The sequence below is a fragment of the Melozone crissalis genome, unplaced genomic scaffold (genome assembly GCF_028551555.1).
Source record: "Melozone crissalis strain CALT ecotype California unplaced genomic scaffold, PUWL_Pcris_2 ptg000045l_1, whole genome shotgun sequence".
Lineage (NCBI taxonomy): Eukaryota > Metazoa > Chordata > Aves > Passeriformes > Passerellidae > Melozone > Melozone crissalis.
Window position 1 is genome coordinate 18,319,275 of NW_026535823.1, and position 72,089 is coordinate 18,391,363.

General features: G+C 42.0%; 1 protein-coding gene across 1 annotated transcript; it reads right to left on the reverse strand.

The window, feature by feature from the left end:
* Positions 1–7,327: 7,327 nt before the first annotated feature.
* LMO4 (LIM domain only 4) lies at positions 7,328–21,962 on the reverse strand. Its single transcript, XM_054285733.1, has 5 exons — positions 21,619–21,962; positions 19,136–19,374; positions 12,253–12,349; positions 11,739–11,894; positions 7,328–7,599 (listed from the first exon to the last, which is right to left on the reverse strand). Exons 2-5 carry the CDS (start codon positions 19,369–19,371, stop codon positions 7,591–7,593), a joined length of 498 nt encoding a protein of 165 aa, XP_054141708.1. The 5' UTR covers positions 19,372–19,374; positions 21,619–21,962; the 3' UTR covers positions 7,328–7,590.
* Positions 21,963–72,089: the final 50,127 nt, after the last annotated feature.

Consider the following 72,089-nt stretch of genomic DNA (forward strand, 5'->3'; position numbering starts at 1 on the left):
CTGTAATGTCGCTGTACATATTCAAAATCTTTACGGTGAATGATATATACATGTGAACATGCAAACAAAATGGAAATATATTTAGTTTAAGAATTGATGAATTGTGCTTGCTTTCATTATTCTCATTTTGTATGTAGGAGAACAGAGATCAGGCACATCCGTGAAAAGGGTGGCTGGTTGGGATCACATCTGTGAAGCAGCACAGTCACCAAGGAGCAGGTTGGAGAAGAAACAGCCCTTTTGTACCCCTGGCATGAGACAGGGGGGCCCTCAGGAGTCAGGCACCCGCTCTGGTTGGTGGGGTACAAACAAATCCCATGGAGAACCAAGATGCTCCTACAAAGCATAAAATATCTCTCCAGGTAAAAAATCTTCCCTCAAGATGCTTTATGCAAGCTCTTTTCTTAAAGAAGGAAGTGGTAATTTTTCCCTTTAAATTCTGTTTTCTTTTCCCCCCCCTGGTTTGGTCTCTCCCATAAACACAGAGGCCAGAAGGCTATGCTTAAATAATTCATCTACAAATTTGCAATATCTTTTTGAACTATAGCAATTAAACAGAAAATAGAAAAATCAGCTCAGCATCCTGTTTGGATGTAATTAAAGGTATAATCTGTTCCATTTGAATACTTCAGTGCTTACCCTTCTTAAAACAACAAATAAGAATAGTAGCTCATTTGCAATATGCTTTTTTTTTCAAGTCAGCTAAAAAGACTAACTGATGAAGCAAGAATAATAATTTTTAAATGTGGCATAAGCACAAAAATACCAACTACAGCTTTCAAATGATTGCTGCAGATCTCAAGTGTGATGAGAGTTCAGTAACAAGGGGTTTAAGCTTTATGGCAGAACACTGAAGTCTTCCACTATTCAGTATCAGCATCTCGATATGGCTGATATAATTACCTATCAAATACATCAGTGGAATGAATATCAGATGATATCCAAAAATATGTAAGTGGGATGCAGATCAGCTCAGTCTTTTAGGGGCCGTTTGATCTAAGGTTTTTTCTAAGAATAAAAGACAAATACTGCATTCGTTGCCCCTTTGTTTTCTATAAGCAGCTGAAGATTTTACAGCACAATAAAGTTAGCCTATTTATGGCTGGCTTATGAGTTTTAGCAGGATTTTACCCTCCTACTGGACATTACTTCACTGCTCAAAGAAATTGAAGTCAGGTGTAAAGTTAATATCTGCCTTGTTCATTTATTCATACTGTAAGCAATCAAGATTTCCCCAAATCACAGGGCAATCTCTTGCCTTTCGAGAATTAATATAGGCCCCGTTCTCTCAACTTAGTTTAACAAAACAACTGGCATAGGTTCAATGGAAGCAATGATTATTCTGAGAGGTTATGGTGAACCACAGAAGTTGTTAGCGAGAACCTTGCTCATAAGATCCCCTAAGAGGAAAAGTATATGGATATTTCAAAATGTAATTAACAGCATATTCCAACAATGTGAGAAAGAAACATCATCTGGTTTAGCTGCAGAGCAATCTGACTGCCCAGGGAGAGCTTTGGCTTGCTCAGCAGCCACCACCAGGAGCAAAGGACACGATGGGCACCAGAGGGGACCCCTCACCAGAGCTGGGAGAGGTGGCAGGGCAGGCTCTGTCTGTGGGGGCAGCTTCCCTGGGGCCAGCACCCAATCAGGAAGAACAACTTTTATCAAAATGTCCATTTTCTCTCCACTATACTGTCTTTCAAAACAATTCTTTTGTGGCAGGCATGTCTCAGGCCTAATTTTGGTCTTAATGCTGCAGTTTGTAGGACTGTTTCAACAAAATTGTTGAGGGATGTTGTTTTGATTTTGGTTTTTTAAAGGTAAATACATAGCAGCAAATAAAAACAATTCTAAGAAGCAGAACATTTAACATATTTTTTAAACATTTTGATAATTAAAAAAACAATTTTTTTCAAGCTTTAGCATTTGTAAGCTTGGGTGAATAATGTAGAAGAGAACCGATTTAAGAAGATAAAATGATCACAAAAATGTAAGAGCCATATTACATATGGGAACAAAATAGCAAAATGGTCTACAAGGTCTCCATTATGACAATGAATATGAGACAACTTTCAGCTTACATTTACTGAAAGTTAGCACCTATTAAAATTTCCAGCCTTCCTGGGTGCATGCTCTGCTGTTTGAAAGCTGAGGCCCTTGTCAGGACTGGTTCTTCAGGGGCCTGAGCCCCCTCAGAGCCTTCCTCAACACTGCTCTTCCTCAGGGGCCTTCAGTGGACAAGCTTCAGGTGAGTGGGGTAAAAAAAGCCTCTGGAGAGCCACCCCCAAATACTCCCTTACATCCTATTGCCTCCCCCTCCGAATTGTGCAGCCTCCTGCACACCAGAAACATTTCTGTGAGCTTAGTGCTAGAACTACTGTGAAAAGAAACACAACAACAGAACTCATTAAAAAATACCCACAGAGGAAGGAAAAAAAATTCCTCAACACAGTAGCGTCTGTCTCCAGTAAACAGGGCTCTTTTCAAGCCTTGGGCTCAGACACAAGACCACTCTACCAGGGTGAATGAATTACTGTCAGCTGGGCCGCTTGCACTTAGGTTTAAGCACAGGCATTTTACCTGCCATTTGCCAGGAGCCAAGAGCTGCTCAGGTGACATTTGTTATCCATGTGCCACATGAGCAGCAAACCTGCAGCAGTTTCCCCAGCAGCAATCACCCACCCCATGGGTCACACTGCAGGACCCCAGTCTTCACCCCCACAAGGAACATCTCTCAGAGCCAAGAACCTGTGCCTAAATGAAGCAGTGCTTATCTCATGCGTGCCACAGGTGTGATGTCATCCCCTCTGGCAGAGGAACCAGGATGTCTACAGCCTCCACTCCACAAAAATGCAGGAACTAAAGTTAACATGTCTCAGACTTTGTTAAAATATGGTGATAATTAAAAAACAAAATTACCACTACAAAGTTAATTCCTCTCTGAGTTCTTACAAACAAGTTTTTAATTTGCACCAAAAATTTACATTTCAGATTTCAACTCAACCAGGAATGGCACAAGCTTGGCCAGGGACTCCAGGCAGTGGCTGGTGGGTTGTGCAAGGCCTAGGGGCAGGGGCACTGTGGCTTCCCCAGAATATCACAAGCATATAGTTGCCAGCAAAGCCCAGGTACACACAGGTAAACCCATCGGGATGCTTTAATCTCTCATCCCTTCTATGGGTGTGAAAATAATCACAGTGTCAGATAAACTTCTGCTTTTTATTAAAAAAAAAACCAAACAAAACAAACCAAACCTATAAGGTAATTGATTGCTTTCTTCTAGTCTTTTATCAGTTATGATTAAGGAGCTATAGTAGCCCTGTTTACACAGCTCTAACAAGTCAGGACCTGCAGAACGTTATTGGCTTGGGGCCCACAACTTGCTGTCCATTCTGAACAGAATCAATCTGGAGCTGAAAACATCCCCGTAGGAAGTGTACACATCCCTGCTTATACAGGAACAGAAACAGCAATAACTTCAGGTCCTGTAAGCTGCAAGTTCAACTCACAGAGATGAGCCCTGACTTGTCACTGCTCTCAGCATGCTGGTGATGAGATCAGAGCACTTCAGCAAGGACTCATACTCCAGCTTGACAAGGGACAGAGGTGAGTGTACTACACCTCACTGTTACTGCCTCTCCTGCAGAAAGGAATCCAGAGCTCCTCTGTTTAACATGCAGCCACAGCACTGCCAATCTAAAATGGCTGATCAGTAATACTTTAATTGCAGTTTCATAGAAACAAATTGCTATTTAATTGCAATAAGCTTGTCTGTGGCTTAGCTGGACTGACAGTAGGCATACACCTGGTAGTAACAGTAACAAGCAGCAAGGAGGGTTATCTGGTACTGCATATACAGGAGTTTCAGGCAGTGCCATCAAACCCAGAACACAATGATTAAATTTAATACCTGAAAAAAATGTATATACATAAATTTCCTATTTGATTTTTTAAATTTAATTTTTTTTAACTTTTTAAATTTCCAATTTGATTTTTTTTATTTTAATGGAGTTGTTCAGAATAGGTACTTGCAAAAAGCTTCGCACTTCACATACAACTATCAGCAAAATACTTTGATAAAAGATTTAAATTGAAACTATCTTTTGAAATCACAGAATCAGGTTGGAAAAGACCTCTGAGATCACTGAGTTAAACTGGACACCACTGTGTCAGCCAGACTGTGGCACCCAGTGCCATGTCCAGTCCTTCCTCAAACACCTCCAGGAGCAGTGACTCCACTGCCTTGATAGCAAGGCACACTCTGCCACTGTGTGAGTTTGGGGGCTTTTTAGTATTTACCCTAATGTTAGGTGATGCAAATTTTATCAGTGCTAACTAACAGCAAAAAAGGAAGACAAACTCAGTGTGGTTAATATTCTGAAGATGTGACTTAATTTCATAGGCTTCATTTTGTTAAGACATTCTCATTTTATATTTCATAAGATACTGCATAACCTGTTAAAATATTTAAAGATAAATCATGTAGGACTGAAAAGACAGTATCTTGTTGCAAACAGAATTTGGTTTGGAAAGGCTTAATGTCCCACTGCCTGCCAGGATGCGTAAATCTCATAACTAGACAGCTGGATAGGTAAAAACATTAAACCCATTTAGAGGGCAATCTTTTTACAAAATTGTTTCATTAATAAGAGTGACAATTTATATGATTGAGATGTTTAGATGCAGTATAGAGAGTGCATTTTATCCAGGTTCATGAGGATGATTTCAGATTAGTAATATTTCCTTTGATTCTTTTTTTAACAGCATTCATTTTTGAAAGGGAAGCTCTTACTGAATGATTATTTGACTTTTCAGCAGCACTAAATGCAGAGGGTGTATTTCAGCCTCAGTGCAGCAAATGCATATGACAAAAGGTGAACAAGTGTGTGTTTTTCTTCACAGATCTCCTTAAAAAAAGTGATTTTTCACATAAGGACAAATCTAAGTGTTTCCAGTAGCCTTCTGCCCACACCTACCGTCCCCATTACAGCCTGTTTCATTGTGTGAAATGCCTCTGGTTCAAGAAAGTGTTTTACCTAAAGCAAGAATACTACTTAAATATGTTCTATTGTATATTCATAGCTCCATTAGTCCTCCTGCAATTTAGCACATCAAAGCAAAGGCTTCATCACTTGCATGTGGATTATGCTAACATAAGTGACATTTGTAATCTTATAGGTCTGCAACTTAAGAAATGCTTTTAAAGTAAGCTATTAAATAGGTAGCTGTGCTTTACAAATGAGTCATATAATAGTTTATTTAAAGCTGTTAATGAACTTCAACCTCTACATCACTAAATGCTATACTACGTTTCTTACTAGAAGTTATTAGCTATCTTCTTAGCACTTCTAGGTTATATTGGACAACCAAAAATCTGTACATGCTAGATTTAAACACTGTACCTTGAGTGCTTATACTGAAAGAATATAAAAAGATGTCTACAGTCTCACTAATACTTGAATTCTGTATTCATATGACTTCAAGTGTCTTTTCAAAGATACTGAAGCAGCACAATTTGCAGACTCTGAAGACTTTAATGCCAGATCAAAAAGCTTAGAAACTTATTTAAAATACCCACAAGTGCATTTAATTAAAAGTCATACATAGTGTCAGTCATTTATGTTATGCAAGAAGACTTTTGTCTTTACTGTCTGATACTGTACGTCGCTACGTTTTCTTTTCTCTGAAATGGGGCTTCCTCAAGCACTGACGTGTTAAAAGAAAAAAATTCAGCAGCCCTCCAGTATACTAGATATCATGAAGTAGAATCTGAAACAAAAATATCTGCTGTTGGTTGTTTATACAGATAAATCTATAAATCAGCTTTTTGTGTTATTGGCATCACAAAAAAAAAAAAAAAGTCAAACTTACTCCATAACCAAGCAGCTGAGCAGTGAACACATTCTAAAAAACAGAATTAAACTAAATAATGGTGCATTATGAATGTATTAGTTTCCCATAAAAGTAGAGTATTTCTTAATATTGATTTGCTTTAAATCGCAGCAAAGGCATCGTTGTTGCTTGCAAGTTCCTGACTGAAGGCATACAGTGGACAGCCACAGATCCATGTTAGTATTCTTGCTAAAAACATGAACAGTCAGATTTTTTTTTCTCAAAAGTATTCTGCACAGATCTACCACTAAACAGCTGATGGGAAAAACATGCAAAATGAAGTTGTTCCCTTTGTAAGCTTAGAGGTGGCTCTGCTGCTTTGTGGGGAGGTGGTTTTTGTTTGTTTGCTTTCAGAAAACAGATCATATTTTGAGATCAGCTGGTTCTCAGAAACAGCCCAGGAAACAGGTTTTTCTTTCCTTAAGATTATCAGTGTTGAAAAGTTAAAGTCTCTCACCCCAGCAAACATAAAGTTCTGTTGTTCAGATCAGAATGGCTATTGTATTCCTTTCCATGAATAGTCAATTCTAGTGCTCAGCATGAGGTACAGACCTTTCGTTGGCTTTTATTTTTTTGACCTCTTATGGTATACTCATATCCTCTTATGCTTGCATGCTCAGAGACACAGGCACATCCTTAAAACAGAAGGAACTGGAAAGAAAGAGACCACAGTGCCTCTGTGTGTGCTGTAATTCACTGCAATGGGAATTCTAATGTACTTCTTGATACCAGAATTAAGAATCTCCATGAAAAAAAATATAATTCTGAAGTAGTACTCGCAATCCTTGCCACAAGTAACACGGTCAAGTAGTTTAGCAGAGTCTTTCTTGGCATAAGAAACCAAAACCCTACTTTTAAAGGTAATTGACAATTCAGGTAATGACTATGTAAGGTGAAGTTGCAGAATGTTTTGAATGTAATTTTTTTAAAAAGCAAAGCTTCTAAAACCCATACTTGGTTTTGTTTTACTTTTTATTATTTAAATACACCATACTAGAGCAAATGTCTCTGAAAATATCACAAATAAAAGATTTTTCTTCATTCAGCAAATTAGAAGTAGGTGAAAATTTCTACACAGTAGCTGCTATGAGCCTGACTTTTTTTTTCTTTTTTTTTCTTTTTTTTTGCCATGGGAAGTAGCAACATTAGGACAAAAACACTTACATGCATACATACATTGTATTTTACAGAGATACAATAAAAGTGTTTGTGATAGAATATCACAAAAGCCACATCTTTATCTCATGTTCAGTTTGATTGAAACACATTTCCTTACAACACTTAAATATACAAAGAGCAAATAGAATGTTGTTAAGGTAAAACACAGGGTACAAACTGGCCAGTGCCCTGCTAATTGTTAATGAGGGTAGAAAGCAGATTTCAATGCTTCTTTTAATTAGCTTCATTAGTCATCTTCCCCACCCGCCCCCCCCAAGATGTCCTCCGGTGGATCTTTTTTCATTTTCTCTACAGTCTCCCATTAGCCCAGGTTCATGGAGTCCTTAATGTTCATATTCAGTCATTTTAATACACCAATAAATGTGGGAAGGGCAATCAAGAATAAAGAAGGTGCAATGGTATGGAGCTGGCATTGATGCTAGCTACAAAGGTGACTTGTCTACTTGGAGACATGGGATCCATCTGTGATGAACAAAATTTGAGATGAAGGCACGCATTCTGCATTACTCTGGCCTTTTAGCAGACCTGTAAGAAATAAAAATGGGTATCTTAGCTAAATTTGAGATAGGAAACTACAACATGACTGCTTTTGTTTTTCCCTATTCACTAATCTCTTTTTTATTAGACCACTTTTTAACTATGACTTAAAGGCTTTCTACGCTGCCCATTCATACTGCTAACGTTTCAACTTTAAACAGCAAAAAGCAAACATTTTTCACAGTTTCACTACTAAAGACAGCAGAAATGAAAAAAAGACTACAACAAGAAATGTGTACTTTCTGTTAACAAATCATACAGTGAATAAGGTGGTTTTTCTGGGCCCTGTTTGAAAGGGAAGAACCATTATGCCATGCCTTTGAAGAAGCGAGTAATGTGATCTTGTAATTGGAAGAAATAGCGTGTAAAGCAAATATGAAGTACAGCCAATATCCTCCCAAGGCAACTTTGGTTAATATGCTGCATTGCACAAGAGCTAAATATAGATATTTCAGGATTCCCCCCTCCCATTTAAATTCCTCATCTGGTACGTTAGTTAATGTTACATAAACATTTTAATATATGAAGTCAAACATGTGCTTTCATACTGGTGTTAATGAATTGCGATAATTAAAAGTGTCTAACTCAATAAAAATCTAAACTTTCGTGGATAAAATAGGAATGATCATCCATAGTCTTCAAATACAATCTGTTTGCAATTACCAAAATGAAATAATATATATTAGATTTTTATGGCTTTTAAATGACATTTTGCGCTTCCCAGGAAGTTCTTTTCTCACCCTTTCTCTAAGTTACTAAAAGCCTGAGGTCTATTAGTAACTGCAACCCCCCACTTTCAAGCTAATTAAAGTAGTAGAAGCTTGGAGGTTTAATTCCCCAGAGCCGAAGCTCAGTGTGAGAAAGGTAATTTGTCTGTCCAGAACAAAGATTAGGGAGCAGCCAGCAAGCATATTTAATAAATGAGCATCAAATATCTTCTACTATGGACACAGACAACACCAATTATGTAACTACAAGGGAATTGTTGAGTGATATGTAAACTAGAAGATTTTTAAGATCTTCTCTAAGAGACGTAATGTAACTCATACTTTATTTAAAAGCATAGAAGCTGAAGACAAACATTTGTTACAAACACTGCCAACCAGTGGGAAATGTACACTTTCAGTAGGTGGTAATACTGTTGCAAACAAGAAATACTACAGGAATACTACCAGTACAAAAAAAGCAGAGTGAATTCTTGACAATACAGCCCCTTCAAATGAAACGGCACACAGGACATCACAAACTAAGTCTGCACTCAGCAGGCAACAGTACTGAGTTTAGAGAAAACAAGGTTTTTTAAACTACAGGGCAAGTGATGGGAAGTTATAATTTACATGTGTGAATTGCCTCAGGGAGGCAAAAGGCAGGAATGGCAAACATCCCTGCGTTTGGCTCCTTAAAAAAAAAACCAAGTTTTTAAGCCAAGTTAGGCCATGCAACCTTTCCTGCCTGCACTGGTCACCTGTAAACTGCAGTGAGAAAAGAGTAAGTTCATCACTGTCACCTTCAATGCATAACAAAAATGTGTTTTAATGCTGGGAGTGTCTCAATATCTTTGGTTAAATTAAAAAAAAACAAACTTGTGCATATTATGCTATCTCTGTAATCTCTAGTGATAGAATTACATGGAAAAGGATTGATCTGTAATGCTTAATAAAAAGTATCTGTTACAGCCAACTGTGTTACAGTGGAAGAATATTTTTAATTAGTGTCCCTAAAACAGGCAGCTTCCTGTAAAACATCTCTGATGTTAAAATCTTTAGACTATTAAAAAAGAAAAATATAAAACTATTAAAAAATATAAAATATAAGAAAATATATTATAAAATATAACTCTCTTAGCAACTGGCCCTGCAGCTTCCAAAGTTCCAGAAACCTGACAAATACATGAACTATCAATTTGTCTCTTTAACTGGGTTTGTTTTCTGGCGTTACGGTGCTCTGCAATTCCCTTTGAAAAACAGTAGAAGTCAGAACAATTTCTAGAGGTATTGTATTATAAAGGAAAAACCCTCAAGCTCGTGTCCCCTGAACCTTCTCCCCAGCAGCTGCTCGTGTGCCTCAGCCCTGGCTGCAGCAATGCCACTGCCAGGCAGTGACAGGGGCTGACAAACCCTGCCCTCAGCACTCTGCACTCAGCCCCCACCAGGTACCTGCAGCCACGAGCTCTGCAAGCCCAGTCCCTTTTACTTCTCTTTGCCGTGTTCTATGTTCCTCATCATGTCTGCTGCTTTTATTGCTGCTAAATCATTTTTATTTTTTGCTAAGGCAGAGAAAGAAACTGATAAAACTAAATGACAATTTAGACACCTATTTGAAGTTACATTAAACTTTACATTCGTAGAAGACAAGTGGATAAACCACTCTCAGAATGGTAAACCTTTTACTGCAGTGTATAAAGATGAATGGTTTTACCTATATTTTGAAATGGGATACCTATAAATATTCATTTAACAGAATCACTGCTAGCTAGTCTATATTACAGATTTGTTTCATTAAAATTCACAACAGTATAAATCTATGAATCTTTAACTGTATTTGTACTTCCTTGAGAAGAGGCTGCACATTCTCTTCCAATCTTAATTATCTTTGTTCTGCCTAACTATGTAGCATTTTTGTACTCAATTCTCTCATCACCTCGATTGACAAATTAAGTAAATAAAAAAGGTCCATGCTTTATTTTGATGTAATTACATTCACCGTATAAGACTTAAAAAAATACTTAAAATTAATCAGTAAATTTATGCACAGAAAAAAAAAGGCAAACACAGATATTGAAATGTAGCAACACAACCAAAAAAATAAAAGTAAAATAAAGAACGGTTTCTGTTTTCTCGGACATATTTCTCCACAGACTAAAAGCACTCCAAAATACACTGCACACTACAGAACAGATCAGCCTAGCATTTGTCCCAGATTTTTTTTAATCTTTTGAATTTCTACTTGCAGATAAATGTTATTTTTTGTGATCCTTACAGACATTAATGAAGTTCCTATTGTAAATCTATAAAGAATTACCAACTGAAGTGTGCACTTTTTGTTTCATTGCAATAACTCAGTGCTGTGTGATTGCCTGGGTTAATGATGAAAAAGTCAAATATACTATCAGAGCTGATGGAAAAATCTATCACCAATCTGAAATTAAAATTCATCTGTGGTCAATAAGATTTAATATCCATGCAAGTGGCGCTGTAAAGAGTAAATGAATCAATGTCATCAATACATAATCAGTATGAAATATGATGTGAATAAAATTATGTGCAAGAGTCATACATCCACTCTTTTCTGGACCAGGGTGGAATGAACAGTCTCTTAACTCAAGGTTGACAGTAATTGTTACAAATTAGGCACAGCAGTTATCAAAATGCACTCACTTGCATAGCTTTAGGACTGATTAAGAAGATTAAAATACATCTAAAACTATCCAGTTTCAGAGTTACAAGACAACTGTTGATCAGAATTTTTTTTCCTCTTCACTCTACGACCTGTGCAATCATCATTTACTCATTTAGCTAGAAACCAAAACTATCAACCACAGAGATACACAACCTCTAGCTGAGATATTAGTGTTACGGAACAGTAAGTAAATAGCACTTTGGTTTTAAAATCTGAGTTATGACATGCAAAGCAGGCAAGAAAATACTTCTGAAAGAGTACCCCAGCATCCTTCCTCAACTAAAATCTTAATATTAAAATAAAATACATTAGTTTAGTCCAGGAACTTTCTCTTCACAAGGCATTTATTTCCATATTAAAGGATCTAATTTTCCTCCCTCAGAAACCTGCTCTCTTGTAAGCATTTGATTTCAGGATTATAAAATAAAATACTATTTCTCTTTCTTAAAAGTCTGTATTAATATATGCTCTCCATTTTGCTTTGTACATAAGGAGTTCAACACCTGTACAGATGCACGTGCCCAAACCAAAATAAACTAACTCACCCTGTATGTCATATTTAAAAGGTTAATATTTTCTCCCCCAAACCCTGTGCCTAAATAACTTAAGGTAAGTTCAGCTACTTAAAGGTCTCTTTGCAGGGGCAGGGAATGTCCACTATTAGAATGAAAGGAAATTGATCTTCATTTAGCTCTAAGAAAGCTTATTAGTAATTGTGGAGTATTCACCTTCTGGTCTGGCAGTAGTGGATTACTCTGAAGTGAATTCAAATGGCCATTGATGAGAGCTGTAGGTCTATCATGTTCACAAAATAAACTGCCATTGATGTAGTGAAACCGATCTCCGGGGACCAGGCGATTCCGGCAGGTAGAGCATGTAAAACACTGGCAAAGGAGAGAGACAGCAAGTGAAACTACAGCACAAATTAAGTATGCTGCAGGTTTGAAAATTACACTTCAGAGACTGCAAGTGCAGTTGAGATATGGAGCTGCTTGGTTTCTAGTATCTCCAAATATGGCATTAGTCTCACCTGTTGGGACTATGCAGTACATAACTCAAGCAGAGTTTTAGCGATTACGAGGGAACAAAGCTACGCACTACGCAAAGCTTTATAACAGATACTCCTTCTTGTAGTTATTATTTTGCATTTCATTCACAAGCAGATGCAGGTTCTACACTAAAGGGGCATGGCAACACTAATCAGCTGCTAAAAACGAAAGTACACAGAAAAAAACCCCTCACCTTAAGATGATAGACATTGCCCTGTGCCCTCATGACCAGCTCACTAGCAGGAATGGACTGTCCACAGGCACTGCAAGCACCGCTATTTCCAAATAACCTGAAACAGAGGTGATGATCATGAATAATTTAATACACAGAAGGCTCTAGGCATTTTTGCACATCACTGCCATGGTTTATTACACAACTATTTTAGACTTCTGACCCCCGTCTTCCAACTTGCTTATGTTTCATAATATGAAAAAGTTTATTTTTGTGTAACAACTGGTAGCTTCACCTTACCTTGGATATGGTTACACAGGATTTAATCAGAAATATTGACTTACACCTCTAGAAACACAAACAATTCTGTACTACACACATTTTATCAGATTACTGGGTTCATCATAAAAAAAAAAGATACAATTCATGACTGGAGTTTAAATGCATTGTGTCCTTGAAATTATATGAAGAACTCTTTTGTACTTTAATCATATCTTGAGATATGAGTCATCAAAAGGGTTAAGAGGATTTGATTGTATATCTAAGAAGACATCATGCTCAGTGTATTGAAACTCCAGTAAACCTCCATCAGTGCAGAGTTTCCATTAGAAACTCTCTGCTATCCAGGTTGATATATAATGTGTATGGGTTAACCTTTTCAATCATGGTGTCAACACTTTAGATTTGCCTCTGCTCATCTCTTTCATCCTAACCTTCTCTCTCTCTTGATAATGAAATGCTTGCTCCAACTTCCCTCTATCTGCTCCTGAGTCCACAATTTAGATTACTTCATCTCTGCTAGCAACAAACTGAATGAAATTTCGATTTGAGCAGAAAGTAATTTACCGGGATCTGGACCCATTTGTCATCATATCTCTCTGGGTGTTTGCTGTATCACTGCAGTTTTCCTATGCAATCAAATGAGACCACAACATCTGCCATTGGGGGGGGGCACACGCAGTGGGGGGAGGGGGGAACAGGCAGAAGAGTGGTGAAGAAAAATATATACATAATTCTTCAAATCCATTTAAAGGCACAATGCATCGATTCAAAATATAATACAGTAATGATTATTGAGTTCTACTTTTACAGGCTGCCTTGGCTAGAATTAGAAAAACCTTTATTTGCTTTTTGCGTGAGCCTCTAATAGACACAAATATTTATAAAGACTACCACAATTCATTTTGCAGTAAAAAAGGAAATTGAACTAGCTGGCAGGGTCACAGACCCACTTTTCTGTACGATGTAAAACACAGCAATAGGATTTACAAATTAGCGTATTGGTGTCATAATAAATATTAATATTTGCATCTCCTTCCTGTCCAAATAAAGTCATAAAATTCTGTCTGTGTCAACCTAGGACACACATTACAACAGAATACCCGTAATCTGAATGATTGCAGTGTGCCTCTGTATAAAAATAATTGCTTTGAATTTTCAGAATCTGAGCTTGCAGAGGAGGCTTGTCATGTTCAAACTACTAATTTGCTGTCGCCACTTTATTGAAAATAGCCTGTAAGTTGTTATTAAATGTATCGACTGAACGACAGAGAGAGTAGTAAAACTGCCCCTTAAGATGGCTTTTAATAGGAAGCTGAGAAACAAATTTTGCAGCAGCATCGATTTGAAGAGTTCAATCAAAACTCCATTTCAAAACTAATTAGTCTGAGATCCACGACACATTGACACGTTCTTGCAGAATCACAGCGGTTACAAAGGGAAAGCTGAACTAATACATTGTCAGGACCTCCCCACCAAAGGGACTAAACTGTCTGGAAACTAAAGGTCCATTATTAGGGCAAATAATGGACCTTCCAAACCAGGACCAGTTCAGAACAGTTACATGATATACCCAGGTTAGTTCCAAAGCATTGCAATATGCATTTTCCTTCCTTCATCCTTGCTAGGAATGAAGTTGGCACTAGAGATTGCACGGGGAAGGGCTGTGAGAGGAGGCAGAAAGGCACTGCTACACTTCCAGAGCAAAGATCCAACAATCCAGAATAAGGAGGTGGCAGCAAGGGCATTGCTGGGTAGAAGGGCAAAGATGGACAGATGATGTCAGTTGTCCATCTGAACGTGATGAGCTGTCTCTCACAACCCCCCTCTTCCCCCTGTACAATTGCACCACCCAACTGAAAACACAGCTTTCAGAATGCTGATCTCATTGCACTACTTGTCTTCATTAAGCATTCGTTATACTATTCTCTCTGAACTAGAGTGGTCCCACACCTTGAATGTCTGTGAATTCTAATAAATGGAGTCAAACTAATCCCGAGGCTTTCCACACAGTTTAAGTTTTCCCCCAGCATGTTCCCAGAACAACTCTACTCTGGGAAGCCACTTCAGCTGAATCTTCTGCTAAGATTCCTAAAAATTACTTACAAACTCAGAACAGCTTTCCGTGGCTTATTATTATTTACCAACAAAATTAAACTTATTTTTCCATCTCTACTGTTATGAATGGTTTTGTTCTGTAATGCCATTAACAGAAAGAAGCTTTATCTTTTAAAAAATTGTTATTTCTTCTTACCAGCAAAGGAAGTCTTCCACATTAACTATTCTTTCCTGAAAAAGTTGTTTTGCATGGTTTCTGGGAAGCTGGAGAGCTAATTATCTAACCAGGGGGACTGTCCAGGACAGTATTTGATTTAAAAGGCTTGAGGCTTTAGGTGCTCAATTAAGTAGCTATCGGTCTCAGACTGGACTTTAATGGGCTCTTTTCTCTTTAACTGCAGCAATGGGTAGAGATACCCCAGGTCAGGCTAATTAAAGCCAGGGGACTCTTTAATTGTGATGACAGAATTGGTTTCAGTTTCCTCTTTGGGTCCTCAGTCCAAGAAGGTCATTAATATTTCAACATTTGGGCAATGCAATCAATCACAAACATCAAGAGGTTCCCTTTACGGACAAGGCAGCTCTTCTACACTTAGCAGCATTTTACTGAGCCACCTTAAATTAACTACTGTGTGGCTCCAACACAGCATTTCCCACACTTCCAAATGCTTCTGTTTTGGTTTTTTTTTTGCTGGTGGGGTTTTTTTTCAGAACTTTCTGTAGGAGAGTGAGAATGAAAGCAGCAAGAAATCTTCTCAACCCAGTTTCCCATCTTGCTGCTCAAAATTCAGCATCAGCAGAAACATGTCTCTAGCAACTTGTACTAACAAAGTAAGGTTCCACTGCTTTCCAAAATCGTGGAGACAGATTTAAGCACTCTTGATTCTTGCACGACATGGTGCACATTTGCGTCCACATACATATATCCAAGCCCTAGCAAAGAGAAATGCACATCCAGACCTACTGATCCAGAAGGAATCAGTGTTTTTGTACATTCCCCACATTTAATCTAAATTCTGCACCAGCTATATTAAATGTAACAAAGAAAGGCAACACAGAAATTATGCCTGAAGCCAAGTCCATTAAAGGTACTTCAGAATAACTAGAGACCAAGCACCTTAAAAGCACCAGAAGCTATTGATACTTAAAAGGGGGGCTGTGCATAATGGCAAGTGCTGCATTAGAGAAGAGGAAGAAAAAAAAAAGGGAAAAAAAAAACCAGCCAAATTACGCTTGGTTAATTCAGAGTAACAGATCTGCCCCCAAGTGAATTGGAGGCCTTGAATTAATTCTGTTATGACAAATCAAGATAAACGTTCCCCCTAAATTGCATGCGATTTAATTAATTTTTGAGATCCTGTTTTTTTTTTTTTTTCCTAGCTAATAGTTCACATGCTCCTGTGCTGTCATTGTGCTTGAGTGGGCAGACTTCAAAGTGATATTAAATAACCAACTATTAGATTTACCTAGCACGTCCTATTGGAAAAGTGCCATTTAATTACCTAGCCTGTTCAATTAAAGGGACAGCATTCCCTGAATATAGCAGCTTGCCGCTGATTACCAGGGAAATGAACTGGCTGCCCGGCGGCCCCCTCCCCGGAGCGGCCTCGCTGCGGCGCGCCCGGCTCCGGCCGCCCCCGCCCCGGGGCTGCGCCCCCGCCGCGCTGCGCGGAGCGGCCGCCCGGGGAGGGGCGCCGGGCGCTGCCCCTTTAAAAGGCGCCCGGGCAATCTTCCCCTCTCCCCCTTCCCCACCACTCCCTGCTCTCTCTTAGAGGCCAATTTTGTTAATTAAATGTTTTGTTTGCGACGCGGCTCTCATTCATTTCGGACACGTCATTCCGAGCAGATCTAAGCCAGCGACCAGATCTCATTAGATAAAACCCATCAGAACTAAGAGAAAATGGAGGAGACACTAATTAAAGCTTTTAATTGTGCGGATTCGCTGCCACGCTGCTGCTTTATCTGGCATCTCAAGGTTGGGAGGGCTGCGCTCCACTCCTCTCCCTGAGCGCGTTGATCGCCGTGGGGAGGGAAGGGAACGGACCGAGGTTTTCACCTCCCTCTTTTCCCAGAAACCTTGGCCTTCAATGAAAGCTGCAGCTGTAGCTCTATGGCCAATTTGTTTTCGGGTTTTGGGGGGGGAGAGGGAGGGAAAGGGGAGTGTTGTGTTGTTTAAGCAACAACAAAAAACCCCACGTACAGCCTGAGACAGCTAAAAAGCTCATTAATAAATGGCCCTGTGGTCCTGGCCCGAAGGAGTCAAGTCCCTTTCACCTGGCGCCTGCCGGGCCAATCAATCCTCTCTCCCATTTTGCCAGTCATGTCCAGCGTGCCCCCATCTCCGGCCGAGAGCTGCGCTGTGGCTCTGCCTGGGGAGAGAACGCGCCACCACAAAAACCCGCCGGAAAACTCAGAGGGGAGAAGGATGGCACAGGGAAGCGGAGAGGCTCGCTGGCAGCAGCACTGCCTCCACAGCCAAAGGGAACCACTTCACACACCTGGAGGGCGAGAGCTTCGCTCGTGCCAGCGTGACCCACGAGCGAGCCTGCAAAGCCCATTTCCAGCGGGAAAGCTTCAAGTTAACTCAGCCCTGGCAGCACCAGGCCATCCTACCCCACCTTGAGTGTACAGTGTCCAGTTCAAGTTTCAGCAAGCATCTGTCAGAGTTATTTTTGCAAGTCAAATTACACAGATCTAAAGAGAAGTCAGACAACAGGATAAGGAGATCAATTGAAACCCCTCATCTGATAAAGCATCCTATTCATAATTGCCTACATTAAAATAAACGAGTATTAATTTTTGGCAACACAAAACCAGAGGACTGTGATAAGCTTGCCTGAACTTGCCTCTGGGACACAGTGGACGCATCTTCTCTTTTTAATTAGTAGCAATCAGACATGAGGGTTTGTTTGAAGGTGTTGGTCGAGCGATGAATCTGTACTATTCAGTGCATCTTAACAGTAGTGTCAATTTTTCCACTTCAAACAAGACTCCCTTACACTGTTCTGCTCTATTTAATTACTATTGTGCCAGACTTGGGTTTGTTGCTTAGGACGATGACCAAAAAGCACCACTGTGCACCCACAATGTGCTGATTTTTTAGCATTTCTCTCTAAAAACCCCTCTGAAACTAGCAAAGCCAAGGCTTCAATTGCTCAGACATAGCACAGGACCTGTTCCATGCACTTCCCTACACGAAGCCACGGCCACGTACCAGGTCAGAAACTGCACTATCAGAGCAACCAAATCCTAACTCCATCCTCTTAACTACGGAGGTCCCTGTGCTCCATCTGCATCTTCTCAAACCTAAGTTTTACAACATAACCAAACTTGTAACATTTGATGGCTGCTTTTGGTAGGTTTTTCTTTTCTTCAGAAAGGAAAAAAAAGTGGAGCTTTTTGGCCATCAGAAAGAAGGGAAATCCTGGGTTAACTCTTGACATTTACTATTAATGAGGAGCCAGAAGCATTTAAACAGAACACAATTTGTTTTAACTAAGCATTTCTGTGATGCTGGGAAGGTATGGGGCTTTTTTGTTGTTTTTTTTAATTACTGAATGTTGAAACAGAACACCTCCTTGAAGCATTCATGTGCATCAGTCTATCAAACCATTTACTCAAATTAAATGTGTAATCCTTCAAAATGCCTCCTTTTAAATTAATGAGTTTAAGTAGCTTGAGTTCACCTGAAAAGATCGTACGGGCACCTGACCTCATGAATTCTATTAATTATATTGGAAACTTGTTGGAAGGGATACTCTGCATAATCTTACTGTACCCCAACAGATGTGAGATTAGCGAGGCTTAGTTCCCCCTACCCAAATCTGTGGCATTTAAAGCAAACAGCTTCAAAAGAGGAAGAGATAAGAAATAAAGGGCAAGAGCATATACCTCCTCTGCTATCTCCTGCATTGTCTACACTGGAAGTTAAGCGAAATATCAGTTCAAAGCTTCTCTGTAACAATGCTGAGACAAACATCATACCACTGGTTTTTTGCTATAAGTAGAATCCATGGCCCTCCAACTGATGGTTAATCAGCTCTTTCACAAGGAGAACAGAGAATGAGTCATTCTGTTTCCACTCAAAGGAGTTTAAAGGTGCTTATGTAAATATCATAATTAATCAGATACTAAAGGCAGGCATTTCATTATTTAGCACCTCTGCCACAGCCTTATTTAAGCCCTACGATTTTAACATTTACTGTTCAGATATGCACACTTCTCCTTCAACACTACAACAAAGCAGATTAATTTAGCCTCTCTGATTGCTGTTTATTTTTAGTTAGGACTTGTTTTGTGCTGACAAACCACTTTAAAGTTACAGTCGTCGTTCAGCCCCCCCAACTCTTTCCTCCACTTGGCAGTCGCAACTCGCCCTGGGCTAGGCGCTAACATCCGCACCCGCACGTCTCTCCCTCCTAAGGAAGGAGCCATCCTGAGCCAGCCCAGCCCTCTACCCTGCAGACACCCACCACGAGAAATAAAGGGGGAGGGGGGGAGAGAAAAATGGAGAAAAAGGCAGCAGGAAAGGGGAAAGCTGTCCTCACCAGCCTGGCCGTCGCCTCACCTGATGTAGTCGTTTCTGCAGAGAATCATGCCGCTCTTGGTGTAGCAGGAGGTGCCGATGTCCCCCAGCTGGGCCTGGCAGCAGGAGCACTTGAGGCAGCGGCTGTGCCAGTAGCTGTCCATGGCGTAGAGCAGGAAGCGGTCGGCGATCTTCCCCCCGCAGCCGGCGCACCTCTTCCAGGAGAGGGAGCCCGCCGTGACCGGGGGCGGCTGCGCGCTGCCGCCGGGGTTCACCATGGCCTGCGCGGAGAGAGGGGCGGGGGCGAGTCAGCGCCGGGACAGCACGGGCCGGGCCGGGCCGGGGCGCAGCGCGGAGCCAGCGCCGCTCCGGGCCCCGCGGGGCAACGGCGGCCGGGCCGGGCCGGGGCGGGGGCGCGGGCGCGCAGCTGGCGGGAGCGGCGGGCGCGGGGGGCAGAGCGAGCGCAACCCGCCGCCCCCCCGCCCCGGGCTTGTGCAGCTGCAGCTCACAAGTCAGGAACAGTCCCGGCGTTTGTTTTGCTTATGAAAAAAAGTGTGTGAAGAGTGGAGGGGGGAAAAAAAAAAGTTGTGAAACTGGTTTTTCAGTCTAGGAGAGGCTCCGCAGGCTCGGGGCGGTAACGAGGGGCTCCGGAGCGGCCCTCGAGGCCTTGGGATTTTATTTTCTGTGGTTTTATTTTAGAGAACTAAAAACACCCCGAGAAAACACTCCAGATTGAGGACACTGGCCCGAATAATAGATCATTGAACTTTAGGACGCCTGTTAACTTCCTACACAAACATACTCAACTTTTGTCTCGCTAATCTGCCCTTGATCAGCAGTTTAAATGCTAAAGCTTTGTTACCAAAAAAAAAAAAAAAAAGGAAAAAAGAGAAAAAAGTTTACCGACCCTAAGAAAGCGGTCGAGTAATGAAGTGAATCGCTCCGGCTGCGGTTACTCTGGCCGCCCCCGAAACTGCCACTAAGGGCATTTTTCACTTTCTAATAAATGCTTTATGCAAGCAGGACAACCGAGAGATAATATAGGAATCAATTCATAAAGCTTACTCTAAACCGATTAATTTGTTGCCTTCAATCCAGGGTCCAATAAACTCCCGGTGTTCCTCCAGTCACTTATACTATAAAAAGATCAAGTTATTTACTGCCAATTAAGCAGCATGTTTTGTCTTTGTCCTTTGTAAGCCGTATGTGCTCATGCCGAGGCATCTGGCTATCTGCTAAGGACCTTCAGACTGATACGTCCAGAGCAGCGAGGAGGAACTTTTCCTGACACTGGCCCAACTCGGCTGCAGGGGAGAACTGAGGCCGATTTAAACACACATTTCCTCAGAAAGAGTACCTGGAGGTATGTCCAGTGACCGCACAATAAACCAGGAGAACTGCACCAATTAAGCTGTAACAAAAACCCCGAGACTTTGGAAAGAAAACCACTCTAAAAGCCATTAGCATTGCATTTATCCGAACGCATCGTGTACCTTTATGTAAATTGATTTCTGATGCATTTGTTCAAGGAATTGCCTTTTGTTACAGTTTCCAGCTACAGCCTAATGAATCTGCATTTCCTGCTCCGAGTCTTTAAACCGTTTTCCTATGCTTTAAATCACTTCGGATTTCTTAAAAGAAAGAAAAAGGCTCCATGCCACCACCTTAACCTGTCTTTGTCGAAGACAAATATGTATAAATATAAAATGGGAAACGTTACACTGAGAAAACCATCCAGTAACCCCATTAAGCTAAAGCTCTTAAGGACAAGCAATACCTTAATGCTGATTAAATCTAAAAAGATGAATCAAGAGGACTGACCAGAAAGTGACTCCCTTGATAACTAAGGACGGGCCCTCATCAAGTTTCATTTAGAGTTGGGGGGGGAAAAGCTTTTAACTTAAATAGGCTTACTCTAGTAATTACAGAGCCAAGCAATTTTGGTCCTGGGATAGGAGTCAGTGAAATAGAAAGCAGAGCTAGAAGCTAGAGGCAAAATACCCCCCTTTTAACAGCGTCTCTGGTGCTTTTTTAATGGAGACCAAGGGAGGGACAAGCGGAGAGCTGGAAATTTGTAGTACAAAAATGGATGCTTAATTCATGTCTTGGTTTTAATTAGGTGATTCACCGATTTTCTCCTGGATTGAAACAAAAGACTGTGTGTGGGGCAGGAAGGGAACCGGAGAGGAGAGAAATAGAGAGCTCACTTTGATCTTTTCTGCCACTGTTTCAGAACAGTGTTTACTACAGGGGAAGCGGGCGCCCCAGCCTCCCCCCACCCACCCCCCCGTCCCCTCCATTCACAGCCGAGGCAGGCAGAGCCCTTTCCCGGCGGCAGCTGGGAAGGGGGGTAAGCGAAGGCGCTCCGGCGGCGGCCGCCGCCAGGCTTTGTACGGGGGCCGCGACAATGCCCGGGGTCCGCGGCTCCGCGCCCCTCCGCCCGGTGGGCAGCGGGACGGCGGCGGCGGGCGGGCACCGCGCACACGAACGCTGCGAGACGCGGGGGAGCGACCGGCACTTCTTACCTGCTTCCCCTCTATATTGCAAAAGGCCGGGGAGCGCCGCTCGGGGTGCCTGAAGAGATCTTCTTGCAAAGAAATAAGCACAGCGCTCGCCCTCTCGCCGGCTGGAGGGAGCCCCCCGCCCGGCAAGGGGCAGCCCAGGCTGGAAAAATATAGATATTGCTATGAGAGGCGTCTGCCCGGGTCCTTCCTCCAGCTCCCGCTTCCCGGGAGGGGAGCTGCAGAGCTCGGTCCCCGCCGCTGAGCCGCACACGCAGGGCGCCGCCGCCGCTCGATGCTGCAATCGCCGGGCAAGTTTGGCAATGTGGCTTCACTTTGTGCCGCTTCCCCCCCGCTCCCCCACCTCCGCCCCCTCTCCGGGCTGCGGCGGCTCCCGAGCCTCCCGCGGCGCGGAGTCGGCCGGCCGCGGCCCGCCGGAGCGCCTCAGCGGAGCGGGCGGGAGCGGCGAGTTTGAGCGGGGCCGGGCGCGGAGCTGCTGCCGGGATCCTGCGGCGGCGGCGGCGGCGCTGGCGGGGCGCGGGGGGCGGCCCTTGTGCCCGTCTAAGCGTGAGGCTGCAAGTGCGTGTGTGCCCGCACGGTGCGCGTGTGCCCGCTGCCCTCACACATGTGTTACTGACAGAGCAGAATCCCAACTACACTCCGGCTCGGCGCCCTCGTCAGCCCGCCGCAGCCAATCCGCCCCCGGCTTGTTCAGGCGGAATAATAAAACCTGCCAATCCCCGAGAAGACAAAGGAATGAGTGAGAGGGGAGGAAAAAAAAAAAAAAAAAAAAAAAAAAAAGAGGGAGGAAGGGAGGGGGCGAGGAGGAGGAGGAGGGGAATGGAGAGGAAGGAGGGAGTCAGGTGGGCAGCGCCGGCCGCCCGGGCGCTGAGGGGAGGCGCGCGGCCGTGAGGGCACCGTCCGTCCCGCCTGGCCCCGCCCGCCAGCTCCCGGCCACCAGTTGAGAAACTTGGCGGCGAGGGGTCATCCCGCTGTCCCCGAGGGCAGGCCCGCTCCGCCCGGGGAGCGATGTCCGTCGGAGCCCTCCCGGCCGCTGGGCGCTTCCCCCGCCACCGCGGCCCTGCCGTGCTGGGGGAGGCGCCGAGGGGAGGCGCGGCCGCAGCAGCCGCTACTTGCCGCCTTCGTGGCGCCCCCCGCTGCCGCGTCCGGCCCCGGTGCCCGCACCCCGTCCTGGGATCCCGCGCTGGGGCGGGGAGAGGCGGCGGCGGGCCGTGCCCGGCTCGCCCTGCGAGCTCAGGGGCCGTGTCCAGCCGCCGCTGCCACACGTTCCCCGCGGGAGCTGCGCTGCGGGACTCAGGCGGGCACGGCCCGCGGTGGCCGCCCCAGTGGAGGTTTCGGTGGGTTAAGCAGCCGCAGTTGGCGGCACCGCTCCTCAGCAGAGCAGGCAGCTGCATTTCTGAGAGAGAAGCCCGGGGATGACGGCAAATCGGAAGAAGTAATGTTCAGTGGGAACGCTTAAAACTATGAAAAACCCCCTACGTATTAACTGCACGCCTGCGAGGCCTAAGTGCAGCACACAGGATAAGCACAGCCGCGAATCGCTGGAACACACCCACCCCCGGAATAACAAAGTGCTCCTGGATGCGGTGCTGTCCGCGGCGCAGCTCCGCGCCCGGCGGTGCCCGGCACAGGGGACACACGGCCCCTGTCACCCCGCGCTCGCGGCGGAGCCCCCTCAGCGGCACTGCCGGGATCTGCTAAAGGACAGAAAAACTTGGGAGCAGGAGTTTCTCGATTCCAGAGCGCTGACGTAAGCGCAGCCAATGCAGCGCCCGCCGGACGGCAGCAGCGCTCGGGCCCCGCTCGACGTGAGCCGCGGGCAGGGCAGGGCAGGGCGGCCCCGCCGCCCGCGGGCGCGTTCGCTGCCCTGTCAAGTACGTGGTGGCGGCAGCGTGACCGAGCTACGAGCTCCGCGCGCCCCCCGGTATCCGAAACAACAAAATGTTTTAAACCTGCCCCTGCCGGCGGCTCACGCAGACGCGGTGCCCGCACAGGTACACGGAACTCTCCCGGGAGCGCTTCCTAAGGAGTGAGCGCCCCGGCGCAGGAATGCTGCCCGCCCGGGGACAGCCTGGCGCTGAGCCCGGCCCCGCAGTCGCAGCCCAGGTGTGCTTTATCCACATCGCCACCTGTGGGTCTGCCGCAGCCCTGCAGCCCCGGCCTGGGCTGGGCACGGAGCCGTGTGCCCAGCGATCATTTAGAATTGAAAGGAAAATTGTCTACCTGGGAGAAATGTAAATGGGAAAGCGTAGGATGGCGAAGATACATTTTGCTTCTGAATATGTAGAAAATAAAATATCGACATTTGAATGGCACCATAGGTATGATTTAAACACGGGAGAAAATTATATTTCTATGTTCCTCCATAGACTGGGATATGTTCAGAGTCTGCTTAAAGCAGACTTGGGATTCATTCAGACTTGGGAATTCATGGAAAGCTTCCACAGGGAAAGGGGAGAGGACCGGTGTTGTGGTTAGTTTTTTTTAGCATAGGTCTAGAAATATATCATCTGGATGTAATCTCCATGTACATATTACATTTAAACATACTCAGCAGTTTTAGATTTGTTATGTAGGATCTGGTACAATTTAAAATATATAAAGCAACAAGGCATGCTACAGATAATCAACAATCACTGATATTTTAGCTCTCTGACAGTTAAGAGCACAAGAACAGAGCAAATGCCAAGCTCAAATAAAATCTACATTGTCTAATTATCTAAGCCTGTAATGGCTGGAAGCTACCAAATTCAGACTCTGGGAGAGCCATTAGGACCTCTCCTTATTGGAAAAGATATTCTACCAAGAAACTCTGCCATAGGCACTAAAATGTTTACTAGTCTTAAAAATGAGGGTGATACAAAAAACAGGAATTACCTTCTCAAGGAACAGTTTTAAATGGCTTAATGATGTTTTCCAAATTGCATTACAATGTTCATATCTTTTTCTGAAATCTGATCATCACTAATTTTTGTGATTAATTTTAACAGAGGAAACCTTAACTGAGAGCATTTTGCAGAGCAATATTTTTCTAATTTTTCTTTTGTGCAGCATCTGCTGTTGCTGTGCTGTCATCTTCGTTATGTTTTTCATTGTCTATGTGCCATAATGTAATTAGTTAGTTCAACATCATCTGTGCTATTAGATGAGATGTTTCTATGGTAAGTTAACATAGTTCTGTGTAATTGGTAGATTTCAGCAGTAGGCATGAATGTATCCATCAACTTTAGGTCGATTTGAGTCCACAAGATTTAAATTCACTTGGCATACGTTATCCTAGAAGACTGTTAATTTTGGCTGAATGGATAAAAAACACAATGCAGAAGAAAATCTGGCTGCTTATATTGCGGTGCTCTTGGAGTCAGGGAAGGGAAAGCATAAAATTGCTGGCTTAGTAGTTGCAATCTGAATGTCTGGAAAATGTTACAGCCTGGGATCCAAATAATTCTTAAAGCGAGATGTGCCCCTAAGATACCAGGCAGTCCAGAATTCATCACTTGTCTCTCCATTCAGGGGAAGACTCTTGGTTCTCTCCCTAAATACTGCATCCCTATGGGAGCTCTGGGTTCTCCCCTGAATAGTGCATACCTCAGGGACTTCCTTTTCCTTTTCACATTAGGGAGAAATGTTGAGGCTGCTGCTTTGACATCTTCCATGTGGCACTTTCCTGATCCACGTGTCTTGCAAGCTACACCTTTTGAACAAACAAACTTCTAAAACAAACCCTCTGACCCCAGTCTGTCCAGGAACAGTGATGAAAAATCAACAGCCATTCCTTACTTAAAAGTAATGCATCCTTTTACTCACATAGGATCTTCTGGTTCAGGCCTCAATCAATTTAAAAATGTGACTGGATAAAGTATTTCAGTCGGATATCCAGTGATATGGCAGAGTCACATCCTGGCAGAAGCTGGGAAGAATCCTGGATGCCTTCACTCTTAGCATTCTTTTCGAAGCAGTAGACAGTTCTGTTTGCCCAAAAGAGTAAGATAAGTTACGTTTAGAAATATTTGTATAGATTTTGACTTGCTTATAAATATATGAGTAACTTTATTTACAGGAACCCAGAACCATGGGAGGTAATTAGTAAGCACAGTTTGCTTAGGTAAGGGCTTGCAAGACCTTTTATCATCACTGTATCTATAACTTAGGACAGGAGCCAAATAATATAAATGTCAGTAATTACAGATATATATTTATATTAACAATAAAGTCCACTTTTGGAAGAGCTAAGGCTGTGTTTGTAATGACGTCATGTGGCTGAAATTACTTCACCAACTTGTCCTGTGCACATTTCTGGCAGGAGAAATTGACACATTGCCACAAGCCAGCAGCAGCAGCAAGTTCTGCAAGTGGGTCCTGTGACTACAGGCAAGATATCAGACTTTGACATTACACATGATTTTTGTTTAAAATTAAAACTCTTGAAAGGCCTCTAGAATATGTGTATGTAATAACAAGTTCACTCACTACATTAAAAATAAAATTGAAATACTATGTGAATTTTGAAAGAGGGCTTTACATTCCACAGTCTTTAGGAATTTTTATAGCAAATCAGTTAACACCAATTTGCTACTCTTAAACATATACTGACAATTGATTTTTGTGGTAACATATCTGTAGTGATATTTTGTCTCAAATATGAATATTTTTATGATTCATATGTCTCCATCTTTAACAGGGAAAAAAGTCCTTTGACAAATACCTAATATAAACTCATACAGAACTTACCCTTTGGGGTAAAAAAGTGTTTCCTTACAGATATTTTTATAGGACTGGCATTAATATATTGCCTCTCTTCCCTAGTAACATATGGAAGGGTGGGAAAGCACAATTTGGTCTGTTTGGAAGGCCCAAATTATAGGTAAAGTCACTGAGCTAATTTAAATTTACAGTACAAAAACAATCAACTGGAAAGAATTACAAAAATAAAAATCTGACTCAATCAGCTGACCAAAATGCACTTACCTAATGCAGAGGTACAAGTTTATAACATTGTCATTTATGCAATGTGTTGCAATGAAAAATGAAAACTTAACTCTAGCATGTATTATCTAATTAATTAGCCAAGTAACTTCAAATATGCAGGAAAAAATAGTATATTATCCCTGAATGAATAAATAGCACATTTAATATTTTTTCATGATGTTGTCCACACAAAATACCTTTATAATTGCATTGAAATTATTTTCAAAGATGTGTGTCCAGTAGCAAATCCTGTGTAATTAGGATATCTGTCTGAGTATATCCAAGAAATTAATTATTTACATGTAGCTCATTGCAGTGGAGGAGTATGTCTGATATCTTTATGAAGTTCCCATGATCTCTGAACAATGCTGTAATGCACAGAAAGGTCCATGACCAATGTTTCCTGCCTATTTTGCTCCTATCCACAGAGATGTCTGTCTTGGGCTGCAGTAAACCAGTGGAGGAACATTTGCTTGAGCTGTTTTCTCTGTAGGTCTTTAGGGGACATTCTCAACCTGGAACTTCACAGGGTCTTGTTGTATGATACATCATTAATGGGTAGGCACAGGTTTAGCTAATCCATCTAGATGTTTGTGGTGACGGTTTCTGGTGGAAATTTGACACTGGGGCATTGTTTCAAAAAGCTGAGAGAAAGCAAGGTACAGGCTGAGCACTGAAACACACACAACACAGAGATCCCCTGTTGAAGTTGTCTTTTCAATTTAAGGGCTACCAGCGATGGCATGAGAAAATGGAGGGTTACAAAAATGAAGAGGAAGAGTAGCCTGGTGACTTCTGTCTGGCAGAAATGCCTCTATCATATTTGATTTGAAATTTACATAGATGCCAGCAGTTATGACACAACTGTCACTTTAACTTCACTTAACTGGACATGAAACAATAATGACAAACAATCAGAATGACAGTTCTCCTTCTATTCTGCAGTGAGGTTCTTGGTATCTCAATTCTGCAACATTTCTTCTGTTCACTCCACCAGACAAATATATTTTTGTTGTTATGATTTCTCTGGCTCGGTGCAGCATTGCTAAAAGCAAGAGGAAGGGTTTTGAAGCTTTCTATTTCATTTTTCAGCCATACCGTTATCAAAGAAAGAGTTTCTTGGTAACAGTTTTTAAAATTAACTCTTTAATAGCTACCTTCCTGATGTAATCAATTATTTAAAAATATTATATTGTGTAACAATATTACATTGTTTTTAATATAAAAATATAGCTTTCTACTCTTAGGTTATTTTTCATAACTGTAGGGACTACTATACTCCATGACCATAACTCTTTTTATCATTCTAGTATGATTCAGTAGCTTTTGCTGTCTTATAAACAATCTTACAATTAAGAGCTAATGTTAATGGAATAGATTGTTGTCATAGGATAATGGTTTCCTGCTGCTAGATAAATGCTGTGGCAATGCTAGGACGTTTATTGAAAGTAATAGTGAAGACAAAGCTAAGAGATTTATTTTTAAAGCAGGTGCCACAGATCCAGTGACACCATTCTGTTAAAATTGTTTTATTTCTATTTCACTAAGAGACTGATGAAGATGGAAGCATTTTGCCTGATGTATGCAAGTGCAGCAAAGTGACAGTGGCTCATTTCACTGTAACTGAATAAGCTGCATTGCACTTGGCTTGGGAAGAGATTTATTGTGTGGCTCATCCAATCAGAAAACAGTTTATCCATTAACTATGGCTTTCAAATATGCTGTATTTCCATGAACAAGATGGGGCTTGATGTTTTCTTCCACAGAAAGCGTTATGCAGGGTTCACAGGAAAGGAGGAGTGGGGCCCTTTGGTGCTCGTTGCACCAGTCATTGCAGAAGCCTGCCCTTTCCCCCATGCCACAGGGATGGCAGGCTGGGGACAGTGAACTTGTCTGCAATGTGTTCCCCTCCTCCTACATCAATGCTTCCTTCTGCATTGGAGGGTGCTGTCTCAGTGTTAGCAAATCAGAAATGGCAGGATTGTTCTTACCAGCGCTGCTGTGCAGAGGGTGGTTGGGAAAGTTTTTGTGTAGTCTAGTGTTTCCTTTGTCTTTGCATTCACAGGATCTCTCGAGGTTTTGGAAAATTTGCCTGCTTCTTTCTCCATGACTTTCAAAATTACTCACCCCTGAATACTCCAACAGAGAACTGTGAAAAGCAGCACTTGTAGAGCTTCATAGGGCCTCTATCTGCTCTTGTGGAATTGTAATAAAACACCTTGATTGCCCCAAATATACAGCTCCTACAAAACTGGAGTCAGTTGTCAGGAAGTACATGGAATCCATTCAATTCAATGAGCTTTCTCTGGACAGATATGCCCTAATTGCCTGACTTAGGCTTCAACAAATCCTTTGTCTTTTCTTTTGAACTGTGGAGCAGCTATTCCAAGTGGCAGTGCTTAGCTATGACAGCTTGAGGATATTCCACAAATAATAAAAAACATGATCCCTTCCTACAAACTCTGATCATTCTGAAGCATCTTTAAAGTTGTGTTGTAAAATAGTATAATGACTTTATATAACCATAAAGTCCCTGCTAGGGTTTCCTTAAGAAACAAACTAATTTTATGATTAAGGCCCAAGGACCTTGACATCAAACCAGCAATTCACTGCTGCAAGGACTCACTACTGTCTGTAGCTGCTCAAAGCACAGTTCTGAATTAACTTCTAAGACCAGAGCTTGAAGGCAGTAAACAACTTTAACCTTTTCTTGACCCCAGACACATCTCACAAACAGGAGTTCAGTAAATACAAAAATTTCACTTTAACCCGTGTGCAGATATTCTGAGAACTACTTGATTCCTAAATTTCTGAGTTTTAATAAAATGTTTATACTAACAAGTGGGCAAGTGTTACAGTACCTGTTCCAAAGGGCCATCAAGTAAGGTTCATAGAGAAAAACAGAAATAGGAGAGACCTGCAATCGTGACAGAATTGACCCAAGAGACCTCACACCCTTGCAGCTGTTGGGTCATCACACAGTGCAGAGCTCCAGCAAATACATATGCTTCCATAGCCCCTGATCTTCAGCTTGTGACTTCTGGTATCAATCTCCTATCTGAAGTTTAGGATTCACAGGAATGATCTTGGAGATGGAGAATTTTCACATCCTTAAATCACTGGAGTCATTTACCTAAGTACCTTTAAGGACGTGACTGTAAGCATTGCAAAGTCTTATGATTTTATTAAAATCTTTGGTGTACCTGTTTAAAGTTCCAACTTTGGAATCATGGTCTAAATAGAAATCTGCTTTCAACTTTTTCAGTAGCAATTTTGAGTCTTCCTGGTTAGGCAAAACATTAGTTATTAAAGATCAACCAGAGACAAATGAAAATAATTTGTTCCCACTTAGTATTTTATTTTAAAAAAATATTCTCCATTTGATCTAATAAATAGAGAGGAGTCATGACTTCTGGATTTTTGGGATTGCCAGTACAGTAATCGTATGTCCTATCACCACATACTGAATCTGCCCAAGAAATCCTCCTCAATTTAAGGAATTATTAAACCTATTTTGTTGATAGGTTTCTCCACATCACATGGGACTGCACACAATCAATCAGTATTTCATTTCCATACCCCATACTGCTCCCCCAAGAGAGGCAGAATTCCCCTTGTCAGTTATCCTATCCTAAGGCAGATCCCCAGTCTCTTGCAGCTCTTTGAACTAAGGAGGCTGTGTATATCCCACCTGGATCTGGCCCAGATGCTTTATTTCTATTGCATGAGATGATTAATTATGTGGTTTCTTTCTGTTTGTCTGATAGAAGCTGAGGTAAGAGAATGATGGTTGCTTAGTGCACTGTTATTAAAAAGCTGCTTTTGATAGCCCTGAACAGGCTTGAGTTGTGTGCTACAACTAATCATAAAGCTGCTTGCTTGGAAATGTAATGCTTGTTAATACTACACTGTACTTTTATAAGTAAACGAAATTTTGATTGGCTAGAGTTTAACTATAATCAGTAATTAAGGGTCAGCCATCCAGTAAACTCATTAGTTTACACCAATTACATTTGGTATAGTAACTAATGATTTCAGGGATCAAGCCATTTATTTCTAAGCTTTCAAAGTATAATTATTGTGTAAATCAGATAGAGTGTAAATCTTTTCCATACGTTTTGGTTGGTAATTGAGAAATAAAATGGTTTCCAAATGTATTCTCTGTCCAGTTTTTGTTCTGCAGTAGATCTCTCTGGGGACTCTTTAAAGTATATGGAAAAGGTGATGTCAACAGAAGTGTACGCCGGGCAAACTGAAACAGGATTAATTAATAGAGATGAAAGAGAAAAGCCAGCCCCTTGCAAATCATGGTCCAGGTCCCAGCTTGGACATCACACCTTAAAATGATAGTTTACAATCTTAAGCATGAGTCACACAGATTGACAAGTATTCAAAATAGAAGAGAATTAAAAGTCCTTTATGTTTAATGTATAAAGGCCTTTCCAATATGCAGTCTTTAAGACGGTGTAATCTCTGGAGCATTTTGCTTTGAAGTTTAATATGTAGCTCCTCACATCCACAGAACATTTTCAACACGTTAAACAAATTAGTCTCTGGTTACAGAAGTTTTTAGATATTTACAAGTTGCCGTTTAACTAAATTTAATATGTGCCAGCGAAGTTGCTCATGCACTTGTTCATTTAGAAAAATGCACTTTTGGAATGATTAATAAATAAACCAGCCTTTCCTATGCCTTCAACTTTGGTGTTTATTTGAAAGCAATTTACTTTAAAAAGACATTAATATCCCTAGAATTATTATTAGAGTAATTGCTTTTACTCTTCTTGGAACACACATTTTTTCTCATTTCCCTTCAGCTCAGACAGCTTTTGACTCAGATATAAACTTCCTATTATTATTCCCCACTCCCCACCCCAAAAATGAAGAATAGGAATTATACACTTTTCACTAAGGAATAATTAATTTGTCTCAAGTATTAGAACAGAGAATTGTAGAATGACTTTGAATGGTAGTCTCTAAGGAATAGCATTGTTTGTTCTCTTCAGTCTTTAATGAGCTTTAGTAAATGGCCAGGAAAAATTACCTTCTTTCTGTAATATGAGAGAAGCGAAGAATGAAGGAAGCTATAGAATCTCGAGGAGAAAAGGAGCAGCCACACACACACACACACACACCCTGTACCACATCACTTCTAATAGTGCTCTTCTTCGGAACTGAGCACTAGAGCTCTAGTTTTCCATTACAGTTAAACATATAATGTCCCTAATATTTTTGTAGGAGAGAAAATTCCTGGATGTCTCCCACACACTGACAGTATCTGGCTTATACTGGGGGACAACTGCCTGTAGCTGAGTTCTGGAAGTCATTCTGGCTTTCTCTGTTTTGGCATTGATTTTGTATTTTAAGACTCTTTAGTCTATTTTTATTGTATTTCCACCTTTAAAAGCAATTTGCCTTGTAATGCTCCAGCGTGCTGCCCTGTCTTTTAATAGGATTCTTTTCCCTCCACCACATATTTGCTGCCACTCCTGTCCAGAATGGTAACTGAGGCAGCACTGGCAGATGTGTGTTTCAGCTACAGCCACAAACCTGCCAGCATGGGTAACAGTGGAGGAGCACACTTCCCTTCCCTCCCCTCCAGTCTCCACACGTCCTCAGTCCCCAGTCCCTCGTCAACTCAGTGGTGCTGAGGCAGCTCCATGGCTGCTCTGGGGTATGAGGGAACTGACCCATGGCAGCCCAGTGAGCTCAGCACAGTTCTAAAGGGATCTTGTTGAGCAGGGTCTTTCTCCGGTCCATCCTGTTGGAGCTGTTCCAGCTCGTATGGAATAATTAAATGGATTAAATTGATTGTTCTGTGTGGTTGTTGTCAAAGCACTACTGAGAGCAAGAAACCTGGGGTTTGCTACTGTCTTCCAGGGAATACCTCCATACTTGGATTTAAGCATTGACTGGGGCAGGCCCTGGCAGATGTGGTTTCCCCACCCAAGCGAGTGTCTCCACTACAAGACTGAAAAGTCAAGCTCAAGCTTTCCCACTCAAAGAAAGGACTCAGGTCACCCTCCTCGCAGAAGAGTTGATAATCTCTTGGGTAGAGTGCAAATTCAAGGGGCAAGAGATTCAAGTTCAAATTGCCTCAGGCAGAGCCTAAGTATAAGTCTCCCATATCCTGCCTAAACTGCACCAGCCAGGAGACTGAACCACAAAGCTCAGCAGAGGAAGATGGGCACAGGAGCAAGGAGGAGAGACGTGCAAAAGGCGACAGCGCGGTCATTATTATTCTGTGAGAAAAACCTGGCACAGGTGTGCAGTTCCTAGAAAGCAGCAGAGCAAGCGTGGTAAGTAAAGCAACACACAGTGTTACAACAGCTTAGTCTGATTGTGGCTTTGGATAATGGGAGCTGCTCTCATGGCAGACATCAGATTGCTGACTAGAGCTCAGGGTCACGAGGGATGTGAAGAGAGATGATGAAAGTGGGGAGAGCTGCCTGGACCCATCCCAGACATTCAGGGAAAAGATAAAAGTAAAAAGTGGCTGCCAAAGTAAAAATAATTTCTATCATGGGCTCTCTTCAGTGCAATTGTTGGAGAAGAATAAATGGAGAAAGATGGTTGAAAGATAGATAGGAGACAGTGAGAATGGGACTAGTAAGTGAGGCAGAAATGTTGGAAAGAAGACAAAGAGGAAGAAACATCAGAGAGCAACAGGAGGATTGGACAAAGAAAATGGAAAAAAAACATTACTTACCAAGACACTTCACCTCTTATTGCTTCAATCTGCTGGCAATAAAATAATAACAGTAAGAGAATCACAGAGCATTTCAGTAACTTTGAAGTCCATAAATATTTAGGAGACATTTAAGTGGCCTGCTGATTGGGATTGTGTTAAAAAGAGAGCAGGAAAATTTAAGAAAATGTTTTGACAAGTCTAAATCAGGGCTATCAGGAGGAAAAAAAGGAACAGGACTTATATGCTTAATTTTGTATGTATAGCCAAGTATTAAAGTCCACACCCAGAACACTTATGCTTCTTAATAGTAGAAAAAAATTGAGCCTTTTTCAGACCAGAAAGAACACATGGTTTAAGGCATGCAGCCGCCCTTTCTTCAGTAACAACCCACTGCAACTCCTATAATTTATTTCCCCCAAGATTCATTTGAACATCTGCAGTATCATTATTTGAGTTTGTTATACTATTAGCTTTAAAATTTTATAAGCCATACAGTAGGATAGGTGACAAGTTGAAAAGTTAAGGAGGGTTAATTTAAAAGTTTTAAAGCAAAGCTATTTTTGAGTTATATAAGTAAAAAAAAGCATCTGAATCCAAACTTCCATGGTTACATTTAAGTAACTCAGAAACTGCTGAAAGGATTTTCTTCGAACTTCACTCAAGACAAATCCCTCTGGGCTAAGACCAAGCATGAGAATTTAACTCAAAAGGTGATTGTTGTCTGAAGGGAGTTTTCTTTCTCCTTTTTTGTTCCCTCCCCTCTTTTTGCTTGTTTTGTTTTCAATGTCCTGAAAAAAAGAAAGCACTAAAAAAAAAAAAAAGTAAGGGTCTGGAGTGTAACTGTTTCATATCCATTTTACCATTATAAGAAAAATGCTGTGTGTAAACTACCTTTTCATTAAAAGCAGGCCTCCTGCTTTGCCTTCAGCCCTTCTAGCAGGTACCCACCTCTAGTGAGCATTTGGTAATGCTGTAACTGGTGGCTGAACAGAGAAGTATCCAGCCGCACTCTCAGCCCCATCTGCAGCTCCTCCGCATGCCTCAGCAGCTCTGAGCAGCTCTGATCCCGAGGATTCTCCCTAACAGGAAGCCTTCAGAGAGCAGGCAATCAGCAGCTCTGCAGCACTCTTGCCTTTGCTTCCCCATCCCCAGTTCATGGGAGGTGAAGCATGCTCAGTACCTGCACACTGACCTAAACCATGGCTCCCTTTCTCGCTGGTCTAAGATTTGGAAGGCAAGAAAGACAGTCAGCCTTTTCTCACTCACTGTTAATTTGGGGCATCTGGCATTGTTATTCAGTCTTCCCCTTTACAGCTGCAACCAAGGCACTCACCTCCTAGTTTCCTTTTCCCTGTAAAGGAAAAACCTGAACCACAAAATTGGAAATTTCTATTTTCTTTTTCAAAGGCCTGAAGTCAGTCGTCTTTCATAGCATCACGGGTCCTGCTAACGTGATTATCTGGATAAAAAAAAAGGCAGTGGAATTTTTTCTCCTGTTCATTTCAACTCCCTCCCACATTTTAGTTTCTACAAATTGTCCCAGGACAGACAAGAGCCTTTCCCTCCCCCTTCTACCAGGCTTGTTTCTGATTTTCTGGCAGCACATCCCAGTTACTCACTCATTTGTTTGTTTGTTTTTCCATTTGCAACTTTTGCCCCCTCCAAAGAGCTGGCTTGCCCAGGGAAATTACAGTAACTTATTTCATTTCAAATGCATTCAGAAAGGCATTTTAATTGTTTCTTTTCATTTAGAGCAGCATCCACATTTGGAATTTGTGAAAAACTGAAGGGGAGGGTTTAGAATGTATTTGCTACAATAATTCACCACATTTTACCCAGGCAACTCAGATAAATGCAGAATCAGCTTCCCTTGCCTCTCTTCCATATACATGACCTGGATTAAAAGCTGCTTTGGGCAAGGACTAACTCATTGTTTGTGGCCCTAACACAATGTGGTAATACTGTAACACCTAGGGATTTCTTTCAGGAGATCCTGATTTTGGAGCCAAAAATGCATGTTTCCTGATGACTGCTAACAGTGAACAGTGGGAAATATAGCTGAAATGGGCACACAGAGATGCATCAGGAATCCATAGTCTTAGATTCAGTTCTTTGTTTTAATTTTAGGGAAGTCTACTGTGGCAAAACAGAGAGGCCTTTGAGTTGATATCAGGATGTGGTAGCCTGCAGAGGGATAAGCACCTCCTGGAAGCTTGCAGCTGTACCACCCTACAGGCACAGGCAAATTTTGGCAAACACTGGAAAAAACAGAGAAGCTTAGGAAAAAAAATCACAACATTTAAGCAATCAGAAAGCTTTTCCATTCATAAATGTCCTATCTACTCTCCACCACCAAATTCTGGGTATCATTTTTCAGTCAGCAATTGGCATTCAGCACTTTTAGCTGTCTGCTGCTATCTCATTCATACAGCTTTTTCATTGCAGGTCAATATTATCTGACTAGGCTCAGATTAAATCTTAATACACCGTTCATCTGAAAAACACCAACACCAAGCACATTGAAAAATTGCAAACATAAACAGTATAGTTTTCATGGATGAGAATGTATTAAAATGTTTTCTAAATGGAAGAGTAGCAGGAAAAAGAGGAATGTGAAGTTATGATCACAGAAGAGAATGCCCTTTTTTCAGCCAGGATTTTATGTAAGAGTGAGAACCAATGTGGCAAAGAGAAGAAAGGTTTGTCTCCTCACTGCTGCTTCTCTAGCAAAGATGATTTTCACATCAGCCATGGTAAAATTAGACAGAGGAATAGCAGATCTGAATATTGTATGGGAAGATGTGAAATGAGGAAGAGTTCAGTGCAGTTCAAGGATGGCAAAGTATAATGAAGGCAAACGGAAAGTAAGAGCTGAAACTGGAAGATATGAACTGAAGGAGCCTAATATGAAGACCCCAGTTTAATTAAAAAAGACAGGCAGAGCAACCTGAACAGAGAAGACTCATTTAAAATGTCAAAATACATCTTTAGTTCTGGCAGCTAAAGAAAAAATAAAGGCAACATCCATAGAAAAAACATGGAAGTTGAGGGGTGCAATACTGGGTTCAAGGATGGGAGTGCTGTGAAAACCTGAGACTACAGGAAAGCTCCTCTGGGAGATGACAGCACTGTTTATAGCACTTATTGCTGCTTCCAAGAACCCAACATACTGCTCCATTAGCAAAAGGGATCACAAATCACCTAATCTGTTTTAGCTAAGGCAGCCAGAGTCATTTCACCTGGTGATGAACATGGATATGAGCTAACCAGGCTGGCTTTACTTGTAATGCATTAGGGAATGCTTGCTTGGCCTCTTCTGATGGCACAGGTATGGGGAGGGACCAGAGCAAGCAGCAAAATGTGGTGTGGTTTTCAGCTAGTAAAGGGTGTCTGAAGGCACTGGTGAAGATATTTGTTTGGAGTAGGTGAACACATAACCTTGAAGACTGGAACCAATACAATCTTAAGGCTGAATAAAACTCAAGGGAAAAGTTATCATCAGCAATACAGAGAGCAAGAAAATGTCATCTTTCTCCATCTCACTGATATGAGTAAGGAACACTTGCATCAAGGGTATGGAATTGGTAGAGTTAGGAAGCACACCAAAAACTGTTTCCATACCAATAATTTACTCCTACCAGAGTGGTTCTCTTCTTCAAGGTAGGTAGATCATGGGAAGTTTGTTTCACTTCAGCTACTCCTACAGCAATTCAAAGAGAGAGAGAACAAGAATTTTGGTTCTAAAAGTGGAGAGATTTTAGAAACGTTAAAATAACATATTAAACTGAAACATGGAAATATTCTCAGTAGTCACCCCTGTGTTGCTCCTTATAATTATAGCTGAGAATCACAAATACACATTTTGCTTAGAGGCCATGCCTTCTGTATTTTTAGGAGGTCTGAAGCTCTAAAACTTTTGCCATTAACTTCATCTTCCATGGTAGCATTTATATTGAGGCCCTTAGTATCTGACTCAGTGGGCCTTATGTTGTTTAGTTTTCCACCATTTATCTCCTTATTTTGGCTGCCTGTCAGTCACATTTCTGTAAAGTTCAGCTGAAACCAGTAGTTCCTGTTACTGGTACTTTGCATTGCAAAAATTAAGCAGTAGAATTTCCAATAAAAGTCATTCACAGAACATTCTTATACAGCACATAATTTGCCAACAGCTAAATTAATCTTGCTTCACAATGTGAGGCTGTGTACATGTGGTTTCTGATACAAAAGGCTCCAGTGAAATCAACAGTATGGGCATCATATTAACTCAGAACCAGCTTCTTCAGGTCCATGAAGCTTAGCCATGTGCCTGCTAATTTAGAACTCAAAGGTAAGCAAGAATCTCAGCTCTCCTTTTTAAACAGTGTGAAGTTTCAATCCAATTTACCTTGCGTAGATGAAAACATAAATCAGTAGCTGCTCTCCACTGCACATACTAATTTAATGAGCTGGGGCTTTGACCACATGTGTGTACACACACTGCAAACCTGAAGACCTTTCCCTCTACGCTGCATTAGGTTTGGATACATGCCAAAGAACTATCTATGAGCTCAAGGGAATGGGGAAAGGCAGTCTGGGCCACCAGTCAGCACCAGGGTCTAAAACAAGGGTGTGAGACACAATTCAGGGGTCAAGCACCATCCACAACCTCCAACTGATGACCAGTTGAAGATATTCAAGAGCTGCTGCAAGTAGCACCAGAGCCCAGAGAGCAGCCCCAAAACATATCTCAGGACAATGTCTAGGATCACCACAGCTCAGCTGGAAAGGGCTGGATCCAGTACAACACAGAAGATCTGGAAGAAAATTCCAAGAAGAGGATGACACAAAGGTTTCCCCAGACCTATATTTTGGCTCGTTGCCTAGGGTACTACAAAACAAAGCACATTTGGGGTTTTTTTCCTAGGAGGTCTTCAAAAAAGGTGTGTAATGACAGCTCTGTCAGAATACAAAATGAAGTTCATAATAAAAAGACAGAGGATAAATATTCATGCACAGCCACCAAGTCTGCTTTGCCACCATTCACATTGTGTGACTTTTGTTGACCTGACAAGACTGTGACCTGAAATACAGACTTCAAGACAGCAGTGTCTCCTCAACTCCTGTCTCCTCTCTGTCTTGTCCCACAGACCACTGACCCAGAGGGATGAAGCCTTGCATTTATCATTCTCAGACCTCCATGCATCCGAGTCCATTCACAAACAGCTCCCTTCTGCAGGACCAGTCTAAACCAATTCTCTTCACACACTTGTCCAGGCAACAACTCATTCAGTCCCAAGCTGTTCTTTCAGATGTGCAAAATAGTGAAAATAGATTTCTCTGAGGAGATGTTCCTGAGCAGATAATCTTAAAAACATGACTACCAATGTCAGGTGTCTTTGGCTTCACAGAGCCAAGGTAAAGCCGGGAAAACGCAAAATAAAGGCAATGGATATGCGTACAGCATAAAAAATCAAAATGAACATCAATTCATCAAACAAAAGCAGAGATTGCAAGGCACATCAGATAGTACTGGTCACCTCTGGTTATGGTTACACTCCTCTCTCTACTACAAGAAGAATGAAATCAATGTCAGATTTTTGCTTAGGTGTGAAAGGAAAAACAAAATTATATTAACCACCTCTGAGAATGTGAACAACAGAATTAGTAATTTGTGCCTGAAAATAATTTAAAAGCATGTTTATCTTAGCTCATCAAATCATACTTACTAAAAATAAAAAATCAGAAGTTCTGTGATGTGAGAACAAGTTACACTGGGAGCGGAATGTCAGGACACCCCCAGCCTGTGGGATGGGATGGGAGGGCCATCTGCTATCAGCATCTAGGAAACCTGCTTTTGGTGGAAAGTTTCCTTGCTGCCTTTGTCTTTGTTGGAGTAACTGAGTTTGGCTCTTATTGCTCTGGTTCTACCCCTAACTTTAGTTCTGAGTGCCTCAAATCTAGGCCTTGCTGAGGACCCAAGATCACTGCCCTCTAAAAGGGGGTGGTCCTCTGTGCTGGGGTCTCTTGGTGGAGTCATGCTGAAATCAAGGTAACTTTGCACAGGGCACAGGAATCCCTGCTGCCAGATCCCAGACCACAGTACAAATAACGCTTGTCTAGAAAACACACACAGGTTTTCTGCCTTGAAGAAAAGCCAGCAGAAACTATTTGATTATATTTCTCTCTTAGCTACATGAGAGTGTAATTTACTTCTGCATATCTTCATATGCAAAGTCACACTGGACCCAACAGTGCAAGTATCCCCTTCATTCTGTTGGTGATGGTTTCTTATTAGAAATGTTACCAGAAGGTAAACACAATGCACAGGAAGGTTTGTTGCAAAGTAATGAGGTTTCAATACCGTACCACATCATGCCAGCAACACAAAAATATTTTAACAGGTTAAAAATATTTTTGGTAATTACAAAGAAACTGAAAGAAAAAGCATTCCCCTCAGCTGACAACATATATTTTATACAGAAAGAGACAAGATATGAGACCATGAAAATTGTACAGACACAAATATTTGACATGTATCTGAAAGGCAGAAAAATATATTAAAACGATCCTTGATTGAGCAACATGGAAAAAATTCTCTCAGCAGGATAAACCAGATTTTTACAGGTCTCTGAGAAAGCAGAACAGACACTGTTTGTGTGACAATACATAACACTTTCACCTGAAATTTTACAGCTACTTCTAGATATTGATGACTGTCTCTTTTGATATAGCTATTATTGCCCCTTTTTTTTTTTTTTTTTTTTATACAGATAGAGAAACCAGGTTTCCAGAATGACCAAGAGACTTTACTAAGGTCAAACAGTAAGTCAGGGATAAAGAGAGAAACAGACTAGTTCTTTCCTATCTCATTCTCAGTCTACCCCATTAACGGGTTGTACAACCATGAAAAACGATCTCTTCCCTGTGAAAAGGTAGATTTTGCAAGGAAGATAACAAGTTCCACCCGTCTCTCCAGCTGATACTAGCAATAGTGAAAATTTCATTCTGCAGAAAAACTGCCGATGCAGCACTTGTAAAAAACCTCCAAATTCATGTGCAGATCAGAAACTGCCGGAGCGCTTTCAGCAGCTGCAGCTACCACACACTTGCAGAGAGTCATTTGAACTCATCAGATCTGACTCCGGGACAGACAGCAGAGCCCAGATGGCTCGGCTGTACACAAAGCCCCGCAGCCTCACGTGGGCCGAGGCACGGCGTGCCTGGGGCCCCACACAATTTCTGGGTGCCAGGTTACGATGGGAGAGCGCGGTGCACAACCCACGGGCCGCCCGCCGTGCCTTAATGGGGGGCGCCGGCAGGACACGCACACGTGCAAGCGTTTAAATACTTGTTATTGGGGACTACACCAAAGCCTACAATAGACATTTTGCCTTGGGATGTTTTCACTGCTCTGTTGCAAAAAAAAGCAATAAAAATATGTGCTAGTCTGAGGCCTCTTTTTCTGCTTAACCAGCCCCTTTATTACTGCCCGGCTTCTCTCAGTACATACCCTTTCTCCTGACAAGCCTGTACTGCTCCAAAGGGCAAAGCTCGTATCTCAGACAAGGGTTCCCGACACACACATTTTCACGTGTCTGACTTCACTACAGGTCAGACTGGCACGGATTTGAGGGTGCCTGTCTACAGGCCTGTGCAAAGCTGACCCCTTCAGCCGGACCAGGTAAGTGACCTCAAGCCCAGCCTGGCTGCACAGGGGAGCGAGAGCTGTGCCAGCCCCGCATCCAGCCCTGCATCCAGCTCTGCATCCAGCCCCGCATCCAGCCCGTGGCGCTGGGAGCGGCACAGCAAAAGGGTTTTCAGCAGCGCCGGCCGTCCACATCCCCGGCAGAAACCAGCTGGAGGAAGCTTGGAAAGCCCGGCCTTTTTATTCTCCAGAATTAAGACTTTGATTAGCTGCTGGCACAAGACCAAAACTCCATCTGAAATGCTTTAGACAACCCATCTGCACTGGGTTTGGGAGTCTAAGGAGCGCATGCTGTGGCCCGCTCCTCACCCGTGCCAGGCGAAAACAAGGGGGAAACCAGGGGGTGAGGCGCTGGCTGGGGCGGAGCGCCCAGGGGCAGCGGGAGCGCTCTCACCCCCGCACCCAGCCCGCACCCAGCCCGCACCCGGCCGCCTCATGCCTCCCCTCGGGCTGCCCCCGCCGCCTCATGCCTCCCCTCGGGCTGCCCCCGCCGCCTCATGCCGCCCCTCGGGCTGCCCCCGCCGCATGGCTGCCGCCAGCGGGGCCCGGCCCGGGGCTCACGGCCACCCTGGCGGCCGCAGGCAGCCCCTGTGCCTGTGCTCCGCTCCTCCTGCACCCGACCATGGCTGGGGCTCCTTCCCTTATCCTCCTAGATCCCTGTGGTTCTTCATGAGCACCTCATGATAAATTCCATAATTATTCCGCTCTTACTACCAACACCAAAATACATCGCTCAGAGTAAGTTAGCCGAGATTCATTAGAATAAGACATCTAGTAGGCACATGTGCTTTATTAGCCTCTTACACCAATAGTTTTAATTAGGTACATATTTCACAACTCTGAAGCTGCTAGAGTGAAGGGCTCCTTTTATCTCTTTTATTTACAGTAACAAGCTATCAAGCAAATACCACCATAATTAAACTCAGATAAAAAAAATTAATTTTTTACTAATGGTAACCTACTCAAGCCTTAGGTTTGGTAAACTTTGGATTTCCAATTGATGAAGGGAACACCCTGCAGCCGGACAGGGAGCTGGGGCGGGTGTCCCTGGCTCCAGCCCTGCCTCCATGTCACCTTCAGGTGAGGAAGAGAGCGCTGCCTCGGGTAGAGACCGCGGGGATGAGAAAAGTGATTAAAATCCAGAACGTTGCTAAATTATTAATAGGGAATTTAAATGATGTTATAAAAGAGGGAAATACAGGCGAAAATGTTACACATTCATGGAATTTTTACTCATGCATAATAATAAGTTGAAAACACTTTGGTTGTAATGCTGCCGGAATTGCAGGGCGGGCAGGGGGGTGGGCGCCCTGCGTTTCTCGGGCCCGCCCGCCCTCACGCCACTCGGCGAGCAAGGGCGCCACCTGGCGGGCGCTGCGGCGAACGGCGCGCGGGGCCGGGGATGGCGGGGCCGCCGCCCGCCCGGGCGCCGCGATGGGCCCTGCCCGGCCCCGGGGGCTCTGACCCGGCCCCGGGCCTCGGGCCGCCGTCGCGGGGGGCAGCGGACGTGGCTGCGGCTGCCCCGCTGGCGGGCGGCACTCCCGCGGCGGCACCCTGCGTTATTTGCTGTCTCACCTGCGGCGCAGACAGGTTTTCACTTCTCAGGTGTCGGCAGAGCCCGCCTGCTTGGGGAGAGCAGCTGGTCTGCATGCATTGCCAGCCTCTGGGGCTAACGCTGCCTATGCTGTAAATAAATAAATATACAAATGCAATAGTGCAGGCAATAGGCGTATGAAAGAGCCCCTTTCTTCCCCTGCATTCCCGGAGCCCACCTGCTCCTGGGCAGCGGAGCGGGCTGCTTGAGCCCGCCAGCCCTGCGAGGGGCTGTGGACACCTATCCAAAACCTCACAGAGCCGCCTCCTGGGGAGCAGCAGCAGCACTTGAGACACGGCCAACAGAAGGCTTCCCCACGGCAAAGCTGCAAGTGCCATGTACCCCACAGAGCTGTGCTTTTGTCAAATGTCTATATAGGCTTTTCTGTAAAGACTTACCACACTGTCTCTCAAGTCTCTCCATAAAGTGCAGTTTGTCTCACCTAAAGAGTCACATGCCACTTGAGGGTCTCATCTTTAAAGACCTATCCAGTGTTTTACACAATCAGGCAGGCATCACCTACCACAAGTCCCAGTCATCATTTATCTCTTCCATGTCAGGGGTAGAAACCTGCAAGCTCACAAAACTGGAACACAATCTTAGCCACAAAATCTCTCAGAGCTGCATGTCCCTCTCAATGGATTCCTTGGGGACATCCTGTACTTCCAGGTGCCTTTCAGTCTGATCAAGCTGGTTTTGGTAGCTCTGCAAAACAGGGAGCCACCAGCTGATTATAGTGGAAGCAAATAAGGCAAGAACAATCTCAGGCCATTCTGGGCTGCAAGGTCTATACAAATCCTGGAAGTCCTGGTGAATGCTAACTGGCAGCAAGCACCAATTACTGAGTAATGGGCTCTCCACATGCTCCTTTACTTAATAAGTAGACACAGCCTGTACTCCCTTTTGGAGCTCAGTTGTCTCTGGTTGTAACACCAAGTGAATGCTTTACAGAGGGCCAGTCTCACAGTGACTAAAGCTCAGATCGTTATAGCAAAGTCTCAACCAAAAGAAATTGCCATGCTCTTCCCAATTGGAGCAGATGAAATAAAGGCTCTTGGACACAATTCCTACATAGGAGCCTGCCAGAACCTAAAAGTTGCAACATGCTGTGACTCTAAAACAAATGTGTCATGGAGAGATACCCAGGCTAATTCTGAGTGGGTTAAATTTGCCTGGACAAAACTCTTCATTAGCACAGTGTTATTTCTACCACCGCCCCAGCCACTTGTGTTCCCTTTGCCCATGTCACTGCACAGAGTACATTTGCTATTGTGAGCCGTGGATGGCAGCCATAGGGGTCCCTCTGGGCAAAGCAATGACATCCAGTCCTGAAAAAAAATTGTGCTTTCTTTCCTCCTTTGCCTCCTATGAAATCTCAATTGACCATATTCTCATTATTCCTTTGCCTGGACAACACTATGTAAAAATTCTGCTGAATTCTGAAGGGCACTATAGTCCCTTCACATTTTCTGTCACAGGACAGCCCAGACTTTAGCTAGATGGAGATGCAAACCAGATTTCACTGAATGCTCAAGCACCACATTTTCTCCCTAGATCTTCAAAGGAATATGCTGAAGAGAAGATAACAGAGAAGATCTTTGTGAAATCATGGTGCAAAAAGAAGTTACTGCCAAATAATCCCAAAGCATCTGAGATCATTTCCACAAAGAAAGCAGCAGGGACTCCTAAAACACAGTTTGTATACATCCTTATTAGGAAGGTGACACCATTACTATCACAGCTAACACTATGAAAGGCTGCTAAAATGTTCAAAGGAGCTTTGGTAGGTTTATTTTTCTCCTTGGGAAACAAAAGTTATCACTAAAGGTCTTATAAAAGGTAGGAAACTTTGACAACCTTGAGTCTCTGCAGGAAGCAATTACATGCAAAAGGTTGCCCCCAGTTTATATCCCTTAGCTGTTTTACATTTTTGACACTGAAAGGAGGGTGTTTGTAGTCAAGTAGTTAGCATCATGTTATTGTTTAATGAAACCAGCTGCATAAGTGTAATGCCATGGCTGCGACTTTTTTTACATGTAAGCAAGTCAGTGGATTCAGAAGCATGATTTTGCAGCAGCCACGATTTTCACCCCATGTATTATGGACTATCTGACAGTATTATAGACAAGGAGCCATCTCTGTGTGTGCCAGAAGTGAGAAACCAGCCACTGCACTGAAGCCCAGCTAAAGTTTTAGGTGTCCCAAAAGACACATTAAATTCCAACGCCATGGATTTATTACCATTCATTTAATTGATGTGACCATTTTTATCTGAAATCAGTTGCGTCCTAATTTTGTATATAATGTGCAAGACAGTGAGGTAATGATGACTGCTCCATACATATATTTTAGTTCTATGCCACAACATCCTGTTAAATTTAGTTACCAGGATGGACTTTCCTTTGCTTTTAAGTCTGAAGTGCATACAGGAGGTGGAAGTAGAACTCACTGACTGCACTAGCTCATTGTGTGAGCCAGGCAGCCAATACAGATGTGGAACTCCATATTCATGCCTCAGCATGGGTGTCTCTTCTGTATCACACCTGCAGGCATTTATATGATCACACACTGAAATAAATGCAGCATGTGTGGGTGTGTAGAGCTGCACCTGTACATATAATGAGACATTCAAACAAATACACTAAGTTTTGTTGGAATCCTACTTGACAACATTCTTGTCCATTTTGTCCTGCATGTTCTGTGTTCTGTAGCCTTATCCCTGATGCTGCTGAATCTTTTTCTGGTCTGGACTGGACTGTCCTATATACCCACCTGCCTCTCTCATCCCAGGGGGAGAAACCTCCTACTTTGTCACTTGCTCACCACTTTCATTCTAAAGGCTAAATTCTGTGAACCCTCTGCCTGTCCAACTTCTGCTAAACTTGAAGTAGCTGGAAATGGAACTGGGTACAGAAGGCAATTTCCACACCCTTTGGAAAGCAGCTTATTTACCTGCTTCATAAAGATCATGTGGGCTTTTCCTATAGGGCAGCTACTGACTGGCAAGTCCTGCTCTGGCACAGAAATGTTACACATCCTGGGATTGGTTTTGAGAGCCCTCTTGTGTCCTTTGAAAGGACACAAACTCAAAACCTCATGGGGTTTGTGCAGTGTTGAGCCTAGTATTTAGTACAGTAAAATTTTATTACATCAAAGAGCACAAGGAAGACAGACATTGTTCTCCCCATTTTTCAGCGGAGGAAACTGAGCCAAGGTATCCAAGTAAATTGCCCAAGAAAGCATCACTTAGGCTAAATGTTGGAACATCCCTTCTTACTTGGATTTTCAAGCTGTGAAGTAATTTAAAGCTCCTTAAGACTGAACAATGTGCCTGCCAGAAAGGTTAGACATCACATCATTGGTGGTAACTTAGACTGTAAAAGAAAACCCAAAGAAAATGAAACCATTATTGCTATGCAGAAGTTCTGAAGCTACTGGACGCTGGCTTAGAAATGTTTGGACACTATGTTTCAGTTCCACTCCATCATCAAGACCTGAAGACTGCATATCTGTATATATTTTAAGGAAACAGGAATATTAAGAAATATAAGTTTCTCCTTAACACTTCACAGGCAGATTCAGCATTTCCTAATGACAAGTGTAGGAGAAAGTGCTACTTAGTCTTTAGGCCAAGGGACTGTGAGTACAAGTCTGATTTTTTTTATTCATAACTGGCTAAATCAATCAATCAATCATTTCATGCCTTAGTTAATACATCTGTATCACAGATAACATCTCAAGGTATTTTCTTTTTCCAAAGGGGAGGGCCCCTCTTTGCCCAGTCACAGATTCTATTTTCCCTTCCCTTCTGACAGATGCTTTGGTGAAAGAGAGATTTGTTTTGTGACATTTACTGCATTTGTTGTGCTGACATCACAGAGCCAATGAGAACAAGTATTTATACTTCTATTATGCCTTCATTGAACTGAACAAGGTGTTCAACAGGACATTTTAATTATAATCCCACTTCTAACAGCATGAGTAAAGGTGTTTAAAAAACACAATCAAGCATGAAATAGAACAGTAAACATGCCATTTCAATTACAAAATTATGTATAAGCACATCCTTGCACAGCATAACATTTGAAGACTGCAAGAGATGCTAAAATCCTCACTGAAACCCTGGGAGGTATTGTAAACAGGATTGAAGGAGCCAAAATATTCCTTCCTCACACTCTGTAAATTCACACTGAATATTTGATTCCAGAGAGAAGTTCATAAAGCCCCAAACTGACAATTTTTGGTAGAGATTTCCATAGAGAAAAAGTAGCCTTGAGCCTTTCTTTCCCGTTGCACTGTCATGTCAGACACCTGTTCTGTTTGCAGAGCTCTTTTTCACTTCCCAGCCCAAGAGTGCTAGAATTGAAAAGCAAATGTCCTGTCATATCCTTGCACTGTTATCTACCCACCTACCTGTACCAGTGAAATGCTCTCCAGCACAATGTAACAGAGGAAATACTTTTTCCTGTTTATAGTTACGTGTGACCCACCAGAACCTTCTGGACATCTGTGCCCCTCTGAGCACAGGAGGATGCTGGGCTGCCCTGCTAGGTGCTGTAAATCCCCCAGGCTGCCACTGATGTACTGGGCCTTCCCCTAGTCCCTGCTCCAGGAAACTGATGCAATACATTGTTTTATAGCAGATCTTCAGGGAACTTTGTTTCCAAAGCTGCACCCTGGAAACAGCTGGGAAGCTGCCTTCTGGTTGCACAGACACTCACTCCAGGAGCTTCTAGTGAGTATATATGATGTTCAGTTTGCCAAATTCCACCCTCTCTCTCTCTTCAAGTGAATCAACACACACTGCTTAGAATAATAGAACCAGACTGTCACAGACTGACAGCTGTGACAGGCTGCTGTAACTCAGATATTTTCAGCATTCTAAACAAAAGAGAATGTTGATGCTTCCAGTGGTTAGGGCAGGGTACAGGACAGGGAGGCCAGCTCTGTCCACTGTCTTGGGTGACTGAGACACTGTGTGGAGACAAGCATGCAGAAAAAGGGCTGCTGAGGGGAGATAAAGGTCAGGGGCAGATTTGCCAGCTTTCTGCAGCCCAATGAGGATGTGGACACTGCTAGGTGTGACTTTCCCCTGTACTTCAGGTAAACTGCTTTCTCCGAAGCAGCAGAACAATGCCCTCCTGTTTCCCCACACAGCCCCGGAGAAGAGAAAATTGGAACAACTTGCATTTCTGCCATGCAGATTAGACTTAAACCAATGCTGTATGCATTAAGCTCACAAAGACATCTGGAAATCATAATGTGAAATCTGGTGCTATCTCATGATCTGGAGTATTATCTTTTCCACAAACTGTACTGTTATGTTTAATAGACTATGTGATTGTCCATGGTATAGACTTGTCTAGAAAATTTGTCCTGAAAATTACTCCATTATTGTAATTTGAAATTACTAACTTTCTCAAAAATTTTATGGTCACTTAAAAGACCCTGTAAATGCAGTCAATAATTAGGTGAGGTATGTAAGTATTAATATTTAATAAGATGCCAAATATGTACGTAAAAGCATTTAGTTTACAAGAAATTGTATGGGCATCCTTAAGTATTTCATAGCACAGACAGCATTAAAAGTTTGACTGTCATCCCTTTTTTGAAATACAATTTGTTATTCTTTCACTAGCCTTTCAGAACTGGAGGAAAAACTCAGCGTATTTTTTCCATTTCTGGAAGAACCTGTCTTTCTTAAAATGCCAGAGCACCTCATTAGTGGAAGCCTTGGTTAGCTTGTAGATAGCTGGCAGAGGTGTTTTGTTGTGCTTGTTTCCACTTCATTTTTCTCCGCTATTATGAGTAACTAGAAGTAAAAGCACAGTTTTCATTGCCTTTAATGGGAGCAGAATCTGCTTTTACTTCATGGCTATTTTCCATTCCTCTCCTGGCACTACACAGAAATGCATGTGAGGTGAGATGCAGTAGAGAGGTGACTTGGCGGTGAGGGTTCCAAAAGCCAACACTAAATGCAGATAACATATTTTTTTACTAGTTTTGCACATCTACAGGTCCTATATGGAGAAGTCATTAACTAAGATTTAAATTTTGGAAATTCTAGAAATATGGAGCAACTTAAAATTAAAGGCTCACATTTAACATCTCCCTACTTAAAGCAACTCAGCAAATGAGGCAAAGCTGTGAAGTTCATTAATACTAGAAGAAATGAACGAGTCCTACCTGATTCCTGAAGCTTCCCCTTGAATGTACCATTTTTGTTAGAGGGCAGTTATGCTGCTTCTTCTCTCTTTCAGAATGGCTGGATGCAGTTCAGGTCCTCCCCAGCTTCTGGGAAATTGAATTCCAACATCTACAACTGAATGAATACAGAGAAGATTCTAAATAATTTTCTCCCCAGCAGATATAACTCAGGGCATAATTATAAATTGGGATCATAACTAGTTTGTCCTGAATAGTTATGAGAGGTAATGATGCATGGGAAGGAAAACATCTCATTGATGAAGAGAACCTTATTGTCAGGGTCAATTTTAGAAAGCCATATGTTTTATCTATACATTCAACACAGAAACAAGCATAAAGCTTGGCATTTGAAAGGTCAGATTTTAAATTGAAGCCATTGTTCAAACATCTTGCCTTGCAATGAGAAGCAGAAACAGCTTAGGCAAAGCAGTCTGAGTCTTCCCTTTCTGGCTCTCTTGTGCACGAGGGAACTGGATTCAAGAGCAATCTTAGGGCTGGTCTATCTGTGCCTGCTTCCAGCAGACGTTTGTTTCTCTTCCCCAGTGACAGGCATGCCCAAAGGATGAAACCTGTGCAGGATGAGTTCCTGATCATTGCTGCTGGGCAGTGCTGGGGCCCAGAGCCGGACCATGGTGACCGTGTACCGCTGCAGGGCTGGGTACCTGGGACACCAGCCACGGCCACTGATGGGGACAGGGCCAAGAGGGTGACATCGGCTCATCAGCAAGCCCAGGAGGTGTCAAGACCTTGCAAGCACAAAGGCAGAGTGGAAAGGAATTAGCTGAGAGATGATACAACTGCTCTGCAGAGCACAGCCACAACGGGAACTGTAATCACAGAGGAAACAGAGTGTCTGTCTGAAACACTATTTCTGCTTTTTTTGGTGTAAATATAGGAACTATGACTTCATGTCTCGCACTTTGAGAGATGCACTCTTGGGCTTGTTTTATTCCATATCAGAGCTCTAAGAAATCCAAAACATGTCTCTCTATTTCAGTTCTGGCTGGGGGTTAATCTCTAGAAACAAGTAATGTAACATTTCCATCTATCTTTTCTACTCTTTTGGCAGTTTTAATTATACTAATATGCTATGACAATTTAAACAAGACACATCTCAGCTTCTGGCCTGCTCTGTAATGGTTCAGCTGCTACATGTGCTCCAGCATATTTTGCTCAGACAGGCTGCTGCTGGAGGCAAGGGGGAGGCAGAATAGTGCCCTTCTGTCATGAGAGGTTTCATTGCACTGATCATTGTATGTTTGACAGATTCTTTGTCAATGTCAAGTGTCTTTTGTGGTTAAGCCCAGTAAAGCTAAAACAAAAGGTCTCCTAGATATTAGATATATAGTGACATTACTGAATTCACTTGGAGGCAGTAATTTTTTGTCAGCCTATGAAAAGAAAAATGGAGCTAATGGCAAAACAAAAGGAAGATGCTGGCATGCCTTTTTAGGTATTTTTGTTTATGTCAGACATTGTGATTGACATCTGGCCCAGAACACCCCTTCAACCATTGAGCCTGGTGTCATGAAATAGAACAAAGAGAAATTGCCAGCCAAGAAAACACCACTGGCTCAGAAAGCACTGCTTTTTGTTTATTTTCTTTTAAGTGTTTCATTTTCAGTAATCAGTATTGTTACACAAAAGTAGTTCACTCACATGCACCCCCCAATTACTATTTGGACTTTTAAGTTTCCTTCATGTTTGCTTTTTTCCTGCTTGCTTGAATGGCAACAGAATGCTGGTTTGGTTGGATGACAGTCTGTCATAACAGTGATGTTTGAGGTTAGTGAAAACTGACGTGAAAAATACAATCCACTGGCCTTTAACCGAAATAGCAGCTCTGGTTTTTGTGGAGTTGGCAGGCAGCGTTTTTAAACCCCTTTCACGGTGAAGGCAGTTACAACGTGTTTTTCTCTGTATCAAGCATTTCCATCATGAAGTACATTATCTACATCCGTTGTCATATCAGGATATTGCCTTTGAAGAGCAGTCTGCTGTTTCTTATATGGGTACTGCTCTTTTGAAGTGTCCTAAAAGGGTTAAGGTAATCTTATGGCCATTCTCCAGGGCCAGGACAAATACAAAGCTTTAAAATTTGCTTAAGAATTATTTTAGGGAAATACCACAGAGCAAAATAGGTCCTGCAGTCACAACACCAAGGAGTCTTTGTCACCATTGCTCTGCAAGTGCTGTAGAATTTCAGAGATCCAGTCAAAATTATGCATTGGCAGGAGGAAATTATTCCTTAAATTTCTAACTTGGTCTTGAAAGTATGATGCTGAACATAATAGCAAAATAAGACTTTTCACAGGATGACAGCAAGACAGTCCACCAGCCACTTCCCTCCATACACTTATATGTTGGAATAGTATCATAATATTTACCCTAATAAAAAACTGCCTTGATCACTTAAAAAAAAAAATCTGTGGAAGTTGGCCCTTGAATACATCACATGTGCCAAAGTTAAATATTCTTACACCACTTTAAAAGGGTGCCCTTCAGGAACACTTCAGGGGTGTATTCTCCTGTAGAAGCAGACACTTAACTCCCCTCAGCATTAACAGCAGATATGCTTACGCTTCGAGTGGAGAATTTCTCTCTGTCTCTTTGCACAGTGCTCTCAGAAGAACTTTGAAGAAATTGAGAAAAACAGAGAGCACAGTATATTAATTTTAAAAAGATGAAAGCAGTACACGTCATTCCTAAATTTCATGGAAAATGCACCGTTAGTAACAAAGATGAGTAGAAAATTTCAAAATCATTCTGAGCAGCATTAAAATCAGTCTTCCCTGATTTTCTGTTTTCCCCTTCTTTTCAAAGCACATACATTAAACTCATTTTATGCTTATAATGTATATAATGACTCTAGACAACATAAGAAGGATACTGGGATTCTTCCTATTTCAACGTATAAAGTGGCAAGCCAATTTATGCAGCTTAAACCATTGCTAAAGAAGATGTATCAAAAATTGCCTGTGATCATTACAAATAACAGCCTGAAATGTTCACAAGAAGCTGTTTGCTTATCATATTTTCATTAAAACATCTTTTCACCTGATTTTCTTTTCCCATGCCTGTAACCTGCATTGTAATCAGTCTTATTAACTGAGAACATAAATATGATTTATTATGGTCTGATAATGGAAGCTACATGGACCAAGAGAAGGGGTATATTGTCCTTTGATAAAATGGCTCTTTTCTCTCAAATAGAGCTCTATCATGAGAGCATGCAGAATGTAGTGAGTGATTATTTCCTGAGGGTGAATGATGGCAGAACCCTACAGAAAATCTTCTTGTTGGCCGTGACAGCCTCCGAGTGTCCCCAAATCTCACTGAGTTTGACAACCTGCAGACACTTTTGATGAACTGTATTCTTCTGTCAGAGACAGCCTGTCTGGGAGGAGAAAAGGGAACCTTTATCGTCTGATCTGCTATTATTGTCTTGATCTTTTATAAGCAATCTCTAATGCATATGAATATAATATCCTTTCACAGAAGTGCCAAACATAATAGAAATGTAGTTAAAGGACCCTTTTCCCGGTTATGTAAATGTCCTAATACCATAATTAGAAAAGATGGGTTGTGAATGATAGCAGCAAGGAAAGGGTAATCAAAATGTTTTAACATTGTCTTTCTGTTATAAAGACCAAAATCTGTGATAAATAGCATTTATGGTAGATATGGGGAACCAGCTTGTGCTGAAGCTTTTACCTAAAAAGAAAATAGTTTTGAGTGTAAAACTGTTATATTTTCATAAAACACAAAAATGGCAGCTGGTCTTATGCCAGGAATGATTACTGGCAGATATGACTTAAAGAAAATGAGTATTCCACTCAAAATCCCTCCATGGCTGTTACAGAAAGAACAAAGCGTTATTATTATGTAGTGTATTTGAACAAAGGGGTGTTCAAGACTAACTAAGTTCGCCAACAAATCTCTCTTTTATCTACATCCAGAAGAACAAGCATACCCAAATCTTTTTCAATTAACAGCTGTACACATTAGCAAAACACCCGTCTTTCTCAGCTCGAGCAGTCTGGCTTATTTATCAGAAAAAATGAACTGTTTTGGGGGAAAGGTTTCCAAGTTCCCCAGCAAACACTAGATACTTGATTTTTCATTAACCTTTTGACATCTGGAGCCGGGATGTCCCAATATTAACTAATGGTCTTCTGCATTACCAGTTGGTGTTGAGAGAAGTCCCAATTGCCAGAGTCAAAAGGTTAATCAGCAATTTCACACCGGTGATGTGGTCAGAGTTCGCATGTTACTGCCTAAACAGGAGGAAAAAGAAAATTAAGTCATTAACAGAAAACTTCATCCCAACATTATTAAATGCCTCTTGGTTTTGGTTTTTTTTGTTTGTTTGTTTGTTTGTTTTTGGCTAGAAAATAGTTCATGATAAATATTTTGACTTTTTTGAGGATTTTGCCAACCGTTGCTGGGAAGTCCAAGCCCAAATATGTGACCAACTTCTTTAGTTTATTCTACTTTTCAAAAGGGAAAAGTGAATTTTTACTTACTCACCAAGTGCTCCGTCCAGACCAGTGTGAAAGAAGAGTTTTGTGTCTGTAACCCATGGAGATTTTGGTAAACCTCTCCAAATGGCCTAATTCAGCCTGAGAGTTGTGTCTTCTCTGGTGGAAGTGAAGACATCTGAGTGTCCATTCATTCAGGGTGAATTTCATAGTGCAGATGCTGTATCAGAGATAAAGAACACTGCAGAGCAAAATCCAGAGTGTAGACTTTTCCCTCCTACTTCTCTTTCTGTTATGATTGTAGAAAATAAGGCAACAGCAGCATTCCCTTAACAAATATGGACAGCAATATTATTTCATGAGAAAGTACCCACATAAATAGCCAGGCCACTTTACCACAGCATACTTTAACTTGGGAGTCAAGAGTTCTCCTATACATAGAAAAAACAGATTTATTTTATAAAACAAAATATAAAATATCACTGTAAACATTGCAGCTTGCCATTTGCTAACAATAACAATGTTCACACAAAATTACTTATTTGCCCTACTATTATCTGAAAATGTTAACCATTGCTTGTCTTGTGTTTAGCCCTGATCAAAAACCTTCTGCTATCACCATATTTATCAGGTGAGTTCTATGGTCTTGAGACATTATATCTTTTTTCCTGTGTCCAAGACAAATAAATAACGAATCTTGCCCACAACAACCACTCAGTTTAAGTGGGGACAGGATTTTATCCTAGAATGTTCTGAAAAAATACCAGTCTTTCCAAGTGCCCTATTGCTTAGTCCACCAATTAGCTGCCTATGGAGCCTGAGTGTCCTTGTACTTCATCCCAGTCCCCACCTGCATACTTGGCTGCATATGTTTATGCAATTAGAAATGGTGAAAATTTAATAATATTAGAACAAACCTGAGTGAGCTATAATTCTGTTAATCTCTCAAACTGGATTGTTGAAAACTTGCTGAATTCCCCAAGCCTCTCTCAGGTGCCAATAAGTGAGTCAATATCATACCAAAGATCTCACAGCATACCAGACATAAATTCTACTTCCAGAATCTCATACACACCCTCAAATAATGAATCTAATGTCTCTAAAGTACTGTCAGGAGAAAAAAAAAGCAGTTTCCTCCAATTAATTACCGGCCTTCTACTCAGTGGCCCAGAAAGTTAAAAAAAGAACACAGGGCAGATTTGTGTGGGGAAGGATGGGTCACTTTAAAGGCCTGTGCCTTCCTATACTGTACATGTGTATAAGCACTGCAGCAATCCAAGTCTCCTGCCTGCAAGGGAGGACCACTGACATTAGCATACTTGGCTTTGCTAGGTTCTGTTGGCAAGCCCTAGGTCCTGTTGGCAAGAAACTCCACATGATGGGAGAATGAAAGTTTGTTTCATCTCAATCTGATGCCTCACTTTACTTTTAAAAGCCTGTTTTGCACTTTGTTTTATAGAGTGATGGTAACTGGTGGCTTGCATAAAAATAATCACCAGTCTAGAATAATCCCAGATCACTTCAGAAATGTGACTTTGGTTGAAATAAGAAGGAATTTTCCTTGAATGGAAGAAAGAATTATTTAGAGTTGAAGCAGAGTAGATCAATTAATAACTGTTCTTGGAAGAAAAGCCCCAAGTTCTTTCAACTCAAGTTGTGAGGGCTTTGGGTTTGTATCTAAGCCAAACTAGGTATTTGTTGCAGAATGGGGCTGTTCAGTATGAGGAGGAAATTGCAAGTTTTGTGGCATTGAGTCCATAGGTAAGAAGAAAATGTTGTCTGCAGATCAACCAGTTCCTTTTCTTTTTTTTCCCCCTGTATATTAATTTTCCTCATAGACTTCATTTCCAAATTTGTGCCTTGTTTACTCTTTGAGATTGTTGAGAATTTTGGTGAGGAGGTGACCAGGTGAGAAACAGGTTTTCCATGATCACATAACTGAGGTACTGCTCCCACTCGGGCATTATGGGATGCTGAGGTCACAGAAAATAGAACTGGAAGGGTTCATCCAATAGCTGGCAGCATTCCTCAGATTTTTGACTACTCTGTCATAGAAATACTCCAGTGATAGGTACTTCATCATCACTCCAGTCAATTATCCCAACAGGTAACTCTCCTAAGTGACAAATACAGTCTAACTGTGAGAGAGACCGATGGCATTTTAAGGCATTATATGTTTTGCTTGAATTCAACTTACATGTGTTTACACCTTTCACCTTGTTTCTTCATTTATTTCTGTCTCTGTTACCAGTCCTTCACCATTTTTCACTTTACATTTTTCCTTTACATTTTTTACTGTACAAGGTGGACTTTCTCCATATTACCTTACCATTTTGACATTAAGTCACTCCCTTTCTTTTTTGCCTTCTGAACTGTACTCATTACCCTTGCATTTCTTTTCTTCTTTGTGTCTTTCCAAGCCCATGAAAAACAAATTCTCACATGCCAGTAGCCTCACTACACAGACCTATCCCTTGACATCTCCCAGAAGGCAGCTAAAATGCCACGTTTTATTCATTGCATCCGAACCACTTTTGTTAAACAATGAGGAATTGAGGAGAAATAGTCAAATTCAGGTCTAAAGGCGATGTTCTTGAGATATGACTGAAGAGCATAGCTAGCTTTGGGAAGAGCACAATATGCTCTGAACACACATATGAAGGAGCATTACATAGCCTCTGAAGAGGGAAATCAGGACTGCTGGCAGACATGGGAAACCAGCTTGCTTCCTGCTGGCTGGTCAGGTGTTTCATGTACAAAATGAGTTACAACACAGGTCTGGACCTGCAGGTTCCAGAGCACCAAAGAGACTTTGTATCAAATTTATGCCAGATAAAGTACCATCAAAAAGAGTTAAGATGGAGCATCACCATCAGCAGAAAATTGTTTTACTTTTGTGGCCTCAAGTCAGGCCCCTTGCAATATTGTAAGGTACAGGTAGTACAGAAGCCCAGTACTGTCCCTGGGGCACTGAAGGCTGCTTGGTCTGACAGATATTTGGAGATCCCAAGATAATGTCCAAAATTCAGAGCAGCTCGAGCACCAGGGTTTCTTAAAAAGAACAAAACTGTTTCAACTTGTTCTTTCAAATTTAGACAGAAAATTATTAAAGAGGTGACTATGCTGTGTTCCTGCTATGGCAGGAAGCGGTATGATAAATAAATGGAAGGACTAAGGAAAATTACTCCATGCTTACAAGAGGAAAACAAGTTTGTTTTCCTTCATGTTTCATAGTGCATTGTTGCTACAATGTAAATCTTTTGAACTGCAGTGTTTTCCTATCTGCTTTGACCGGGATCTGTGCCTGAGAGGGCTGAATGCAGTGTGGTCTGAAGCCAGACTGTGGAGGTCACCTGGCAGAGCAGCAGTTTGCATTAGCACTCGAGATGCACAGCAACGAGAAGCTCAGGCTGTGCCTCTCTGTGGAAGGTCGACACATAAAGCAGGGAAACTAAACTTGGACTTGGGAGGCAGAGGTTCTTTGTTTCCTGCATGATCTCAAACAACATATTTCTTCTCTCCAAGACTCATTTCTTCCCCAAAATAGGGACTGTCAGCTTCCTGTCCTCTCTCACGGCTGGTGGCTCTTCTGGTTAGTGGCTGTTTCTGATTATGGGTAGGTCTGATGACTGTGAGTCTGACTTCCAGGAGGCCTCTGGATACTCCTATATTATATTTGATAATGAAGCCTCCTGTCTTATCCAATCAAAACAAAAAAAGAAAGTCAGACCAGAGAAAACTGTCTCAGCACAAAATGGCAGCAAAGTCAGAGCCATTAGCTATTGACTACTATAGAAATACTGAAACTGCATCAGGGATTTCTTTCTTTAATTGCTATTTAGGGATTTAAATGAGATTTTTAAAAACAGAGAAAGACAGAATGTTTAGTCTACAGTCACTCTTTGCTGCCAATACAGGCTATCATATAAATTACTTAGACACTTTTAAAAATACATTATTTACTCAATAACCCATAATGGGTCCAGAGCTCCTTTTACACGCTATTATAGAAGTACATAATTGCTGAATTTTCAAATGGATATTTCTTCTAGGCAATAGTCTGTAATGGCTCCTTCAAAGCTCTTAGGCTTTTATCACATGAGGGCCTAAGTAGAAAATGTTTAGTTCACTGATCATTGACCTAATAGAGAGCAACAGCTTCTCTGGAACAACTATTGTCTGTTGGGGCAGATGATGTATGAATGACATTTTAAAAAATTCTTTGAAGTATGTGCTGGGAAAAACTACTGTTCTGTACAAAGCAAATACTGCTGATGAGCTTCTCAGAATTCTTTTGTTTGGTTCTGCTTGGTTTAGTTTTTTATTTGCTGTGTGAGCCCAAGAGCAACAGAAAAGAGTTGGTTTTGTGTATGAAATGCAAACTCAGTCTAGGACTCATTCAGAGCAATGAGAGACATTTTGATGTTCTCAGAGATCATTCAGCTCAATTAAAAGTTGTCTCAAATGAAAATGCAAGGTAAGAAACTGAAATCTGAAATTAGAGAAGTAAGGGATCCTGCAATGGGGCAAATCACATTTCTTAAAGTCACACTGAACACAGTAAAACACACAGGACCATCCTGAGCTTGATCTAGAAAGGAAATAGGCAACTTGACACGTTTTCAGCACTATTGCTACGACTCTCACAATCACTGAGCTGCTGTTCTCTTCTTACATTTAGCTTTGAAGTCTGCTGCTTCTGTTTCAGACACAAAGAAAGGTTCAGGTTCCTAAAAGCTTGATGTAAGAGAACACGTTTTCTCTTCCTACACACTTTGGGCAGTAAAACCCTTAGTATTACAGCCCAATAAATGTCAGCTGGATCTAAGTGCAGGACTAGAGAGGATGAATGGGAGCTGGGGACACTCAGGCAGAGACTCTGAGATGCTGAAGGACACCTCCAGCTGTGAGCCTGATGGGCCAGGGGAGAGGTCCTTGCTGGGTGGCACAGCTCACAGCTCTCTCAAGGGCTTGGAGCAATGGTGCAGCTCACCAAAGAAGGCTACTGAATAACCTGCTTGGGAGCTGGGTATGATCTTAACACTGTGTGCCATCAAAGCAGATCAACTATCCCCAGCACAGCACTGTTTTGTATGTGATCTGACATCAGAAGCACTCCCATGCTTTTTATCATTGGATTTCTCCAGCCTGGTAAGGCTGCCTGGGACTCCGAGTATTCTGGCATGATTAACACTAAAAAATACAGTCGCTGGCAATTCTAATAGTTCCTTCTGTTTGATGCATCTGATCGAAGAGAAACTGAAATTACAGACCAATATGCACCCAGGCTGCACCAGTTAGCCTCATCATGCAAATGAGGCACACTTGCAGGTGAACTTATTAGAGATCAAATAGTTTTAGGCACTGCAGATAATGAAGGCAGAGCGCTTATGTTGCAACAGTCAGAGCTGGAATTTAATCATGTTGTTGATACCTACTGCAGCAGTGAATAAACACAGAAACATCCACAAAAATAAAACTCTTAGAATGAAAGGATGGTATAAACTAGACAAATGATAAGAGTAAAAAACACCCAAACCAAGGAGGACAGTGGTTTTTGAGAAGGAAAAATCTTGCTTATTAGATCTGGAAAGACTTTGAGCCCTGCTTTTTTCAGCTAAGCTGTTGGGTAAGTGGGGGTTGCAAGGGGTTGAGGGGTGTCACTGTCTGTTCCAAGAGGGAAATGGCTCCTTCCTTTGGAGATGGCCCTGCAAGGAGAAAGGGGAATGCCGTGCAGCACAATGCTTGAAATCAATGAGAGGGTGAAACATAGTCCACACTGGGAAACAGAATCTCTTAGGAAAGAATTAAGAATGAAACAGAGAAACAGCTTCCTGGGGTGGAATTTATAACAGAGGTTACACAACTGACAGGCTGGATTAGCAATTTGGTAGACATTAAGAATAAATGCATTTTGCAGAGGCATTAGCCCCTTCTGTCTCAATAACCCCTCACATGCTCTTACCATCCTTTATGCAAACATCTGGAGAGACCCTGAGAAGGCTCACTAAGGTTTGCTCATTTTAAGAAGCAAAGATGCGACCCAGCAGGTGAAACCTGCAAATGGGAAACATTTCAATTCCTTTTGGCAGACAGAAATGGATAAAAATACAGCTTGGCATTTCTTCTAATACCATTTGGTAGTAGAAGAGCTCCAGAGATGTCAACAGGAAGCCCTAGAGGTTAGAGGGAATGACGTAACCATATGTGACATAATGCTTGTTGTAGAGATTTCCTGGAACTGATTAGTGCCATTCATGATAACAGCAGCCAGCGAGAGTGTGAGGACTGGGTGAAGGCCCAGGCAGCATTCAGGCATTGAATATTTTTCATTCTCTTTTAATGCAATGTCTGGTCTCTCTTGTTTCAGATGCATAATAGAATAACTATGTGGTATTCCCATGCAGGTTTGTCTGGGAAGATTTGGAAGCAGCACACTTACCAACAATGTGCAGCTACTCCCACACAAAGGGCCACAGAGAGAGGACTGTAGAGGTGGAAAGACAGCGAATACTGAGCTCCTCCTTCATCTAGAATGTCCTCCCTTCCATTCCTCTTTTATGCCTAGAAATATAAGGTGCAGTCAGGTCATCCTCATCAGGATATTGTTTTATGCCTAGTCTATACAGACATGCTATGAAGTGCCATCTATATTTAACAGGAGGCTTCTGATCTGTGTGAGTGGGTGGAAACCGATAGTGAGTGACATGGATGCTGACAATGGCACACAAACTCCATGACACTCTTAAAACTTTTAATTGCATTTTAAAGTAATGTAACAAGGCAATGTTTAATGAGTACTTTGTTAAAGAAATTCTGACTTTATAAGCTAATTAAAGAGAAGGGAGGGTTACTGCACTAGGGCAAGAAATCCAGGCTGCTGAATGCCTATACTGTAGCAACATGTAATTCAGATTCAATTGGCAGCTTTGCAAATCTCCAGCCAGCCAGAATGAATGATTACTTTTTTTTTGATGGGCAAATAAATTATTATTATCATAATGATTATGTTAATAGAAAAAAAGTAAAGGATAGGCAAGTACTTTTTTTGCCAGGGCTGGTAAATTTTCATGACACTTTTTGCAAAGCTGTCATATGGCTGGCTTAGATGAAACTGGAAGGCTTTATGTGGGTAACATTTAACTTTAAACATTCTTCATGGAAACTTACATGGCACATAATTTACATATTCAATACCAGTGACAATTTACTTCTCCCATCTGAGCAGGGCTTTCAACTATGCCACTTGAACTAAATTAATAAACAGTAATTAGAGAATGTTGTGCGAGCGAGCTGTTGATGTTGAGAAGATTCTAATCAACACCTTCTTTTAAGGGCCAATTAAAGCTGAATGTATGCAATATAAACATCTTCTTGTATTTAGACATGAACTGGTGAACAAGGTAAAAAATAAAAATCAGAACAATTACAGCAGGTTAGAGATGATCCAATGGAAAGATGAAGCTTCATTAATAGTGAAAACAGCAGAAATTTCTGAAAACCAATGGCCACCTTCCATGGAGGAGCACTGACAACTTGTGCAAGTTAATTCTTACCAGGATAAATCTCAATGCTTTCACTGTCAGGCTTTTCTCTGAAGGCAGCTCTGTAGCTGCCTCCAATTTCTACTGCAGTATTCCCCTGTCTGTGAGACAGCCCTGCATCTGAAGTGAGTCCAGGGCTGCAGTAGAAAGAATGCCTCCCTGGGGGAGACAGTAAAGGTGAATGTAGCCACCCCATTACTGCTACCTCATAGCAGAGAGAGGCTCCTTGCAAGGTGATCTGGGAAAGAATTTGCACAGCACAGCCCCCAGCAGCACTGCTCGTGGGAATACAAACACAAGGATGAGCCTGAATGAAAGGTAAAGCTGCCCCACATTGTCTCAATTCTATTACTGGGAAACAGGAACAGTTAGGCCAGAAGAGCTAATGCACTTGTACCTGTTACCTGTGAGTAGCCCCTCACCACAAAGATAAGGTGTTTACTCCTGAAGGTGAACTTAAGACAACCCTTGTTTCCAAAATTCCATAAGGACAGAGGGAAGGCCATCTTTGACTTAAACAGAGAGGATCCTTAGTAAAAAAAAGGGAGCCTGCAGTAGCAACTGAGATTTGTGTATCACCACTATGAACTGTCAGTAAGTTAAAAATATGCATAACTTCATCCAAACCACAGCTCACTGCTTCCTAAAGCACGTCTTTAAAAAAACTGTCTAAGCTGGTGCAATGAAGCACATACAAAATTTGTCCTCCAAGTTAGAAGATCCAACAGGCTAATAAAGGTAAGAGAAACATCTGTTCCAATACTGCACCAGTATCATTTGGAGAAAATGACTACATCGCTTACGGCCATTTGGTATCCAGAAACACTACCACAGTAATAGGATGTTGTCACCTCAGGCTCTGCTGAAATCTACAGGAATTTTACTTGTTTAAGAATATAGGATTAAGCACATGATCAGTGTTTCTTCCCTTTGAAAATAAACATTTCCACTTACCATTTCTATAGTGGTGTGAGATCATTATCTTATGACAGTGTTTCATTCCACCGGCATTATCTCCTAATTAGCTATATTAAAAAATATTTAAGGGGGTGAAGGTGGTGAGTGGACTTGTAAACCTGGCAGGTCTGATGTGTTCTTACAAGCTCTGCTAATCCCAAACATTGGAAATATATTAGTAAAACCAAATTAGCACTTTAAAGAACAACACAGCAAAAGCCTCATGTCTTGAACCCTGTAAGTTCAGCATGCATCAGAGGGGCTCTTACACCCAGAACAAAACCCTTGGGCAGGGGAGGGGAGCAGGAGCAGGGAGAAGTGAGGAGTAGCATGCCAAATGGGAAATCAGCCCTGGGAAGAGAGCACTGCTGAAAGGCTGATAACCTCTACAGTGTGGTCAGCCCTACATTACAGTAGAACTATTACCTAAGGTTTGGTGTAGGACCTGGGGACTTCTGAAAAGCCAAGCACCGAGAAGTTTACCATGGGTGAAAAGATACAAGGAATACCAAGAGAAAATATCTAACAAACTGTGTTCAATATCCTCTGCACTTTCTCCATATCCTGAGAGATTATTGCATTTATAGGCACAAAATCATAACAGCTTCCTCCAAGATGCTTCATAATATATGAGCAGGTCTGCGGGGTCTCAGTTGTGGAATGGTAAGAATTAGGAAGGTGGATATTCTGGTAAGCTGGACTCATTTCTTCTCTCAAGAGGTAGGCTAAATTTCTAAAAAGCTGTCTTTGCAACAGAAGAAACCAGGACACATTTATACATGACAGATCATTTTAGAGGTACTCAGACACATGCAGGAAGCACCCCCTCAGCAACAGTATTCTTCCAGCCAGCAGAGCCAAAAGCTATGATTTGTTTCTGCTTTTGATTTGTTTTTAAAACTCAATTCAGTAGATGTGTTGGTGATTTTCAGGGTGTTCTGAAGGAGCAAAGTAGATGTTTGAAGAATACTGATAGTATGAGACAGGCTCTAAACAGGCATTTACTCCAATATCTGCAGATCAGTTCAATATGCAGCATGCATTATTACATTTTTTCTGATCAGATGGAACTTCTAGGCCCAAATCTGCTTCCAATAACCATGGTCCATCAGTAACTTCACAGCAAACAAGGAGGTGCAGAGGGAAAAACTCATGTAAGCCGGAAGGGAATGAGTCTACAATAATGTCCTCTGTAGATTTTTGTTTTCCATTGAAAGTTTTCTCCTGCCTAGCATCACTTCATAGAATGAATTGGGTTGGAAGGGATCTTAAATATTATCTAGTCCCAACCCCTCTGCAAGGGGCAGGGACACCTTCCACAAGAGCTGGTTGCTCAAAGACCTGCCCATCCTGGCCAACTTCAGTCCTTTTTCACACCTCTTTGAGTCCATTTGGTGAATAAATTAAATTAAATTCCTCACTTGCTCTTAATACTTTTTAAATGCAAGCCAAGCCTCTTGGCTTTTCATACCTGGACACCTACATTTTTAGAAATGCTATTGGATAATTTCCCTCTCTTTCATAGGCTGGTGCTTTGACCTGTATGCACCTTGTGCACTCCCTAAGGCTCATGCATAACTGCAATGGACGATTAGTCCAGCTAAATCTCTGGCAATTTCAATGGCTTATGCAAGAGTAGATGGGGCACAATATGTAATTTCAGCTTTTTTTGTAAGGCTTTTCAATCTTTCCATGAACTAAATAATTTTATCAGTTTCATTCTCTCTCTCTTTCTTTTTTTTTAAATTTGTCCCATTAAACTACAGAACTGGAACATATTCATGAATAGTTTCTTTCTGCTTTAACTCAAGGAGTTCCTGACATAACAAAACCTGGTAATTAACTGGCTCGAAGACTTTTACAATAGCTGCTTTAAATAAGTCCTACTATGCAGCACTTGGAGCACTGACTCCACACTGCTGATACCACTGCAATGCACTCTGTGTTAAACAAGCTTTGCTACTCCTCCACCTCAGCAACAATTCTTGGCTGTTTGCATCACTGCTCTCCTGCTCAGCAACACCAAAGTCCTCCCACATTTCCTTGCATGGAAAAGGCTACTGAGCTCCTCCATGATGATTCCCTGCTCTCAATCAACTTGGCTCTGTGACACTTCCTTAAACACTCCATTATCAGAGAGCCACTTGCCACCAGCACAAGGACCAGGTGGCAGGACTCCAGAGGCTGAGCGCAGCCTGGCCTCTCCTCCTAGCTATTGTCACAGCTGCTCTGTGCTGTTGGCACAGCAGCATTTTGGCACACTTTGGCAGTCCCTATGACCTGCTCCTGCCTCACACCCTACTTACAGCAGGAAAGGCTCTTCCTGAAAGAAGAATCAGGCTTCAGTTTTTCAGGTGTCACTCAGCAGTGTGTGATTTGTAGCTGCTGTTGCATGTTGGCTCTAAGCATAGCCAATTTTGCCTACTCATGCTTATCTCCCCTGGTTACAGTACATGCTGTCTCTGATGAAAACATTACTCTGAGGAGTATTTGGCTCCACCATACATTTATGCTCCCTGCTAACTAGCCCAAGCCTTATTAATTCAGTTCCTAATATTTTGCATCATTTGTAGAGCCAGCAATACATTCTGTAAATAGCATGAAAGAAAACTTTTATATATATCTTTCCCCAATGCTGCAGACGGATTGCTTCACTGTGGAACAATTACATGTGTTAGCATATATTTCTTGTAATATCAAATCACGTAAGGACATCTCAGCTAGAACAAGCCATAAAGCTAGACGAGAAAAGGAAAAAAAAATATCTCCAAATATGTACAGCTTAAGTTACAAAACTATAAGAAAATAAAGTGAAATTGAAAAGGGCAAAGGAGACAAAATGTAAACACAAATTTTTATACACTGTGTAATACAGAGTGAATGTCATTTTGACATTCTGGTACCATGGGCTGCCAATATAGTTCAGAAAAGAAAGAGATATCTCCAGAATTGTGGTAATGCTGCTCTCACATCAAAGCTGGTTACAGTATCTATGTTTGTGGTTGCTCAGTCTAACTGCCTGCTTGGAAACTAAGAAAGGAGAAATAATATCCTGAATAATTGTATTTAAAGTGTCCAGAAAGATCATGAATCTTCAGAACTACCTATGGAAATGCAACTCTTTTAGTGGGAGCCCACAACCACACCCCTGAGTGCAATGAGTGCCTCGTGGCAGCTGAAAGTCCCCTGAACCTGCTGCACTCAGGCCTTCTGTAGGACATCAGGGAACCAATTGTAACACATCACCAAGTTGATTTTATGCCTTTGAAAAATCTGCTCCTTAACACAAATACTCTATCACTGTCAGCTGAACACATTTAACTTTTGAATTAATATTATTTTTCAGAGGTCAGACATGTGACAGTAACAAAATTCTTTTGCCAAGCCATGTATTTCAGGTCTGCATCTGAATTTCCCCAGAATCTGGTACTGTTTAAATATGAGTAACTGCCTCTGGCTCATGGCTAATGCAAAACTTCTGTCCTCTGGAGTCCTCCAAGGCTCTTCTCATGGCTTCCTTTCCCACACAGGCATGGGGAGACACATCCACCCAGTGCCCTCTCTCACAGTACAGACTGCTCAGCAGGTCAGGCAGAACATAGGAATGATGGCATTTTCCCTCCCATTTTGTCCCCAGCCTGAAGACTGCCAGGTGTTTTGGTGGAGCTTTAGATGGTAGCCACATGGTTTGTGAGGAGTCATGCCTCCAGCAAGGGCCACAGCTGCCAGGCTGCCCTGGCACCACCAGGGTGGCTGCTGGTCTGCCTAGTGCTGGTGGGATGGTGGAGTGGAGCAAAAGCCTCTGGGAATAGCAGCTGCCCACTCACACAGGTGGGCTCTTACAGAGGAAGACAAACATGGTGTCCACTCCAGGGATGGTGTGTTTTATGTTACATTGCAGTTGTATGAAATACCAAACCAGCACTCACTGTACAGTGAGTGGTTATACAGATCTAGGATGTTCAGAAGTATTTCAGGAAGCACAATTTCTGGAGACACATGCAGCTAAAGATGCCTGGGCTCTGCTTTTTGCTAGGAACAAGTAACATTCCCGCCCCACCACTCAGGTTCCTGCAACTCCAGCAGCCATTGTCAGTTTCACTGAGCTTTGGGACAGGTCTGCTCTGTGAGTGCTTCCACAGCCCAGTTCCCCTGATAAGGGAAGTCACAGATTTCTGCAGTACGGTTTCACAGCAAGCCTGCTGTCACCAAATTAACTATTAGCAATACCAACTAATATTGCATAATCATAGACATAAGCTTTCCCCAAGCAATAACGCTATAAATCCTTCTCTGCTGTGAACTGCTGAGAGGATTTGAGGGACACAGTCCCCCTCTCCAGACCTACCTCCAACTGTACATGGCAATTCCTGGTATTCTTTTTCTCTCTGTCTCTCAGCACAGGTTGGGTCCAGATCTTCTGTCAGTTAAATTTTATTTTCCAGCCTGTGTAGTAATTCAGAGAGTGTTTTGGTTCACTTGGCTGGCACAGAGTATTTTTACCACACCCCTGTCTCTTCAGACAAACAATGTCTTTTCTAACCGCAGCCAGAGCCAAACCTAGTAAGTAAGAAGGAACAGTAGTTAAGGCATAATAAATAAAGCCACCCTGAAGAAATACCTACACAAAGCAAGATGAATGGGCATCAACTACCTGGACAGTGTTGCTGCTGAACAAGGCAGAAATAAATCAGACATGTCAGGAGCACTAGGATACCTGACAAACAGGGAACGACGTTTCTTGAAACCGTAGTTTTATCTCTGCCTATTTGGATCAAACACTTGTAATAGTTGTGGATTAATTTCCTTCCCATAGTCAAAACAATAAAACCCAGGCACCATTTTATTAATTTCCAAACCAGCGTCAGATAAGCAGAATTGCATTTAAAAAAGTAAACACCCTGCCATAGAATTGGAGGATATGTAAGCGTTTGGGGGTTTTTTTCCTGTGTCTATAAAAGGGGGAGGGTTTTAACATTATGAATAGATTTCATTTTGCAAGTTGTGCTACAAAGCACTGATAAGGCCACGGGAAAGCAGCAGAGATTGAGGCAGAGCAGGAAGAAATACCACCCATATTAGGAGACAGCCACTTACTTAGTGGCTCCCATTTGAATAAAGATGCCATTGTTCAGCCAGAAGAATGCACATATTCACAGGCCCTGCACAGAATAGCTCAGTGTATCTAGAACTCCAGAAGTGTCCAAATTACAGCCGCGGGGCCAAAACTGCCCTTGAGTCTTTCTGAAGAATGACCCTCTGCTTAATTAATCAGTGCTTTAACTGTGAGTGATCCCAGGACAAACTTTTCTCAGGCCTTTTTCTTAGCCCTGCTTGTTCAGAACAAACCTTTAAATGTTCTCTGAGTGATTTTTGACCATTTTTTCCCCTTTCAAGATTATTATTTCCTGTTTTACTGTGAAAGCTCCTTAGAAACGAAGACCAGAATCTAGATGATCTCAGTCCAGTTTACTTGGATAGGAAATGACTGACTCGGGATGGAGAGACACTGGCTCCCTTTCAAGGCCTCCCACAAAAGACTAAGTCCACAGACTCCCAGAATATTGCAACTGCAATTTTCTTTCCATATATTAAGTGCACAGACTCCCAAAATATTGCTACTGCAATTTTCTTGCCATATAACACATAAGAATTATAGCAGGGCTGATGAGTTTGTAAGTGCCATTCTGTCAGTCATATTTGATCCCATTGCCATAATACCAGCTGTTGTGAATGGGATCTACCAAGATCTTTTTCACATTTACTCTACACAAGAGAAATTTGAATTTTCAGCACTGAGTACTCCTCGCTGTCACAGGCCAGGTTGTCTGGATTCTCATAAAGCTTTTTTCTTTCCTATCTGGAACAAACCAGAAATTTGATAGCAACAAGAAATGCGTAAAGGCAATGAAAAACATTGTGCAAAATTTCTCTACAAATGGGACTCCACCTTGTCCACCTAGCTTTGAGAATAAAATTCCTCCTATTCTAACTGAAGTTAAACGAGGAAAGACAAAGGTTTTACTGAAAATGAAAACAGCAGCATCTTTTTTTAAACAGTGATCTTTATGGTGAAAACCAAATTAATTTTGACCACATTCATAAACTTGTAACAAAATATACAAACTAAAAAAGGTTAAGACTTAAAAAACTTAGTATGAATGTTTTGAAAAGCTATAGTGATAATATAATCTGCAGCTGGGGAAGCTGGAGCCATACTGTTTGATAGACCCTATCTTATGATATCCAATATTAAGCTAAGTAAAATGATATGACCGGATGTCCTAACTAAATTTAGTAGTCTGGTGAATTGCCACTCTACTAAATTTAGTCAGCCCATAATGGGCATTGAATATCTACAGCCCAAATGATAAAATCTGTCTTGCTTTTTTAGGCTCCTAGCAAATGCATAATATACTATGTTGCACTGTTAAGAAATAAGCAAATCTGCAAGGGAAAGCATGAGAAGGGGGAAAGCAGGACCTTAAGGAAGACAGAAGGAATGAGGGTGTGTCAGTCCACATCCTCATGCTCAGCATTACCCAGCAGCAGATGAGGGCCATGGGTGCTCCCCAGATGTGTGACCCAAAGGAGAGGAGGACAAGGAGGTGGTGGTAGAGGAGGAGGGGGAAGAGTTTCTAGGCACCCTAATCCTCCCCACTATAAAACTGCCACTCCAAATGTAACTTTGCATTAGAGCTATGGGAAGAAGATTGGTTACAAGTGGTAGTTGGGCTCTCTGAGCCTTGCTGCTCTTACAGAACATATGCTGGCTCTGGTTTCATACCATGAAACCTTTTGTACTTTCCCTTTTGGACTCTGAAATCCTGATGGTAGACAGAAAAGTATATTTCTGCTTAGATTTCCATGTATCTGTGAGCCAGATTTACAGCTATGAAAACTGCTAAGTCACTTTTCTCAAAACCATATTTGAGGTGTTACATATTTCCTGCTGTTTAGGGGGATTTCCTCTCAGTCCATGTGTGTTGTGACCTCTCTACTGGTGTGAAACCATGTAGGACACATTTTTTTATTAAATGTGAAATATAACAAGGCTAGAAGCTTTTACAAAATCTGCTATTCACAAGTATAAAGTAGTAATTGGACATGAAAAGGAATCAGCATGACATTATTCTTAAAAAGAGTTGCATCCTTCTGTCCTCATATAAAAATCTATTGGGATGCCCCATGCAACTCAGTGATCCTTTTTAATAACAGGCAAGAAATAGTGCCCTTGTCCTCACTTCAGTTCTCAGTGCAGCAACAGACACAGACATGATATTCAGGAGGTTCTGCAGGCCTAGCTTTATACTGAAGGTTGAATATCATAAACTGTAAGTGAGCTTTGATCCCCTCCCTAGAACAGGCAAATTTAACCTGTCTGAAGTTCTGTAAGCATCATTCTCTGCAAGAAGCAATTTTATTGATCATAGCTGGGTGTACATGTTCAACAGTCAGAGACTGGCTTTAAAGAATAATATATCTCAAAATAATCATAGAAACTCCTTATTTTCTTAACCATTTACACTAAATGGGAACAAATAGCACCTTGGAAAAATGCTTTGTCCTTTTGGCAGGGGAGGATGGGAAGCTTCTAAATAGCTGAGAAGCAGGTATGAAAATAAGATCATTACAGCTATTGTCTCTATGTTCTATATCCATGTAGGCACAGTATTGTAGACATAAGAGAAAGGAGAGGGGCAGGGTCTCAAAATTCAGAGCATTTTGTTAATTTGTGACATTCCAATTTTCAGTCAGAATTTGCCCTCTTTCAAGATTTTAAAGTCTGAGTTCCCAGTAAATGGTTGTGGCAAATGAGATTCGTGTCTGTGAATTCCCTCCTCAGAACTTCTGGAAAGGTTTGCCATTTGACCCCAGTTGCATTTGGAGATTGTGTAGGGCTCAAACACATGGGACTGTCACTGATATCATGAAGTGCCCCCCTACCAAGGCCCCCACTGAGGTGCCAGCCCACCCCTGCCTCAGAGGGGCTGTCACAGAGGAAACTCATCAGCCACCTAGCCACAGTACCTAAATACATCAGGAACCAGGCTGTCCTAGTTCTGCTGCTCGCACAGTAACTTGTTTTTCTTTTTATAATTATGTCTTAATCATTCTTTATGCTGAAATAATCATAACATATTTACAACCAGACTCTATTTTAATTTTTGTCTTCAGATCACTTTCTATGTGGCCTCATACTGCCATTCTCAGCCCAAATGACACCCTTCCTATCAAAGCCAATTTGGATTTATTTTCTCAAACACAAGTTTGCAAGCTATCTCTGTCAAATGATTTACTCAAGCTCAGATGTTGCAAATAGATCTGCTGGTGTAAAGAGGCAGAGCAGCAATTCTGGATCTGACCCAGCAGGTATTGGGTTTCTCATTGGTGTATTTTGAAACTCTATAACGATACCTCATTTGTGTAGCACGGCTTCATAACCCAAAAAATGAGATGCTTGGCTTCATAACCCAACAGATATGTTGCTTGCCTGCTCACTCCAGTTGTGCTTCTTGTTTTGAGTACAGATGAATACTTACTGGCAGGTAATCACTGGAATCCTTTTTCCAAACACCATTAGCTTTTTTTGAGGCTGTTGTTGCTTTTTTTTCCCTGATATGATTTTTCCTCATCTGCCATAGGTAAATATTTGAAAAAATCCATTAGCTTCTCATTGTTCTTTAGATGAGTTTCATCTAGACTTGTTCATTTGCACATATTCATGTTTTACAAGTTCTTTCCCCCTCACTTTTTAATCAAACCCCTGTTTTCACAAGCCTCCACTTCTTCCTAATTGTCAGTCCCTATTATTTTTGTTCAGGACTGATTTTTTTTTCTTTTAAAAAAAGCAGCTCTGATGCTCATCCATTTTAAAATCATAATTAACTTCATCTCCTTCCTCATTTGCTAATGGGTCTATTTTCTCTCCAGTATTTCCTTTTCCCCTGGTAGACTCATAAAGTCTCTCTTGTTTCTCTTATCCCCTTTGGCTAACTTTAACTCATTCTGCCTTAAGCTGGGGAAAGGGAGACCTTCACAACACAGTGCTCAGAACTTCCACACCATTTTATACTTTGAAAGTCTTTTGCAGACACCAACTCATTAACTCTCATAACATGCCAGTGAGGTAGAGAAGTATTTATAGCTGTATTTTGATAAGGAAAGGGAAGGGGAGGTCTTGCATAATTGATGCTGACTCCAGAGGGGCTGCTCCGAGGGCCAAAACCTCTGTCCACGTGTCCAGGCAAGCAGACAATGAAGCCTGGTGGTAGCACAGCACCATCAACAGCTGGGCTGGAAAGCTGAGCTCAGGGGAGGAAGTGAAAACCTGGCTTTCAGCTGCCTTTATTTCAGTTTAATTTTTAGGTGAAGATCCACAGAGGTTACACACCTACATTTCAGTTCAGTTCTGCTGGTCAGATGTACCTCCACAACATTAGTACCTCTGGCCAAAAAACACCAAGGGTGAAAGCAGTGCAGTGTATGCCTAGAAGATATTTTTTGAAAAGTTGTCACTTTATACTAACCTCTTTACTCTTTGATAGCCATTACTTTTAGAAAAACAATTTCAAAACCATATGCTCAAGGTGCTTGGATTAAGACTTAAATAACCCATTTTACACGGGGGCATATCATGGGCTGGGTTTATTTTTGCATGCAATATGCCAGCCTGGGTTTCCTGTAATTTCCTTTAGTTTCATTATACCCACACAGCACTGAGTACAGGATTTTCACAGTGTTTCTTAGCGTGTGGTCCATGGATCACTGGTGGGATACAAGAAATCAGGAAGTAGTGTATGAAACAACTGCATGATTTCCAAGGAAGACCAAGAGCCTAAGCCATGCAAGCACATTCCACAGTGAGCAAACAAAGTGAAAGGGTGGAATCAAATTAAAAAATGAACAATCAAACCTATCTGAATTTTTCGTTGGTTTGCAAATGAAAAGACTTGTGGTTAGGCACACAACAAAGCCTGAGGATATTTTTGTCATGATCTTAAACAGTGGTTAAACACTGCTTTGTATGTCTGGAAATCTAAAAAGTTAAATGATTTTCAGGAGACTCTTCTTCTAAGCTGATGTCAGCAACATCTTCGTCACCCTTGCTTGAAGGGGGTGCATCACAACACTGCTCCCTGGAGCTTATTGCAATCCTGCCCCCTACAGCTGCTGCCCACGGGGATCCTTACTGAGCTCTCTGAGGAGTCCTCTCCCTTCCCGTTCTGTCCCCACTGCCCTCATTGCCCACCATGCCTCTCTTTCACAGGCACAGCCCCTGCCCAGGGGCTTCCAGAGGGCAAAGCTGGTGCCAGGCTGCAATTTATGGGGCTGTCAACCAGATGAG

Excerpts from the sequence above, each read along its gene's own strand:
- LMO4 (XM_054285733.1), bottom strand. The coding sequence starts at position 19,371 with ATGGTGAACCCCGGCGGCAGCGCGCAGCCGCCCCCGGTCACGGCGGGC. Across the intron at positions 12,350-19,135 it reads TGCAGAAACGACTACATCAG|GTTATTTGGAAATAGCGGTG; the intron begins GTGAGGCGACGG and ends CCTCTGTTTCAG. Across the intron at positions 11,895-12,252 it reads GCAATGTCTATCATCTTAAG|TGTTTTACATGCTCTACCTG; the intron begins GTGAGGGGTTTT and ends CTCCTTTGCCAG.